The 60,948-nt window shown below is 37.8% G+C and overlaps 2 protein-coding genes across 13 annotated transcripts; one reads left to right on the top strand and one right to left on the bottom strand.

The window, feature by feature from the left end:
• Nucleotides 1-239: 239 nt before the first annotated feature.
• On the bottom strand, nucleotides 240-39,303 carry MBTD1 (mbt domain containing 1). Of its 11 annotated transcripts, none has more exons than XR_004408508.2 (18): nucleotides 38,899-39,269; nucleotides 37,241-37,288; nucleotides 30,958-31,159; nucleotides 29,683-29,822; nucleotides 28,762-28,876; nucleotides 28,583-28,668; nucleotides 22,951-23,068; nucleotides 22,142-22,276; nucleotides 21,581-21,669; nucleotides 20,006-20,240; nucleotides 18,647-18,702; nucleotides 18,272-18,376; nucleotides 17,283-17,430; nucleotides 14,679-14,761; nucleotides 14,117-14,351; nucleotides 13,414-13,491; nucleotides 2,207-3,380; nucleotides 240-915 (listed from the first exon to the last, which is right to left on the bottom strand). XR_004408508.2 is itself a non-coding variant. In XM_033002258.2 (18 exons), exons 4-18 carry the CDS (start codon nucleotides 31,109-31,111, stop codon nucleotides 3,262-3,264), a joined length of 1,896 nt encoding a protein of 631 aa, XP_032858149.1. In that variant the 5' UTR covers nucleotides 31,112-31,159; nucleotides 36,701-36,889; nucleotides 37,241-37,288; nucleotides 38,899-38,916; the 3' UTR covers nucleotides 240-3,261. The 11 variants fall into 11 exon arrangements, 9 of the variants coding, with proteins under 9 accessions (XP_032858149.1, XP_032858141.1, XP_032858144.1 ...); XR_006166289.1 differs by having other exon boundaries at nucleotides 240-2,282; nucleotides 3,166-3,380; XM_033002258.2 differs by adding an exon at nucleotides 36,701-36,889 and having other exon boundaries at nucleotides 240-3,380; nucleotides 38,899-38,916.
• A 284-nt stretch (nucleotides 39,304-39,587) lies between these two features.
• Nucleotides 39,588-47,925, top strand: UTP18 (UTP18 small subunit processome component). 2 transcript variants are annotated; one of them, XM_042802622.1, is made up of 14 exons: nucleotides 39,588-39,924; nucleotides 40,088-40,215; nucleotides 40,321-40,416; nucleotides 41,023-41,102; nucleotides 41,339-41,424; nucleotides 42,037-42,162; nucleotides 43,001-43,175; nucleotides 43,532-43,632; nucleotides 44,444-44,534; nucleotides 44,828-44,951; nucleotides 45,877-46,051; nucleotides 46,695-46,837; nucleotides 47,064-47,122; nucleotides 47,781-47,925. In XM_042802622.1, exons 1-13 carry the CDS (start codon nucleotides 39,646-39,648, stop codon nucleotides 47,086-47,088), a joined length of 1,629 nt encoding a protein of 542 aa, XP_042658556.1. In that variant the 5' UTR covers nucleotides 39,588-39,645; the 3' UTR covers nucleotides 47,089-47,122; nucleotides 47,781-47,925. The 2 variants fall into 2 exon arrangements, with proteins under 2 accessions (XP_042658556.1, XP_042658555.1); XM_042802621.1 differs by having other exon boundaries at nucleotides 47,064-47,925.
• The last annotated feature ends 13,023 nt before the right edge of the window (nucleotides 47,926-60,948 follow it).

Below are 60,948 nucleotides of genomic sequence, written 5' to 3'. Positions count from 1 at the left end.
AAATAACATAAATATCAAAGATCAGCAGAAAGATTTTGAGCACTAAAAGAAGGGTAGCTACAAAGTAAGGTATATAACTTGTGCTACCTTATGGTTATAAAAACCTGCCATGCCAAATACTGAAATTAGTTTGACCCCATTGAGGATTTCAAATGTCCAAAACTTTGCTGCTCTTTTAGCCAAATAACACGGCTTAGAGTAAAGCAAAGATAAAAATATCTAGAGCCATGTTATTAATGTTTGGGTGGTTTTTTTTTTTTTTTTTTTTTTTTTTTTTTTTTTACAATTTACAAATACAGTGAAGTCTATACTATGGGTACCACAGCCAGCAGGTAGCCCACACATTGAAGAGACCACGCTCAATAGCTGGTGGAGTTTTGCTCAGGTTTTCCTTAAACCTCCTAAGCAAGTGACTTCAATTAGTTCCTTACGTGGTTTGCTTAGGTCAGATTTCACTGTACTTGACAATCACACAATTCAGGTATATTTCGAATTCAGAAAGACAGAAATTTCACCCAACTCCTACTGAAGTCATATGTGAATGCAATGTCAACTCACATACTTTAGTGTTTAATAAAATACCTGTTTTGAAAGAACATTATAGAGACTGACAGACTTCAAATCCGATTCTTACATTTCTCCAACACAGGAAGTGGATTCAGCTTAAGTGCCAACTTCCCCTCTTGACAATCGAAGACTAGAACTCAGAAATCAGGTATGAGCCTGGGCAATACACAGAAGCCCAAGTTTTAGTGACTCAGCAATATACCTTGCTCATTCCTAGCCCAAGCTTTCACATTATGAAACACCAATGAACACAACAGTTTTTTCTACTGAAGTCAGAAACTACTGATGAGAGAAGAAAGCAAGATTGTGCCAACCTTGTTCCAGCTGACTGGGACAATCTGCAAGTTGCTGCATTTAAAAAAAAAAAAAAAAAAAAAAAAAAAAATCAATAGAGTTGTACTTGCCAAACCAAATCAATGCTTGCAGAGCTGGATTTTACAGCAGATTAAATTGGGAACACAGGAAAAAAAATAATGAAGGCTCAAAGTGTCATTACAATTATCTCTAACCCTACTTCTCCAATCCAGGCTGTTCAAAAGAAACATCAAGGTGGGTCAGAATCTGAGAGAATGTATTTGAAGTCTACCAAGCCTGACAAAGTCCTTTTTATGGCTATTTTAGAGATCTAAAATGTCTTTACCACCTGAGGTTACAGATACTTATAATCTGTAACCAGATTTTGTCAATCTAAGATGATGTTGTTTAAAAGGGGTCTGTCTTTAAGAAATTTTACCAGTAAGGGAGAAAAGAATTCCAGACATTCCTACAGCTATACAGGACATTTTTTACTTCCAGTAGTAAATACAAAACTTTACATATTTAACCCCTCTTGCATAGAATGAGGTAAACCTGTGCATATTACTAATACTATGTACCCAAAGTTAGAGCAATATTTTAGAAAATAATCAAATTGCTGGTTTTCAACTTTCTATGCACTTTTTTTAAAACTCAAACAACAATATACAAAAATGGTCTCCTGGGGCTCTGTGGGTTGATATTCTTAAAGCATTTCTTAAGATGTAGGAACACAGGCATTAATAATTTTGATTATTTTTTTTTAAGCCCTAATTTATGGTCATGAGTCGGATGATCATTGTACTGCTCTGAAGGGGACCTGCTAAGACCCAGAAGCACTTATAGAACATATGCAGTTAATTCCTGAGAGTTTAGTTAATGAACCTTACTGGTAAAAGCTAAAAAGCTCTTGATGCACATTTTTCCAGTCACAGCTCTGCAGGGCTGCCTAACCATTTTACTAATCAACTCCATGAATGAGATCATTTACAAGTGTACAATGTTCAAAAATATGGAAAGATAAAATCCCAATTATTAAGAGCTCAAGCTAGAATATTTTGTATTTTACTGGTAGTCATTTTCACCCTTTTACATGACTTTTGCCTTTAAAAAATCTGGACAGTTAAGCATGTGGGGCTAATGGGATACTTGAAGTGAGACACAAGGATTCCAGGTAATAAGCAAATCCAGTTTATGAATTATATACTAGACAGTATATGATTTATATACTGTTCTCAAATCTTAATTTCCACATTACACTATTGCAGCAAGAGAAGAATATTGCAGGCTCTGCAGAACTGAACTGTTTCTTAAAATCCACAACGTATGGCTCCTTTTAGCTCACCTGAAACCACGTGGAACATCGGTTTTGAATGTTCACAAATAAATATTTTCGATGGTAAGGAAACATCTACGTCTTTCTGGATAGAAAAAAAAAAATCAGAATAGTACTCAGAAGTTCCTTCCTACTACCAAGGGAGGCCTGAGTTACTGACTGTCTAGTTTCTTCTGTAGTCTAAATCCATAGCTAACACTAGTCTTCCAAATGAGGGAATTTTCTGAAGTTCCAGTTTGGCATAGGGCTCTGTAAACATGTGCTGAAGCATTCCAAGACTACAGACATTCACATACAGACAAGAACTTTATAGTCCCAATCCAATGCCCACTGCAGTCAATGGAGACAAGGCTACTGATATTAATGGGCAGTGAATCAGACCCTAAGGAACTTTTTTTAAAAAAAAAAAATCTTACATAAAAAAAGTGTACTTTAAACTGAATAAAAACATCTTGAAAAGTTAAAATCTTCGTCAGGCGATGGCTCCATTGCAATTGGGGCTACTCACTGAGTAGAGCTTTACAGGACTATCTTCCACATACACTTTATGCCTCAAAATTAGGTCTTAAATGCCTTATTTCCACAATAAAAAAAAACAGAGGCGTGACCAGTGCAGTTCACAAGAGTCTCAAAGTCTCCCAACTTGTACCAAAAAGGTTCATTTGTTATGACAGTTCATTTGTATTTGCAACTATATCTTCCTCCAACCGCTTCCCACAATCATGCTAATTAAACTTTAATCTTACCAAAAAATTAGAATTTCAGTTTTTGTTAACAATGCACAATAAATCTGAACTTGAAAATATTACAAAATTCTTTCAAAAGCTTCAAATACAACACAAAAGTGTCCATTTTCGTTTTTAATAAATTGAAAAATCTGTTTCACTAAAATAGTTTCCTCGCCCTTCCAAAAAATTCTGAACTGAGTAACTCATTTACAGTTAGCAAAGTGCCCCAGGCACAGTCACCTGAACTGTACCATCGAAGTGGGAACAAAATCAGTCAGTCTTGGAGAAAGGCTCTTTTCCTGTCGCCAACACTCTGTCCCTCACTTCTGAGCTGCCTTATGGTTCTTGTTTGATGTAGTAACTGGCAGATCCGTTGCTTTCCTGATCAGATGCTCCTTGAAGGAAGCTGTACTCCTCTCCATCTAGCAACTCCTCCTTCAGCTGCAATGAAGTCACTACAAATAAAAGATGAACATCAAAGATCCATAAAATTCAAAGTAAGTACAACTTTACCTTAAATTCACTTAATATTATTTAAATTGGGAACATACCCCGGGTTTCCCATTTTCTTATATTCTTCATTTTACCGATTCTTCTTTTAACACTCAGAAAGCAGATACTTTCTGACCATAAACTGAACCTTAAGTTATGCTCTAATATTAACATATTTGAACAAATTACTTACAATAACAAATTACTTACAGGGTTTTCTCAATAACTTAGTATTTTAAAACACTAGTTTAAGGAAGTAACTGAACATGTTAAATAGGAATAATGACTGTTGCTCAGAACAACACGTTTTACTGCCTACTTTTTTTTTTTTACTGTTGACTTACTATTTAGTCTTTATGCAAGTAAAAGTAAGATTAACTGTTGGCCATTTACAATCTACAATTCACATTACTTAGCCCAATTACTTTAAATGGTCTATGTGAGATGAGAAAAAAAATAGACACAAATTTCTTAATACATCATTAAAATTTTAAGGTCCCAGAAGACAAGTTACATTCAAGCAAAATATCTTTTTTGCAATCTTCTCTCTTCTTTCTTTTGTAAAAAGAAAATAGAAATGAGATCTAAGACATAAAAAAAAGATGTTATGAATAGCAATGTCACAATTACTTTTCCAGTTTCATTAATGAATAGTGATAATTATCAAAATATGAGCACAATGAAAAGAACACTGAAATCAAAACATGTCAAGTCTTTCATTAAAGGTGCAGTACCCATATTAAAGGGTTGACTATACAAAAATAAATGGTTCTCTATGACCAAATGAGTGAGAAGAGTATTAAAGCTTATAGCTACTGAATATAAAGTCTATATGCATTATCAGTGTATCTTGAAATGCAGAAATATGCAGTGAAAGAAAAAACCGAAACCCCATAACCTGTTGCTACTAGTATCCCTACAATAACTTACAAGCCATCTGATTATGGTTTTTATTATTTTTCTGTCATCTTCCATGTTGAAACAAACTCTTGTGCTAAATAAAAATTTGAAAATCAAGATGTTAAAAAAATGTCAAGAAGTTGTAACATAATGCAAGATCTCCTCCTTTCTTTTTTTAATAGATGCCCCTTCCCACTTACACAACCCACAATCCCTTGCTGCCTTCCTTTTTTTCCTAAATACTTTTCCTTGCACTATGCCCAACTCCGCTCAAGAATCTTGACCTGTAGAGGACAGTAGAAGTGCTATCTAAATGGTAAGTCACAGAACTGGTTACTTGGATGTGTTGCTAATACCTTAAGCAAAGGCTACACAGAGGTCAGGGATACAATCTGAAATCCAAGAGGCATATTCTTTCTTCTTGTCTCCCCCCCAGTATTTGTAGAATGATTCTGCAGGTACAAGAGTAATAGCAGCCTCCATAATTTGGCTCGCCTCTGGCTAATTTGAACCAGAATCCTTATATTTAGGTATTTAATGATACCTTGCTTCATTTGTCGCTATTATACAGCTTTAAACTGCAACCCTCTGTAAGAAAAGCATAGCTACAGCTATACAACAAAAGTTACGTGGAAGAAGAATAAGAAAAGCTAGTGGAAGTCATCTGACTGATCATCTTGGAAGTAAAAGGGATGCAGATGCACAAGGTACTCCCTTTTTAAATAGTCTCAGTGATTTGCCTGGAGACAAAGAAAGACTGTGCCTGAGGCAGGGTCATTCAAACCCCCAAAACATCAACACAGAACGGAACAGTGTGGTCAGGAATACCTGCAGAAGTAGGGCGAGTCTCTCGGAACGGTGGTCTCCTCTGACAGGCTGGCTATCTGCTCTTTTTAAAAGTGAAGGTGTCCAACACTTCAGTGTTTAAACCCTCATTTCATACGACTCAAAGATGCGAAGTACTCGTGTACACTAAAGAAACACCACGACTTTGCTGGAGAGCAAAACCACTTCATATCACACAAGACAAAAGTACTGAAACTTCCGTGCTTATGACAGTACAAAAGGGGAAAGAGTTGCTTAATGAGCCTTGTTGGGATCTCCAGTGGACAAGAAGCTTCAGAGCAAATGTCTGTCATGTTACTAATCTTACACTACTTCCATTCTGCGTCATATAAACATCTGCAATGTGCCTACATCCTAGCTACAGCTGCTAAAACGTGAGGCAGTGTACAATGCTGAGGAATAGGCATGCAATTAACAAGTTCCAGCTAATCTGAAATGTGTTCTTAACTTACTGTATCAGGGTTATGCCCTTCTCCAGACTCAAAGGGTGTGATCTTGCTGGTTTCAATTTAAATTTTGGACAACTGCAAGGCTACATCGCAAATAAAACTAATTTTGTCTGTCCAGCCTCTCTAAAATTCAGAACTTTGAAAAATTTCCCCTAAATGATCACAGCGTCAGTGTCAGAAACCAAAGAGCACAGGTGTCTTGCAAGAACTCAAGAGACCTAATGATACAGAAAACTCAGACTGTGCATGTCTCTGCACTACATAAATGCAATTTCGGTGTAGATTCGCAGTAAGAGAAGAAGAAAAGCTGTGCAGAAACAAACACTCCAAACACTCTCTCCTAGGCAGGGCTTCCCTTCTATATCAGACTGTTAAAAGACGGGCATGTACACATGAGTAGCAAGCTGAAGTAAAAATAAAGGAGTTCTTGAGAAGCGTTGAGAGGTGTGCAGAGGACAGTCAAGATTTGTCCTCGAGGTCCAAAGGCAAGAAGTAGGTTTCTGTGTCCCATTCTGTTAATGGATAACACATGGACATGAGGAATTGTTCTGGACATATTCCACAGGCACTGAGAAGTGCCAGTGTGGCAGCCCACTCAGACTAAAGCAAGTTTAAAGGAGTGTAAATCTAGCAAGATCGAAGCTAAGTCTATCAACCTGGCAACTGTCTGGCAGTGAGAGTGTGATCCAGTCTGCCTGACAGATCATATGGCTACAAGGTATTTGTTAGAAAATAGTTTGTTTACCTGCTACATTTTATTGCCAAACACACTAGGAAAAGGGAAGAGGAAAAAAAACCTACCAGACTCTTGCAGTGGACTGCTATACTTGAATACTGATTACATTACAGAAACTATCCTTAAATAAGCTAAAAATTTTCATCTACTTGCTCAATATTACTGAGAAATGAATTTTTAAGAGTTTTTCTCTGCTCACTCCTACAGATGCACAATTATACTGTCCATACTTAAACCAAACACTGGTTTTACAGCAAAAAATAGGGAAAAGGGTAAAATTCTAAAAAGACAAACTCTTTTCAAATATATTTTCTATATTAGTAACCCAGAAAATTTCAAATAATGCTTACATTCTGAAGAAGTTTTCCCAGATAACTGCCTTTTTCTGACAAAGGCAAAAAAAACCCCCCACACTAATAAATTTACTGTGTAGTTACTTTCTCTACAGAAGATAATTCACACTAACTCCCTACTTACATCAAATATTCCCAAATCCACATTACCGTTCAGTTTTCGAGTGCATTTTTGTATTTTAAAACCCTGCATAGCTGCTCTGTGCCTTTATGCCTCAGTAACCTACACCATGGCCTGCTGTGAAGTTCTAAAACAGCTGCAATCCTTTTCTGTGATTAGTTTAGTGACATGGTGCATCAGTGAGAATGAAAAGCTCTCTAACAGAAAAAAATAAAATAAACCAAAAGTAAAAAAAAAGAAAAAAAAAAGAAAAAAAAAAAAAAGGGAAAAAAGTGGAGATTTGATGAGTCAGCACATTACATGCTAGACCATGCTCAGTTCCCCACCCTGTCCATCATTTCCCTCTGCAGTAACAGACTGATGTGGCTAGTTACCTGGTTTGAGGCTGGGACTGAACTCTCGGCTAGTCCTGGGAGGCTGGAAGGCCTCCGGGGCTGTCTGTGCTGGAAGGGCTCGATATGGAGGAGGAGTCAACTCGTCATCACCAGAGAAGCTCCTCCGCACCTCACCTGTCATGGGTGGGCTGGACAAACTGACAGGTTTCTTCCCAACTGGTTTCTTCCTCTCTAAACATCAAGTCAAACTAAAATAAACGCTTGGGTTAAAGTGCATTAGTTAACTCAGACTGTTCACCGAGAAATGGCTCTGCTTCTTATTTACCGATTCTGGAAAACAAGTGCCTGTGAAATGGCACCATTCCATTAATTTTGGGAATATTGCTCTTGACAGCCATGCTTTAGATACTGAATTCTAGAGACTGGCTCATAGGATCTTAAGTGCATTGCTTACAACTACGATCCACTTATTCCACAGGCTGATCAATGAAATACAAATGCTGTACATTGCTTCTGCTGCAGCTACACTGCACAGTCAATATAGAATCCTCTGGCTGAACATCCAAGATATGTGGGCTCAGTTTGAAACTGCATTTGTGTGTCTCTAAGAGATAGAAAGGATGGTTCTGGGGACATAATCCCATCCAGACAAAGTTTATCACCTCCAAAATCCTAGTTTAAAAAAAACCCATGTTCTTAATTACTTTAGAGTGGTCTTCCCATGTTTAGAGTGCCTTACAAACATCAATGAGCATTTCAGTGCTTAGAAAAAATATCTGCTGAAGTGCCTTCAAATTATTAAACACTGCAATCATTAAAAAATGTTATGAAAGCATTTCCCACCCAAATTATTAACACGTTCCTCCTTTATCACTAAGATGCTCTGATTCTGTGCCCAAGGAAACTTCTGTACAATATCAGAGATGCAAGCACTATACAACATCATCTCCAACGCTTTCAGCTGTATCAAAACTATGGTTGCTAATGCTTAAGTATTCTCAGAGCTGTCAGATAAAGACAACATAACAAAAGCCTAGCCCTGAAGAGAATACGTAACTAGATTATGCATGTGCTAAAAGTATCACCATGCTTAAATATTCTTCTTACAAGGCAACTCCAGGATGATCCTGTTAGAGAGATAACACCGTCATTAGGCAGAATGCTGTCTACAGAATGCCTGCTTTTAAAATGTTGAGGCCAGATTATTATCTCAGTAACCTTATTCCAATATATACAGCTATTAGAAAAAAAGACAATACGAGCAGATCCTGCATACTACGTTATTAATTAATTGGCTAGGCAAACTAGCAAGTTACCTTCAAGCATTCACCTGCACAGCCTTCTGACTAGTAGGCACATAGCAGAAAATCCTACCCACTTGAAAGAAACACTATTGGAAACAAAACTGGAAGTGATTCCTGAGTATTCACAAAAGCACTCACCAAACTTATGCTTGCAATTAGAAACTATCAAGTAACACAGGAGCTATCCAGCAAACACACAAATGAAATGCAACCTGATCTTCCTTTCTTTGAATAAAAAGCAAGCAGCAACGATGGACACGCTGCTGGCTGAGAACATGGTGACAATGTGGAAGGCCTAAGGCATAATTCAAACAGTCCACCTGGTACTCTGCATGCACACAGAACATGTTATAGTTATAAAACATTCTAATTAAAAAGGAAAAAGCTAAATTAGGTAAAATAAGCACATCTTTACAATCCAAATGCTGCTGAATGGGTTCACTGTCAACATGAAAAGCTGCTTGCTCAGCAATGTAATAAATCTAAGGAAAATCACCAGCTTTATCAAAGGCTAGACCAGGTAGGATGCCAGTTAATTCCTAGTCCCTTCTGGACAGACTTCTCAGTCTGGTTTAAAGACATTGGTACATTTTAAAGAAGAATATTTCATGCTCTATGTGTACCAATAATCACACCAAAACAAAGTGTTTGGGCATTCCAAACATTTGACAATAACAAATTACGCTTAAGAGAAGTCCTAGGAACATCTGTATTATCATCAGTCTCTCCATAAAAGGGGTAACAACTTGACGTTTAATTTTTCTATCATTATTACTAAACGTGTGCACATTATCTGCTTCTAAGTCACAATGACATTGGGGTAAACAGACATTATGTTGCCCAATGTAGATTTCAAAGAAAAGAATAAAAGAAGCATATATGTATTCTCAGCTCCAAATTTACTTTTTATGGATGAAGAAATTATCCTAAAATCTCTTAAAATCTTCTCTTGCACTCCTTTGTTGTTGAGAGGTAAAACATTATGGCTGGATGTAATGCTTGTTAAGTTGTTCCAATTCATTGTTGAGGGTTAGTTCCGCTGGTTATACTAGTTTCTGTAGTGACACAGCAGAAAAACGGGAGTCTGACTTCCTTCTCTTCTTCCATGGCCCCATTACGGCAGAGTTCGCCATCTAATCAGTTCTACTTCACACTAAGTACGTGCTACTTGCTCCTCAATGGACTCAGTAAGGAGGTGAAATACTGCATTAGCAATCTGCATGACTATACACAGCAGAATGATTCAAAGACATCCTGAAGTGCACTGTGAGTGCTTACGAGAAAAATATGTGGAAGTTACACCTCTCTGTGCTAAAAATAATCTAGTTTAATTAAGACATACAGAGCTTCTTAATAAGATGTAGTTACTTTACCATGAAAGCACTACTAGCACTTTATACGGTTTTATGACTGAAATAATTTTCCAAATAACTTTCTATTTATTTTTATTTACAAGTGCTGAACAATAAAAGGCTACAGAAAACATTTTCTTAGTATTATTTCCTGTGACTCAGCACTTCTGTTGCCATAACCTACTAAGAATAAACATGTAGGAGGCAGCCAACTATAAATTTTCATGACCTTGTTCTCTCATCTCCTTTTGATGATTAAGTAGATTTCTTAGTATTGAGTAAACAGTCCAGAAAAGAAACCCATCAGAAGTTCTTCCTTGTTTCCATAGCCCACATTTACTTCAGATTAGGGAGAATTGAAAAACAAATTCCACTAGAACAAATCTTCCTATCGTACCAGATAAGAAGAATTTCTTTTCCAGCATTTGTGTCACACTGTAAAAGAGATCAAGAGATCTTTGCAGAGATACAAGGTGGAAGGAGAGGGATGAGCTAAGGAGCAAAATGGTCTAGCATAGCTTGCTAAACAAAATCTGCTTAGGCAGTCCAGAACTATCCAAGAACAAGTCCTACACAAAGGCAATTACTGATATAGCCATCCTTCCCTAGCTTAAGGCAACAGCACTCGCAACCTTCCCTAGACATTCTCAAATCAGCAGTTTTTCTGTACCTGAATTCCATTTAAAAAAAATACTGCTGCAATATTCTGAACAGGATCTGTATTTTACTGCTTTTTTTTCCTCAAAGAGCAGAAAGAAGAAAGAGTCCAATCTTTGAGGCACTTAACAAGAGGTCCTAAGAACTTCCCAGACACCTGCTTTATCTGTAACACTCACCAGTCAACTTCTTTTTACGTCCAGAGATCAAAACAGCAAAGGTTGCTTTCTGCAATAACTACTGAAGACGGTTCCGGTTTACCTCAGCTCACTCATTCAAAAATTTACTGGGAAGACAAGCATTTTAAATTCCTCACATTAGTTCTACACAACTGCAGCACAGCTCTTCACATTTAGGTCGATTTTTCTACCACAGGGAAAGCCCCAGGCAAAAATAAAGTTTTGATCTCATTTGACACAATTCTCAAAATCACTGCAGGAAACTACGATGGACCTAACTCAGAATTTGCTTCAGGTCCTACTCAGGATGAAGGTATCATTTCTCCTACCCCAGGTCAATGGGCCCTTCCCTGATAGCTAGATCTGTGATGGAACAGAAATCAGGGGATGCATCTTATTGCAATATAACAAACCACAATTCAAAGATAAAAAGATTTGAAATAAGGGAAACTGATGTCAGGTTTGGGGTTTTTTTAGCTCAGAGAAGCCTGTCAATTTTTTTTTTTCCCTCCAACGACCTCAAGATTAGATGATTAATTCCATGAAAAAAGACCTGATAACCATTCTGGTTGAAACTGAATTACTTTAAAATATAGCAGCATCTCTCTACAGGCCCCTGCTCTAGGTTTTATTCAAGAGTTTTCTCAGCAGCAGTCAGTTCGCATTGCACAGTTCAACCTAGCGATCGGTCCATTTAATCAGCCTTTACAATGAGCATCAGAATCGTCTACAGTTCTTTCATCCTCACCATGTTCAAAGCTTTGTTTTTATGAAATCTTTCAACTTTCCAATACTTTCCTCCCTTATCTACTCCTTTATCTAGGACCAGTGGTCAAGGGCACGTGATAGTCCTTAGAAATCCACATTGACTTCTGGAAGTCTCTGATCATAGCATTGGCAGTAATACTGAAGTCATGAAAATGATTAATTCTTTGTAAGATAAGGCTATCCAGGTATTAAAGACCACATAAACATTCATCATCAGGAAATACACTCGCAGAGAACAGCTGCAAAGCAGGTATACCTCATATATATAGAACAATATCGTTCAGATTTCAACAGCCTCTATATTTCAAAGTGGGATGGAGGAAGACTGTTCTCCTATCTTACAGGGAACGTGCCATAACATTTAATTTTTATAGTTGGATAAGCTCAACTCTCAGAGCAACAAAATTCTCTGGAAACAAGTCTAAATAAGTCAAAATGACACTAATGTTAAGAAAGGCCTAATGACCTCGCTTAGAAGAGTATTCACATAATAAAATCTCTACTAATGTCACATTAAGGACTGTTAGAGATTATTGTTAGTCAAGTTTGCTGATCTGCAGGTAAAATAACTGTCAACATCAACAAAACTGCATTTGATTGTCTGCTAGGCTGTCCTATCAGAAAAAAGGACAGAAATCTCGTCCAAGCAGCAGGGCCAACTTAAGATGATGACAGACAATAGACCCTTTCCTGTAGCTGATCTGCCCGTATGTCTGCAGTGTAAAATACCGCACCTTCTTTCCAACTCTCCTGTTTCCAAGAAAATGAGTCAGCATAGTGATTTGATGCTCCAAACACAATATACATAGTGAGGCTGTCTGGAACTAAACCATGTACTTCTATCAAGACAAACTATTCATCCTTATGTGGCAGAAAAAACCTCACCACCCAGTAACAATTGGTGCTTTTTAAAAAAAGACACCCTAAAATCTCAAGTTAAACATCATTACAAATTGTGTAGCAGTTAACAAGACTATAGGCTTACCCTATGTTCTTATTCACCATGTCATTGCTTGCACATACATTTCTTGTATAATGGTTGTTGTGTTGCTGCTGCTCTTGTCTCAAGAGGTAGCTGCCTTTCAAAATTATCAGATTATTGGAAAAATGGCTTGGGAACCTTTGGAATAAAACTGCCGTATGAATGAGAGAGAATATAGATGGATCTGATTTCCAGAGAAGAACGACAGAAGAAGGCACAAGGTCCTCTTATGATTGGCTGCCTCTACTCCCTTTATTTTACTCATACAAAACAGGTTTTCAGTTTAAACCAGAGTCATGGAAATAAAAATATGGAGGAATGCAAAATGTGCATTTGTGCAAATTGAAATTGGTTGTGAATTTTGAAGACAAGTTGATCCAGAGGGAAACAATTACTACAGAAAGAACCTGAACACTTCAGATTCTTAAAAACATCATTACTATGTTTTGCTGTGACAAAAATAGTCACATGCAGCAACACTATTTATCATTTCTGAAAATAATCGTATAAAAGTTTTACATACAGCTTCTCACAGACGTCTCATGTAAAAAAACGGCAAATAAGTCACTTTTTTGTTTTAAAAAGAAACCAGCTAGATGGTAATTTATATTTTCTATGTCTTGTTCTTTCTGATCCAAGTAACTTGGTTCTTATTCCTATACCTGTGTTAAAGAGCGGAATTAAAATTGTGTTAATGGATACCTGAGTATTTTGTATAAGGCAGTATAGCTACACAGTCAATGTATTATTTAACTAAAATGATGTGTTAATACCAAAAATATTGTAACAGTTGTCCACCTACAACTCATATAGTCTATTATGAGCAACATCAACCCTGTTGTGTGTTATAAAAAATGGTTATTCTCAATGGGAAAAGTTCCTTTTATGGCATACTGCACCTTTAAGTGTAACACCTGTTTACACACAAGCATTTCCAAACAGAATAGGGACTTAGAGGGAGAACACAAACTTCTTAAACAACAGGAAAAGGGCAAACACTACTTTGTCACCCACTTTTCTTATGTCCTTTGTACTGTTGTGATTTAGCTTTTTTCTTCTGTTTTGATGAACTTGACTGGCTATCTCTTGATGCTGCAAAAAAATTAAGAATTCAAAATTAAATTTTACTGTTTTGGAAAAACACTTCAGAATGTGTCAAAGCTGCTACAGTTACAGGATTTCTCCTTAGTATGTAAACAAAGAGAGAATACCTTTGTTGCAGGAAAAGCCCATCATTAAACTACTAGCAGTAATTACTATTACTTTCCCATTGAACAACTAACAGTTCTTGAAATACAGTTATCAGTTATTGTATAAAATGACCTGACAGGACAACTCTTGATGCACTAAAAATAGAGCCTTCTCACATCAATACCTCTGTACATGCTGAGTTCCCTCAAATTTGACAAGTATATATATGTATTTGCAACCTTAAATTCTCAGTGGTATTATCCAAAACTAACAAGTAACAGGCTTTTTCCCGAGATCAAATAAGCACCTTCTGGCATTAAAAAACAGTAATTAGCCACAGAAACACTAAAAAGTACTTTAAAAGGTGGAAGAGATTAGAACTCTGTACTTCTAAGCATTTGCAAAAATTTGTTCTATTTTTGTTATGCCTGGTAACTTAACTTGAAAAGGTTGAAGCCAGGAAAATCATCAGCCATGAACAAGGACCCGTAAGCAACTGTTATATTATTTACAAGACAGAACTTACACTGTGGCGCTGGAGGCTGTAGTTGATATCCAGTTAGCTGACACCATCCCACTGGATAGAGGTCTGGGGACTCGCAATCCACCCACTGATCATACTCATCTTCCCACCCATCAAAGTGTATCCTCAAAAGACGGTGGATAATGCGAGTTACTGTGGCCACACATACCAGTCGAGGTTCCATCAGATCAACAGCCTCCAGTTTCATTCCAACATGAAACCCATGGTTTGGAACTTCCTGGAAAAGCAAATACAAACAAGGCAAACATCATTAAGCAAACATGTTAATTAAGATGGTTTAAGCACAGGGTTGAAATGAGTATTTCTGCCAACTTAATGTAGGAAATAGCCAAGTATAATTTATGAAGTTTAAGGTACCCCTGTATTTATTTAACATGTCAGAAATAATCAAGCTTAATACTCAATTGGTTCTTATTTCTTAAAGTCTCTGTTGTCTTACTTTTTCACAATTGTATTTAATGAAGTCAATCCCATGGGCCATACAGACAAAAATTTAAATAAAATACTAATTACAGTTTAAACACACATGTATAATGTTTATTACCTTATTGAAGAGCTTTACAGGTGCGGCTATTGAGTCAGTTTCCCTGAGGTAGTCAAACCATTTAAAAGGGAGTTTTGCATAACCTGTGAATTTTAAATAACATTTTCATACATCAACTGCAAACTTCATGCATGACAACAACAACAAAAATAGTATACTGGCACTGTGTAATGGCTAAAAAGACAACAAAGAAGCAAAACATTAACATCAAAAACTTCCACTCTCTGAGCTTTGGTCTAAGGGACAAGACAGTCACCTGGATGTTGCTCATTTGCAACAAACAAGAAGAATGAACCTCTGGGTAATATAGAAAGTATCATTGAATGTTAAGATTAATCATTCATCCTTGAAGCTTTCTGTCCATGTAGATCCTTTATCTCTACAACACCCCACACAAACAACCCAGAACAGATTAAGCACATCCAGTGTCTTTCCTGTGGGGAAAGAGCTCCACTATTGAAACAACTGAATTATTAGGAACAGAGTGGTAAAAACAAGCATGGATATTTTAAAACCTAAATAAGACTAAAAATAGCAATAATACGGAAGATAACAGGATTTTTATTTTTCCAATTAAAAAAGCTATTATAGAGGGAAGAAAAAAGTCACTGAAATATATTTAGCTTTTGTTCATCTACTGAATATGCATAAAAAAATCAGGACTATGAAAGATTTCTTTGTAATATTATGCAGTGTTGGATAAACTGAAAAGATTGCAGCACAGTGGGCGCAGCATGGGGAGCTGTGGGAAACAGCTGGATCTCGTCTGGAGGGGTAGAGAGCTCCCACTGAGCCACAGCTCAGCACTGCAGGGCCAGACTCATCAGGCAGCTAACATTCATAGGCCAAAAGGCAATTTCATTCTTTGAAATGTCTAAGGATGTTCATCTACTGATTTCAGCAAGAGATTAAGATGTTTGGAAGGAATGAACTTGTAAACATGAAATACAGTGATTTCATAGCAACTCAGTTATCCACATTGCTAAATGAACTTTGGAAAAGAGTAATCATGTTGGGTACGCAATACCTGCATGAACAGCTGTAGCTGGATAGCTAAGAATTATTTAGAGTAATAAAGTATCAAATCTGTGTATCAATGCTTTTCCTAATGCACAGTTCCTCCGGATAAACCAATATATTTGTAGGCAAGTCCTTTAATTAACTTCTCACTATGCACCCACTAGAGCTGTGTGCACATGGTTCTTGCTAAGAGTAGTCAGAATTAAGAAACTTTCCATTTTGAAGCCCACAATTTGGAAAGCAAAATACACCTCTCATAAGAGCTAAGAAGCTTTGATCACTTTTATCCTATTAAATATGTTTATGTGCATCATGTTCTGTAATTTACTTCTCAATTCCTCTTTCAAATGACTTTTATATTATTGCATGTGTGACTTAGAATCAACTCTCAGTGGATCATACAGGACTGTTATGGATAACTGCAATAAAAGGGGAAGTGTACACGTAGATAAAGAATAAGGTTGTTATGATATAACAGAAGTACAATAAATGTCAACAAAAAAATCCACATACTATTGTGTAATTATTGTTTGAAGAGTAAAGAGGAAAAGTTTCACCATAGAATTTTTTTTCCCTATTCTGTATCGTCAATTTAATGTATTTATTTCTAAATTCAATGTGTATTGATATGCATGGTTTTTCCTCCCACAAAATCTTTTCCTATTGCAAGAGACTCTTGCACTACACATTTCTGAGGGGTAATTATGCCCATAAATTTCTAGGCAATAAATTCAATAAATGAGCTGACTGAAAAATAGTAAATCTGTTCAACTGCATTTTCCGCATACTCAAAGAAGACAGATTCATTAGTGTGCAATAATGAAAATGATATGAAATTATTTTCTTCGCGTTGCATTACACTGTCTTTGTAGTTATTACCTAGAAAAATAATTCAATAAATACAAGTAGAAGCCTGCAAGAATAAGAATGGAGAAAAAAAATCCACAGAAAACCATTATTATCTGCTGTTACGCAGCTAGTTACAATCCTCTTTTTAAATTGCTAAACCAAGACAATAAAATGTGAAAATGAAAGCAATACAGTCTCCTGTCAGCATACATGCTAGTGGACAGACAGCTTTTTCTCACAGAAGGGATTATACAGCATGCAGCTCTAATGGCTGCTTCCTCAAAACACAAATTTGTGCATATTCTTCAAAAAATTAACCGGTATTGTTGTGAATTATCCTAAGGTTGAGATTCTTTACAATGTTCGTTAATCCTTTTGGTGGACAGGACTTCCCAAACCATGACACATTCCGATCAGTCCTCTTAGTGACTAGCATACTTCCCATTCACTTAATGGACACGCTATTCAACTAGTGGCTATCCTCAATTTCTGATAGCAAAAGCAAATTGTTTTAGCCAGAGAATCAATCAGATGCTCAGTTGGACTTTTTCTAAATGAAAAGTTTGTTATCCCTGTTTTAAATTACTTTGAAGTTATGCTGTTTTGTTTCAGACTTGAGAAAGTCCTAGAAAGTGGTATGAATTTTGTAGCCTGAGTTAAGAAACAAAGCATATGGCACATACAATATCACTGAAAAATATTCAAAATAAAATGTGGTCAGAATGCTATATGTACCTCTGGGTGGAGTTAGTTCAATCATGTTAATTTCACAGAAACCAACAGGGAAAATAGAAGGGGAAGTGGCATGGTAACAAAACCAATCAGACCCATCTGCTGCTTCTGAGCCATCAATCCCAATCATAAGATAGCCATCTGCTAAAACCTTTGTAAAGAAAAACAAAATTTCACATTAAATACCTTTAACTGTGTGATAAGGCTAGAAAGAAAGCATGCCATGTTTCAAGAGTGTAAAGTAACTCAATAATAATGGAAGCACACTTAGAAGGACATTCAACTACAACAAAACAAAAAACCCCAAAGCATACCTGTGTCTCCAAGACTGGGTGTACTATTGTCAAATGTACCTTTGTTAACTGCAAAGTTGAGATGAACGTTTCCTTTTTCTGATCTCTAGTTTTTTTTTTTTTTTCTCATGAACATGAGTTCTACTTCTAAAACTTTATAATTCAGTCTACTCTTTAGTTTGCAAGAATATTCTGTGCACCATTAATAAGAAAAAAGACAAAATCATAACCACAGTCCTCATTGGTAAGGTTATGCCATTTCTTACATCTTCTTCCTTTTTAAAACAGATTTAACATGGATGGGTTCCCTTTCAATCAAGCTAGGGAAGAAGTATTTCCTTAAAACGTCTTCATAGCCTTCTGCAAGTAAGCAAGATGAAGTTTCTTTTTTGAACAGCTGAAAAACACCTGGTATAATTAGCAGAAGATTGCCCTGCAAATTAATCTCACAAACATATTATATCTTAATTAAAGGCAAGGCTGAATTTCCAAAGATTTGATTAAAAAAAAAAATTACATGAATATATTCTTTTTCACAGCAGTTGTATAGAAATAATTCATGGACATATTCCATAAACATTCACCGGGTGAACGAACTGCTCTTACTCTGGTTTTGAGCTTTTTGTTTTAAACCTGAATAAAGGTGAGCAGAAAAAGGATTCCCACCTACCTTGCCAAAATACACATTTGTTTTCTTACCTTTCTAATAGTTGCCACACATATTGCCGAAAGGTTTAAGGGGTCTATAGCTTCCAATTTCATCCCTTCTTTAAACCACTCTCCAGCTGCATCAACCTCTTTTACCTAAAGAATCACAGAACAGCACCAGAATCTAATAAGCCTGGAACAAATGATAACCCCACACTGCCAAAGCAACAGACGGAAATACCTGTTCTATCACTTCTGCTTATGTCAACGAGGCCATTTTAGGCAAGTGCTTGAATAAAAAAAGTAATGCTTATATTGGGCATATTTCCAGGACTTAAGTAGAATTTCAGGTCTGTGTTGCACACACCAGGAACTAAAGGTCCTCAATCAACTCTGAGGAAACAGTGTTCTTGCTAGCAAACTCACCTTCATAAATAAATGTGGGGGTGCATCAAAATGCCCATCCTGTTTCTTTGTAATATCTGCAGGAAATAATAGTACATATTATTCAGAAGTTTTATTAATAAAGCAGACAGTATATTTTTTTGAATATGTTAATTAATACAATGGAATCATTAAGTGTTGGAGGCCCACAGTTTATAAGAAGACTACCACAGGAATCTGGAGGACATAATCCATCTATCTTCCTTATTGACTTCTACCTGAAATACCCCTCTCTCTAACACAATCTCATTTATGGAAAAAAAAAAAATCCCTAGTATTTACAAGCCCACTGGATTATGTCACAAAATCAATACAAATATACATAGAAGCTTTTGCAAAAATTTGGCAAGTAAACTACTTTGCATTGTGTTATGACAAATAATTATATGTTTTTTATATAATTATACATAATCACTGTAAATACGTATACATATATATAGCTGGTTTTAGCCAACTGTTGAATACTACTTTCCAAGAGGAATCCCTGAAACTCTGTTAGAGACATTATTTCTGGGAAGTAGCACCGTTGATTTCTCTAACTCCTCTTATTTATAAATGGTTTCAGTGAAAGTTTAGACACTAGGGAAACTGAAGGTTTTCCTGAAGTGAAGCTTTGTGGAATGTTTTACAGAAATTCTGTTTCCGGCAAAGGATACGGGCTCAGTGGAGCAGAGAAATATTAAACCCAGACTTCTTTTGCTTAGAAATTTTAAATATTTCAAGTTACAACTATTTCTGTATTTTAGATAACAAGGGCCTTAACTGTACACCATCTATTAGTTTGTCACTTCACCTTCCCTGCCCACCTCCTAATGCCCTCTAAAATATGTAAATCTTACAATATAAAAATACTAGATGGTCCTTGAACTTGCAAATAAAAACAACAACAAAAATCAGTATCAAATAGCATACTTGTCCATGTTGTATTGTACAAGAGACAAACATGAAGAAACTCGGAGTTTGTGGAGCAGGACTGTGTAACTCCAGGTATCAGCATGAAAACATTAGGTTTATTGTGCTGGAATATTGCAGTTCAAGGTTTTCCTGCCTAGACAGTTAACAACTGTTTATCACTGCATCTTTCTAGATATCGATATACTGGAAATCAACCTAAAATTTACTTTGTGTTTTCCACTGCTGCAAAATAGACTAATAATACTTTTAACTGCAACTCCCGAATGTTATGTAACTGGTAAAGCCCTTGGGCTGCATTGTATGAATTCGTAAAGATCATTATTCAGGCTAATTTTATTCGTTGTATAAAGTGACAGTACTGCTTGAGTCAGACTTCTCCAAGCCAATATGGCCCACCAAACCACCTCTAAAACACAACAAGCTTACCAGATCTTTTGAATCTGTGTCCTATGCTTCGAGACCAGCCAATATGATGAATGAGTGGACTGTACATATGGCACCAGAAGTCATCAGTTTTGTCTTCACTTTCTTCATACACCAATCTTAACCGTCCCCCAATGACACTTTCTACAACTGCTACCCTTGTTCGACAAAGGTGTGTTTTGTCAACAACTTCTACTCTCATGCAGGTTTTGAATGGATACTGCATACTCTCAGACACCTTAAAGTAACAGAAAACAACACTTCTGTAAAAATATACTGATTTTCCTTAGCCATCTGTCTTCTGCTTTAAAACATGGTATAACTGCACTTTTCATTTAATTCAAATACTTGTTAATCAACCTGAAAAAATAACACAAATTATTTCTATTTCACTGTCCGTGGGAAAAAATTAAATGTTTCAGAAAGCTAAGTAGAATAGAACCTACAGTGCTTTAATTGTATCAAGTACAGTCCCTAATACAATTGTCATATAGGTCAAAGGAATTTTCCACTGACTTAATGAAAGTTTGTTCAGTTGGATAAAATGAAATGAGTTTATTCATGGATAAAATTACCATGAGAAACTATTTTAACAAAAAAAAACATAAATTTTTTTTTTTTTGCTTGGTCATCCACTCAAAATATAGCACTTTAAAAGTAGGTTTAAAATACTTTATAATAAAAGGCATAGAAAACAAACCTTCAACATAATTGAAGCTGGCCACTCAAACATATTTCTTTATCATATAAAAAGAAAGGAAGATAATGGAAATAGATGTTAATCTGCCTTGTGAAATACAGCCTGTTTAAAAATCATTATCTGTCACTTGCTATTTCTATTATGAACTCCCCAAAGTGTTGAGATCTTGCCAATTTAATTTGCCTTCCAACTGAACCAATTTTAAATTAGAAGTAAACAATTGCAGAAAGGTGGGGTTTTTCTGTGTGGTTTGTTTTCGTTTTTGTTTTTTTGTTTGTTTGTTTTTAAGTATTTGATGTAGTATAAGACAACAAATAAGTTTCATATTCCTACTAAAAGCTACGTACCATCTCACAATATTTGTAAGCTATACAGGCAGCTGCCACACCTACAGACATGACTTAAAGATGTCAAAAAAAAAAAATCTACTCCAGAGCAGATGAAAAATAGTAACATTTAAAAGTATGTACTTTATCGCATCTAGGTATGTGCTGCACTAATACATTTTGTTCAGTTTCTTGAAATAGTGCATAATAAAAATAATTCCTGAATTAGAAAAATCAGTTTTAATTTTTCTTACATATCACAGGGTAGCTTATTAGCACTTTTTTTTTTTTAATTGGGGTATTTTAGAATTGACTAACTAGATTTTACATAAAATTACTTTTTACTAGAGGAAACAGTTTTCCAAACACATACTGACAAGTGTGGACATAAATGGAGAATAGTGATTCTAAGGAAAACTGTATGTAAGGGAAAAAACTACTGTACCATCTTCACTATAAAAGGAGCTAATGTGCCATTGTAAAATACTTCAGTTCTTCACATTGTGCTGCAGTTCTGTTTATAGTACATCATTGATATTGCATCAGCCTTACCTTCTGAGAAAAGTCAGGAGGAAGTGTTTTGGCACCAGTAAGTCGTTTCACTAGAAAAGCTTTCCAGTTTGTGTATTTGTGTTGGATGGCTGTTGCAAATGAAGGGGAAAAAATAAGCCACTGATTTTTAATTGTGTCCGTTAGAGACAATATTAGAGTCTGGAATATGTAAAGAAGAGATCCCAGATGACTGTTAAAAAGCCTGGATGACAATAATGACAAAAACCTCTTTAGAGAATGAATGCTACCCAAGATTATGTTTATGGGTATGTCAGGGCAAAGGATTTAATAACAAAATATTAATAAAATCAGTGCATGTTCACATCACTGATTAGCTAACCGCTTCCACCTTGATCTTAAAAACTTTAAGTCACATCAGATGGGCTACTCCAAGAACCACTTTCAGCATCAGTCAAGTCCTTATTTTTCCAAAAGTTAAAATGATTTAGTCATAACTTGAAAGAGTTGCTACGGTAAAAAAATACTGTGATATCTGGACTATGAGCAAATGTAGTTTAATAAAGACTTTTCTGTCAATCACTAAGGCTACTATTTACATACTTCGTGGAGGGACCAGGGGCTTCCCACTGGTTGCACACCAACCAACTGGGTGGATGTCAGACCCACAAACGTTGCACCAGAAGTCAAGACTTGAATCGTTTTCAAAGCCTTCGTATCTTAGCAAAGCATTGTAGCCTGAAATAAAGCAATTCAATTTAAAAAAAGACAGAAATTAAACAATATTATGAAATACGTATTAATATTTCTTTACCAATCATAATGTATATTACATTGGGTTTTCTAGACAGTAACTTTTATAGAACGTTATTCTTACAGCACATTTCTGCATGTCATTAATGCACAGAAGGGATTACTGTGATAAATGTGCAGTTGCTGTCATGTAAGTAAAATTTTCATCAAAATTAAAATCCTTGAACCTTAAACCTTTAGAATTTATATGTAGGAGGACAAAATTAACTACCCACAGCATCAGCTTTTTCATATCTTTGCTTGACCTTAGCATGACCTTGAATTTTTGGCTTTTAACAACAGAGTGATTTGTATAATGAGGCCTTCTTGGTAGCTATTTAGTAATTTCCTATCTCCTCATTCTGCAGTGCTCTTACCGTACTTAGAGACAATATAAAAAACAAAAACCCCAAAAAGCCAGGCATTCTCAAGCATCACTGAAGCCAACTGTTAAATAGTACAACACAGTGATAGTGCTAAAACATATAACCTATTGACAACGCTCTGACCATCTAACCAGTGTTAACATTATAGTAACCAGGTAACTGTTGACTGAATTCTTAGCTCCCTTCACACAGTTATTTTGATTATTTTAATAATTTCAACTAAAATATTTTTACCTGCTAACTTTATAATCCCCGCTATCCAGAAGACTTTGGTAGGTAGGCTGCAGTCAGTGTTTGGAACCTCCACTCGCACTCCTTCTGAGATATCACCCCAGCATGTCCCCATAGGTGCCTATCATTTAAGGTAGGGGGGTAAATGTCACCAGTTCACCACATTAAAATGATTACTTTTTGTTACAGTAGTATTTTGCAAGCAACTTAAGAAGACAAAACAACCAATATATATAAGACATAAGCATATGTTTAGAAAACTCTTTGTATGAAAACCTAGCTTGGTTTTCATTTGAAGCTTATGTATAATATTGCAATTGTATAATTATTACTGTGTATTTCCTGCAAAAATTATAGGATTCCAAATTTAAAATTTAGTGAGAATGATGGAATTCCTCTGCACTTCTTGCAAGAAAATTATGGTACTTCAAATTCATACTTGTACCACAGACATCAAAATCTTTACATTCTGTACATCACAAATGTTCCTGGAAAACTGCCTAAAAGTTATTTCTTGAATCTATTCTGATGATTTTTATGGTGGGGTTTATCACCCACTGTTTCTCACCCTCTCTGAGGAACAGGCTTTCATATCACCTGCAAGTGATCATTCCATCAAGCAAGCAGGAAAAATAGAAGGCTGAGTGGCACCTTTTTAATGAATGACAAAAGAAAATGCACAGCTGGATTCCTCACTCACTGTCCTGAAGACATAGACTAATATATTAGTAACAAAAAGAAATACCAGCTTGATGAACTACTAAGGATTTGTGGAAATCGGAGGTAAAAATTACATTTGGTTTGCTATCTCAAGAAGAACACTTTGTTGAACAGAGCACCATGAAAAGACAGTCAAAGATGGTATTTCAGAGATATCAGAAAAGCACAGTGCTGAAGAATCTAAAATCTTAAAAATTATTCAGCTCAAGTTATATTGGTAACAAAATAGAAAATACCTCAGGCTACATCAAACTTGAGATCACCAAGAAGGGAAAGATTCTGACTTGGGGTATTTTAGAACAATAGTAATACCAGTTCTAAGGTGTTCTGAGAAAAATAAATGCTCATCAGTTCAGAGAATATCTAGCTACCACAAGGATAAGTGAAGGGATCCTCTGGTACTGTACTGTAGGGAGCAGACAGTATTCTAAGGCTGCATCTCATTTGCTCTTTGCAAACACGGAGAACTTAACCACTCAACAGAAGTAGCCTCCAGCTTCACAGAATTTTGGCCAAAAGCCACAAGTGAAGAAATCTGGATTAATCCTGAATGACTGGAAATCACAACAGTGGAATTTTGCTGGCAATCAGCAATAGCCAAGTAGCAGCACTAAAAGCTAAACTTCTCTTAAAAAGGGATATCCTTCAGTGACTGAAATATTTGAGGGTAGGCATGGAAAACTTAAAACTAGTTTTAACTATTAAAAGAGAAATACGGTAGTGCAATTACACCAGTTTCTTATTCTTGAAGCGTGGTCTCTTCATGTTCTGCTATGTCCCATCTACACCAGCCTAGACAGCAGAGTTCTATTCTGCCATTTGGCAGACAAAGAGAAACAACTTGAAGGATGATGACTTATTTTCACTGACAAAATATGCAGATACAGCTTCTTAATCAAGTCCTATTACATATTCACTAGCATCTCTAAATTGACATGTGTAGCTTTTTGAATTGAATTGGGGAAATAAACTTTTCAAACTGTGTATTTTTAATAAATCTTGTTGCCTTGTATAGAGATACAGATGAGGCCAAACAATCAAAAATAGCAGTGCTGAATAATTTCATAATCCAGCTGCACTTAATTGACATACATTTTACTGTCTGCTTATTTATTCAGTTGTTTCAGAGAGAAAATTATATCGAAACACTTCTCCAGTAATGGAAATGTCACATTTTTGTTTCTGGAATGTGGATTGGTATAGAGGGAAATAGCAGAAAGTTAAATTTGTCCTTGTCTGCAAAAATATTGGTTCTGCTAGTTCTCCTACACCAATCCATATGGCTTTAGAAGGAAGCCATCCTGTGTAGCATCACTACGGATATGCCAGATAACATGACTGTCCTGAAGTGATGGTTTACAATATACCTGGTATACTGCACCATCTTTTCCTTTTCAGTCATTATGAATATTCTTAAGGGAGGAAGACTGGATAAACCAGGGCTATAACAGCCATCCTCCTTCACATCTTCTCTATCTGATTAATCAATGTTTGCACAGTGCTTTGAAAATCTCAAAGCACTATGTAAGTGTTAGATCTTATTCATCTGCTGGCTGGAAGGGTAACTCTGAAGTCTGGATTGGCATAGTGCAAACTAGCAGAACCATAATTTACAGCTAAGAACAAATTTACCTTTCAGACTCATGATGGAGAAATCCACTTCACATCACTCCCAAACCAGGAAGATCTGGTTCATGGCTTTCTGCTCCAGGAGATGACTTGGGAGGGCTTATCTGTGAGCAGCAGCTGCCTTCTCTGCAAGGTAAGTTGCAATCAGGAAGGTCCTGTTTGACAGCAGCACCTAAAGGCTAAGTAACCCCACACGCCTAGCTGAACAAAGATCTCATGGGTTATATGAGTTCATGGTGCTCACAGCTCCTAAAACTCTCAGGGTTTCTAAAGATTTTGGGTGACACTGACATTGCCGTGGTTTCCTACTTGAAATGTGAATTGGGATTCTAATGGCGAAGTGATGCTAGGAATTTCTGAAGCGTAAGGATAGTATGCTGAAACCTTGTGTGTGAACAGTACCGCCACAACAGGTAACGCCAGGGAAGACAATGTGACAAACCGCCTAAAGTACAACTTTCAAAGCAAAGCACTGCCACCTCGTGTAAAATCCTGGGAATGCTCCCTCAGAGCAAACTATTTTAGTAACAGAAGAAATCAACAGAATGGAAGTATTTCAGCTCAGAATAAAATTCTACCGGAAGAAAAACTCAAAAACTCTTAACTTCAGGAAATGTGCATCTCACTAGCAACAAAGTGGAAAAGAACAATTACTATTAATAGTTAGTACTGACAAATGACTCAAAGCACTGTAATTGCTTTCATTTCTAGGAATCATTTGAGCTAATAAAAGCAAATACAGAAAAAAAGTAAAAACTGTTTACAAGGAAATGAAATTGAGATGTAGGTTAGCAATGAGCACATTATACATTACTAAACTATAACACAATATTAAAAACACTAAATTTTTTATTCTTGCATCAGCTACACTGCTGTGTGTCTGATTGGAGCTTTTTTTTCTTGAAAAATCATGTTAACGTGCACAGACTGTAATTCTGGCTTTATCACAGGCTGTCTATATGCCATAAACCAAAGCAGCTTCTCTACTTGTGTACTGAACTATGAAGTGGGCATAGTTGTATTATCGCTAGTGAATTTCTTTAGTGTTACTCAACACTGAAGTCTGGAATGAAGGTAGCAGGGAAGTACAAAAGCCACATTAAAGGCATCAAAAGACTTGAAAATTAATTCTTCTCATACAGAGAAACAGAACTTCAGCAATTAAACGTTGTATATCTAAAATGGAACTGTTTTAAATTGAAGAGGAAATAAAAAATAATTATGTGGGAAATTTAGATTAGACCTGAAATACTGACATATGCCAGGTCATTAAAAACATAAGCTAAATCCTGCATCTTACAATTCCCTTACATTTTCTTTCATATTGATCCCAGTATACCTTATCAAATATCCATACAGATACACGTGGTACAACCAGATACATATTCTATTTAATAACAAATTTAAGGGTAGATGCGTCATGCTTTTACTGTCAATTCAAAACTCCTGTTTTGAACACAATAAGCTTTAGATACTCAATCTCACAGGCATACACATGCATCGAATCCATAGTATGGATGGTAAGCAAACATCAGCTAATACAAACTTTTACAAATCAAAGCAATATAGTACATGGAAAATATAGCAATAATCATTCCAGACATACAAAGAGAGTATCACTTCCTTTAGTTATCAACAGAGAGTGGGGAAGAGAGAAAAGAATCTAACAGGAGAGCACTAACGTGTTCTCAGATTCTGACTGGTTTAAATAATACATTGTTCAAAGAAATAATTACAGTAAAACTAAACGCGAATCACACCCTTGTGACACTAACTTATGTCCACAAAGAAGTGGAAATCTCCAAAGGAGATTGCAAGAGTTGCATTTTACTTGTATATAGAAGGAAAATGGGGACAAAAAAGAAACAACATTCAGGCTTAGTAGAACCGTTGCCATGTAGCTTGTGAAAATATTCAAGGTAAAATATGAACGTGAGCATTGTATTTGTTCACAATACTCACATTATTTTGTGTACCATTCAACTTAATGAACGAAGCAGTAAGAAAGGAAGATCTAACTCTTCTTAATATGCAATGTTATAGTATAATTTACACGTGACCTAACTACTATAGCTGTTTCCTAATTAAGGATGCCATACATCACGAAGCATTTGTTCTTATAATAGCACAGTCCACCTTATCAAACAATACTTTTTGATATGTACTTATGAAATTACTTATTATAGCATGCACATAACTGAAAGCAAAGTGCAAGCATGCTTCCTTAAGCACATGGAATTTGATACAAATTCACGAAGCTATACTAATGCAAGGCTCTGTTCTGGGCAACGGCTAAGGCCTCCAAGCATAAAGGGTGCTATTCAGAAAGTGCCAACTGCTAAGAGCCCTCAATTCCTACTGATTTATGAGTTGACAGGGCTCAGCATGAATTCCAGAACTGGACAGAAAATATGTCTCTTTCCACCCTTATGGACAACTTCCAGGAAACAAAATGTTTTGATTGCAATTTTCATCAGATAATTTTGAGCAAAATAGAACTTCTGTACAAAGAGAGAACACTTCAACTTCCCAAATAAAAAAACAGTATGCTGAGCAAACACTTGCTGTCAGAAAGTTTTTTGCTTGAGACAGAAAATACTGACAATATTTTAAACAAGATCTAATGACTGGGATTTAACACTAAGACAGCTGCTGCTAAATATTCTTCTCATCCCCTAATTACACTCTGTAATGACTGAGGACTTTGTTTGGAATTTTTGTAACTCCAATATAAAGCAAACCCCAAATTCTAATTTCAGATTTATAAAAAGCCTTCATTTTCCTCTATTCCTACACTACCTGTCTACATGACTGACAGGGAGAATATGACTGAAAACTAACAAAGAAATCCCAAATCCAAGTATGTAACCAAAAGATCAGTTCAATATAACGAAGCAAGCCTGACTCAATCTAAAAAGCCTTTTGTAACTTTTTCTAATATTGCATGACCTGGTTGGGTTGGTATTGCATTCAATGATTTTTGCACCCTGAATATGAGAAAAATAACATCACAAGTGTTTGAGAGTCCTTCTTTTACTTTTTTCTTCATTTATGACAGAATGTATAATGAGAGTAACAGTGTTCAGAACGGTTTTAAAGGACAGTTAAAAACAAACATACCCATCTAAAAAGTACTAACACAGTTTACAACATAAGTTTCACAGTCCAAGGCCATGAAACATATTTGGATATGAATGTTTTTCAATAATTAATTCAAGAATTATCATGGACTCACTCTCTCTCATACACACACACAAAAGGATAGCACATACTGAAAAATACTTACGTGTTTAAAACAGGTAACAGGAGCTGCTGTAAAGCTATTGCTATTGATGTAGTTACCCCAGCTGAAGCCTTCCACAGGGACAGCTGCTAAGAGAAAGTTATTTTATTTAGGAAGCTGCTAATGAGCCACAAATCTTGTATTACCAAGAACTTGTTTCAGCTCTGTTCATATGCCATTACCTGCTTTAGTCTTTGCCTGGTTTTGTAAAGTTGCTTGGTACTGAGCATATGCTGCTAATTTAGCCACTAGGGGTTGTTTTTGTAGAACTTTAGCCTTCTTTGTTGGAGGTTTACCCTAAAACAAAAGAAGCTAAGTAAATAAAGTCTTTCCAGACTCCCATCAGGAAATATCCATAGGTCTGTAGCATATTTCCGACACATTTAATCAAAATGAGAAGAACACAGAATGGAAGTTGACCAAATATCACAAAACTACATGTAATATTAAATAAATTTAAAAACCAGTAGCAAAGAATGTCCAAAAGATGACTTTTGTACTAGTATTCCAACTTGAACAGCATTATAGATTCACTGTTGTTTACCTGAAAAAAAGATATCTTTTAAAAGCAGGTCAAAAGGAAGAACTTTAAATCTAATATATACCAATGACATTTCTTGGCATTTGTTGCAATGAATTTGCAATAGGATATAATGCTATTTCTTGACATTTCTGTCTCTTTTCTTGAACGTTACAAATACACCTTCATGATTAATATTTTAAGTCAATTGACCAAAACCCATTTTGCAAATCTATATAGTTAAATAAACCCTCAAAAACGAAACACAACAACTATAAATAAACCTTTATGCTGTCTAAAGCCAGAAAGTATCTTGGCTATGAGATGAATGGAATTTCAAGTTGCTACATATGTAGACTGAAGATTTTTCCTGATTTTTGTCTTGCAAAAGGACCACTGCAGTAGAATTGCAATAAGAAGTAATGATCAAAGGAATTTGTTCATTACTGATACAATTCTGAGTTTGGACTCACAAAATCACTTATGTGAAAATGTGAATGCGTTAAGAAACTTATCTTAAAACATCATGCAAGTTTTACAAACACAGAGTATAGTAAGTATATAAAGAAAATGGTGTCTGTACCGCTACCTGAAGTCTGGCCAGAATGCTGGCCTTCTTGGAGTTCGATGAATAGCTTCTAGAGCATGACACACTGCAGAAGCGTTTTGTTTTAGAGTAAAAAGCATCACGGACACCGACCATTCCACACATCTCGCATGTAGCTAATGAGTGGAGAGAAAAAGTCAAATGTTTACCTCAGTAAAAATTCAGAACAAAGATGACATAAAGAAGGTCCTGTAGGTGGCACCAACAAACAATTTCTTAGGGTTTGACTCTGAAGAGAATTCCACAGAAAAACTTAAAATAACAACACCATCGCAAGTGTCAGTGAAACACTAAGAGACTCGAGCTCAGTAGTGAAAGGATGCCTCCTTTCTGATCCCTATTAATTTTACCACTGGTAGAAGTGGATGACCCAGTCAAATCAGCTAAAGCCAATTACTGTTTTCATGGTTCTCAGGGAAATGTCTGCTTTGAATCTGGGCCTGCCAATCTTGATTTCCTCTAAATATTTAGTACTTCCGACCTGAAATAAAGCCAGATCTTTTTGGTGAATCATAAATTAGTATACCCGAAGTACCTCAGCCCACCAATATTCTCTTGTAGCTGGAATCATATGCTTCAGAGGTTGACAGCATCACTCACTGAGTTGTTACATGATTGGAAAGAGTTGGTGACCAACTTATGCCAATGAGACAATACCAAGATTGAACCCAGAGAGAGCTCCTCTAATCACTGATGATTTTGGCTAAGGTATTTCTTCTCTGATGATAAAAGCCATCTTCCCTTTTAAATTTTTTTTCCCAGTACATTCTAGCTTACAGCCAGTAGTTAGTAACAGGTATATACTAACAGACTTTATACAGTAGCAGTAATGAAGCTTTCCTAGTACAGGAAGAAACACATTTCAATATTGTATATATAACAAAGAGTAGAGAAAATATATGCCCAAGCAGAGAGAGAACACACTGACATTTTCCTCAAACCTCAAAGATTAAAAATAATGTACATGAGAACATATACATGCATGTGCATATATACACAACATCCATGTGATGGGAGGGCAGATGTTCCCATACTATTTATTTCCTGACAGCAGGATTCAAAATTTATTTTATTTCAGTTCAACAAAAACCAAACAATTCCCCCATCCCAGAATTAATTAACATTAACTTTCCAGCAGTTCTGGTCCCTTTTCAATTGGGACCAACATTTGGGACTGGACCCTCACAACTCATACCACAGGCTAAAACCAATAAATATTAAACTCTTTGTACTCATGCACCACATACTCACCCATGCCAGATTTGCCATCTGGATAAGTATAGACCTGTCCATTGTTCTTTATAATTGGGAGACTGGACGGCAAAGGAGCAACCTCCTCTTCACTCTCATCTGAACTGGAGCTGCTGCTGGTGTCCTCACTACAACTATCATAACCGTCAAACATCCCGAATGAATCACGTCTTTTCCTTTCTGCTCGTGAAGTATGTTCTGTCTAAAAATAAAATAAAAAAAAAAACAAACAACAACAAAACAAAAAAAACCCCAGAGAATAGCAGAGCATTCTGAATGCAAATATTTCAAAGTCTAGCTTAAAAAGTTTCAAAGGTCAAAGTCAGCCTTCAGAAGTAGATGTACTAACAAACTGCTCTATCAGCACAGAGATATGAGCCATATATTGCCAATTAAATTAGTATTGGTACAGTCAAAACTGGACAGTTTTCGGTATTGTGATATAAAGGAAGAAAAGCCTATCTCATAATCCACTCAGAATACACAGTAGCAGTCCATACATCTTTCTTGGTATCTTCAGAGTTCATTAAATCTGATGTGCTGAATAATGACAGCCACACAGATCTCATATGCAAATGAGCACATTCCAGATGGCTGCAGCCAATTTCACTAAAATTCATTCATTTGAGAAGGCCAGCAGAGAAAAGACAGTTCAACCAAGAGGGCACTATTGCACAGGAACATACACAAGAGTGTATCTCTGCTCTCACTGGCTTGGGGGGTTATCAATAAATCACTCAGCTTCCCCCTGTGATTCAGTTTCTCACGTGTGAAACAGAAATACCTCTCTACCTCACGGGGATGTTCTGAAGATTAATACATTAACAGTTATGAAGAGCTCAGTTACTATGGCAATAAGGTCTGTATAAATGCTAAAAGATAGAAAGGTGACTAATTTGCCACTGTCATATACAGAAACTTGTTACATAATAGAGTTTTCCTGTAAGCAAAAATCTGAGGCCAAATAAAAACATACAGTTTTGAAGAACGTACAGCAGTTAAGCAATTTCCAAAGACATTAAAGAAGTATAAACAATTAACTGATATATTTTTTTCTGATGCACATCCAATGTATACATTTTAATAGTGACAATTTTAACTTTATTAATATCTTACGCAGCTCTACTGAAACAAGGCTACTGCCACCTGAGCTGCCCCCATTGAGCTAAAAAAACTTCTAAAATTTACAAAATATTTCCAATATCCTTAACAGTATCTACTAAGCTTGAAAGGAAATAACAGATAGAGAGGATAAAGAAAAATTCTACAACGAAAGCCTAATTTAGGAGAATGAAGTACAGCCAAGAATACAGAAAAAAAAAATATTAAGAACACCTTTGCCTCTAGTTCCTCTTCCAAGAGCTAATTTTATTTAAAAGTCGTTGTTGTCAGAAAATTAATAATATGTGATGGGACTTTTCCTTCTTAAATTACGTTTGGATTCATAGCTTTAAGATTTCATCACAGTAATTCCCCAAATCCCTTTCCTAGAGAGTATATGCCTGAACATCTTTATTGTTGGATCTTATCTTTTTCTGCCCTGCTATCCCTTTATTATAATAGCCTCTATTCTCCTTTGCAATCTGACTAAATCCTGTTATGGAAGGATTTCCTCAAAGTTAAAAGGGAAAACTGATTTCCACACTGACCCAATCCTAGCATCCAATTAAAAAAAAAACAAAAAAAAAACAAAAAACAAACAAACCAAAACAAACCAGTAAGCACAAAAGGTTATGCATAAAGTAAACAAATTTAAAACACTTAAAGCAGCTCTGAAACAAAACAACAAAAAGAAGTCAGTGTAAGGTTAATTATGCACATATTCCTCAGCCAACAATTCAAAATTATATTAAAACCAAACAAAACTTTCAGTAGGGCATAACTCGACAACTCCTTGAAGGAACCAACATCTGCCTGAAGTCGCTAGGGTAACAGTTGCAATCATTAGAGGGAACACTGAGCAACAGCAGAAGAAAACCTAGTCCTGACCTGCCCTGGTAACAAGTCCTACCTGTGCACTGCTACTGATGCAATTAGCCAACAAGATGCAAGACAAGTTATTTGTTTGTGTGTGCACATGTGCGTGGATTAAGGCAGAAGTTGAGCACAACGTTGCTATGGATACAGTGTTCTACCAACAGTGCCAGTAATTTACAGATCAGAACATGAAGACTAGTCATCTTCCTCAAGATTTCATGAACTCCTTAATGTCTCAATATTTAACCCTCCGGGACTGCAGTGTCTGCTAAGAAATAAAATGTAATACCATATTAACCATTCATAACAATAATACCAGAACACCATGATGCCTTCTAATATTATGGATAGATACTAGTGGTGTTTCAGAGCCCATGGGCTGGATCTCCTTTCTCATTCACTCATCCTCCATTAAACCAGCAGATCTGATTTCACTGAGAGATTATGGCCTCATCCCATGTAAAGGCAGACTTCAACCCTTCAGTAGAGGCTGCAGGACAAGGGAGTCAGTCTCAGAACATCCTTGTTCCATTCCAGACTGGAAGAACTCTGGGCCCATGCTGCAGCTCTCCTCTTCCCAGTACATTGCTGGCACAGGTCTGAAATGCTGTAGGAGCTCAAAAGGAAGACATGCAGCCCATTCCCAGTCCCTCCAACTCCCAGTGCTACAGTAGAGAAACTTTACAGCCAGCACTGCTCCCACTGCAAGGGAAGGGGAAAGAAGAAATGGGAAGCTGGAGGCAAGATGAAGGACCAGTGGCACAGAAGGGAAGACAGGCTGCTCTAGGCAAGCTGTAGCATGGTGCAAGATTACAATTGCAGATACCACAATAGCACAGTTGGCTCATTTTTTGTTGTTGTTGTTCTTTTGCATCACATATATTTAGAATCTCCATATTACTGCCAAGCACTCTTTGCCAAAATATCCACAGATGAGAAAAAGTGAAAATGTTTTCTATATAGGAAACTGGGCTCCCTTCAGCATTATATGAGTTCCTAAGTAGTAATCGTCAAGTTTGTTGAGTTTAGCTATCCTGTCAAAACAAGTCTCATAGACCATCTTTCCATTTACTTTATATTTGGCTGAATCGTCCCAGTTAAAGTCATGAGCAATTCAAAACAGCAGCTTTGCTTATTGTTTTAAAATAGCACTGTAGTTTTTAAAAAACATTTTTATCCAAGCTTTTGCCAGAAGATGACCATGTTTGCCAGATTATGTTATGTAGGACATTCTTAATGTTAATTTATAGTTATTATCTAGATCATAATTGTGGGGAAAGCTATTCAAAATATGTTTTGGGAGACTTGGAAAAGGTACATTTTGGAACAAGAAAACCCCCACAAAGTACTTTGTGTGCAGAAGTAGGTATAAATTAGGGAAGATGATATGCAAATACCTATGCTGGAATTTAGCTAGAGTAGATCAAAACATTTCTATTTTGATAATGAGCACCACTAAGACTCTTTTTAACCCATGCTGAAACACAGCATTTGTAGAACCAAGTGAACAAAACACGGAACCTGATAACCCTTCACACAGAATTTGATGGAGTTTGCAGAAGAACAGGACTTCTAACATGTGAAGCAAAAAAGATGGGGTACAACTCTGAAGTTAAAGGTCAAAACCAGCGCCCTTACAAAAAGGACCATGTATGCCTAAAACAGAACCATAACTAAGATAAAGAAGCTGCTTCAGTCACAGAAGCAGCCTGCAATTCCTGCTGAGTTCTTGCAAGCGATGAGCAGCAGTGTGCCTTACCAGCTGACTAGCACTATCTTGTCTGACTGACAAAGAAGCACCTAACCAACCATGGTAGCTACGCGATTGCTACAAATGGAAACCTCAGGAAGAACAGCTTATTACCCTGCAAAGTGTTCCCAGTGAATTTTAAGATACTGTCCATGAGAATGCGGCCTTTCACTCAAAAAAGCTAGCAGAGACTAACAGCTGTAGTAACTTAATCTAATAATTACAACCATAGTAAAATCAATCCATGTTTCACAATCTAGACATACAAGAAAAAAAAAGTTTCCTACTTTTAGAAGCTGTATTTAGCACGAAAAACCATGCTGAGGAGGTTGTCTTTTCCTCAAAACATAACCACATTAGTGTTGTTCTTCACCTTCTAACAAATGACTGTGTATCATCCTGCCTATCTGCAAAACAAGCCTTGAGCAAGAGTTTGGCTTAGTATAAAACGTAGAACCCTGCTGCTGGTTAATTACAAAAGAGCAGTAGTTTAACTCCACCACTAATAGAGAATCTACTAGTACAATAAGCAGAAGCAATGCACAAACAAAAGAACAAGACAAACTTTTAGGTATACTGGCTAAGGCTTATTTTCCTAATGAGATTACCAGTTCCTCAACAGGGAAGATTTTTAGACAGAGCAATATGAAGTCTAGGGTAAGTGGGACCAGCAAATAAGCCTGTAAGAATATTTGCTTGGGGGGTTTCTTGCATACTTTTCTTTATTGAAGGGATGGGCGGAGAAAGGAACTCTTAAGAACTGGTTGCTTATTCTGCCCAACTTGCCATTCTCCTGTTCTTCCTCTCCTCCCTGTGAATACTTGGCAACAATGTATTTTTAAGAAATACTCTTAATTAACCATTACACAAGGCAAATGGTACGATAAAATAATATAGTTAAGGAAACCGGTTTCCTAAAAGCAGGAAGGCAACTCTAAACCAATATGAAACATAACTAGCTTCTCACTCTCTTAACATATAGTCTTATACAGTTGAATTTGGTCAGCACATCACAGCATACATTCTTGGAGTGCAATAACTACGCTTTCAGCATGAAAAATTGGTCACGGAAAGTGAACAATGCACGGCCAAAACACAAAATAAAACCTTTTAACCTTAATTAGACATCAAATACTTACGCAGATAATTGCTTTAGTGTCTTGATGAATACTATGCTCAAGTATTGGCAAAATTTAAGATATAGTGTTCTGAAGGTAAAAACTTGCTACAAAAAAATACCCCATTATTAAGTAACCAAACTTCTTGACCCCAAGTAAGTGCATCCTGGCCAAAGGAGGATGGTCCGAAACAATCACAGAAAGGTTTCAAACCAGTCAAAATGGTTGTTGTTACTACTCAAGCAATTTGGTGTTTGAATTCAGAAAAGCAACAATTTAGAGCTTGAATTACTAGAGCTGTAGCTTAACAAAGGCTGACCAGCACCTATACAGACAGTCATCACTTTCTATATTCAGATCTAACCCCCAGAAACATGACAGAAGTATGGACAGATGGTATTTGAGGCCAAGGTCAACAATGAGGTCACCACAACCTTCAAGCCAACGGTCTGTGATAAGACACATTTACTTTAATCACATATCCTTAACAGATCATGCATTTCCCAGAGTGTATTTCCAAGCTGGTATTAAATTTGATGGACATCTTTTGTTTTCAGAAGTTCATTAATGTTTTATGCTACAAGCTTAGTTTCAGCTCTGGATGTTGGCATTAAAGAAATAAGACGATGGAACTAATCTATTACAACTCTTCTGAACATAAGCTGGCCAAAATAATTTACTCTAGTAATACTAACTTGCCCCCTGTGGAACTGAAGTCTAATTGTGCCTCACAGCATTACAAAAACAAAAAAAAAAAAAAAATCAAACATGGTATCAATTTAAAGGAAACATACTTTCATCTTTCATTAAAAACAATCAAACAAAAAACCCCCAAAGCTAAACATCTTGGGATTCCTGGAAATCAGAACCAAACTTACTTTTTATATAAGCAACTCACCTCTATCTGGAAATGTGCCTTCCACTTTTATAATAAGTAAAATCTCTGCTGGAAAATTACAGAAATGTTTTTTCCTGTCTCTTCATTTGCTATGTATGACAGCATTTTGTCTGAAGCCAGTTTCTGCTGTTTGCCAATGGTTTTGTCCATAGCCTCTTCCCCAGGGGGTTTCACACAAGAGGGGAGACTCTTTCATAAAAAAATATATCAAATTAGCAGGCAATTTTGGAGGGGAGGTGTGATGATTAATACGTGAAATATCTGAGTTTTGAGAAAACTGTAAATCTGTTACAAACTCCATTATGTTTCTACAAAGCCCTTACAGGAGTATCTGGAAGAGGCAAATACTTTGCTTGAAACAATGTGTTACCATTAAAAAAAAAAAAAAAAAAAAAAAAGAAGACAGAAAACAATTTAATGTAAAAAAGCCCCAAAAATGCCACCAACCCAAAAACAAAGTCTTCAGCACCTGAACTCATTCCATGTGCTCAGAGCCAGATTCAGCAAAATATCACACATGCCCAGAGTGTACTGACTTACCTGAGAAATGAAGGTATGCAGTAGTAGTTTGCAGAAGGTATCAAAAGCCTTGCAAAATTAAATCAAATTTTAGAAGGTAAGAGAAATGAAGGCCAGTGAGAGAGAACTTTTGTACACATTATCATTAATGCCACAGTGATCTATCTCTTTAGGGAACAACAATGAAAAGAATCCTTACTTTCAGTCTACAATCCTTTTGCAAGAGCACAAGCCTACACACTCTCAAAAACAACACCTAAACTATTCTTGTGACATAAGCAATAACTTCCACATAGGGGAGTATATACCTCTGTCATGTTTCCCTATAGATTGCATGACAGACTTCCTCAAAAGTGTGATCCCTAGGCAGAAGCAATGAGTAAAGACTACTAACCTACTATGTTTGATTGCTTTATAAAGGAATATAATGTTTAAGTTCTCATGCAATGCTCCAGATTAGACTCTCATAGCCTTTTTATTTCATTCCTTTCAAGTCGATATCAGATTGTTATAAACAAATAAGTAAATGCAGATTCTCAAACCTGCAAAATAATTTTAATTTAAAACACAGAAGATTGCCCTGCAGCTTTCAGTTTTAACTGGTTTTAGATCTGAAAATCCACAAGGGCTGCCACCCACAATTTTATATCATTATTTTAGAATTAATTAATTTTTCACATGCAGTAGTTTCTACCATAATCAGCATATACTTTGTAGTAGGATTATTTTTTTTTTTAAAAGCCACACTGGGCAGAAATTGCTACACTTTAAAACATTTCCAGCAACAACCTGAAAGTGAAACTGGTTTTACAGGTTTACTGCTTCTCACATTAAGAACAAAGTCAGAATATAAACAGTCATAAAAATTACATAGAGGGGGAACTGGATGCAGAGAAACCCAAACTTTTTAAGTGCTAATACTGAAGAATACTCTACAGCACTTAAAATGAGCAGGACTAGAAAACTAAACCTTAGAGGCTTTAACTACAAGAGGAAGCTACTGAAAAAGCAGCACTTCAGTGGAACACTAAGAGAAGCATACGCGAGCACGCCTGCATCGCTCGGTACGAGATACTCTAAAACTTTTTATTACGGATCCTGACTGCCGGCAGGAAGAAGGGGAAGAAGGGGGAAAAAAAAAAAAAATCCAAACTAAACCAAACAAAACACCCAAACCCCAACAGCAAGGCACGAGAGGCCGGGGCAGAGCGCAGCGCTCCGCCAACCACCGGGATCACAACAAAGGGGGAGCCGCCGCTGTCCGCTCCACGTGCCCGCAGCTCCCCACGCGTGACAGGCTTTACAGCGCTGCCGACACCCCCCCAAATCCACACTCCCCCCCCCCCCCACCCCCCCGCTTCGGGCTGCCCCCTCTCCGCGGGGCCGCCCCCAAGAAACTTTCAGCGACAGCGCTCCGCAGAAAAGCCAGCCCGAAAGCAGCCGCGCTCCGCACCCCACGGGGCGCCCCCCCTCCCCCCCCAAAAGCCGGAGGGTGCTGGGGGTGCTCCCCTCCCACACCTACGCGGCGGCCTCCCTCCCTCCCCGGCACCGAGGGGGCAGTCGCACAGCCTCCAGCCCATCCCCCGCGGCGGTCCCCCCCGCCGCTCCCCTCAGGGGCCGGAGGTGCCGTTCGCCCCGCTCAGCCGCGGCTGCCGCCTCCCCCGGGCTGTGCTACTCACCAGGTCCTTTGTGTTTTCCATCAGGCCCTCATGGGCAGGAGACGCCCGCTGCCTCTGCCCCCTCCCCTCGGCTCGGCCCCCTCCGCCTGCCACCTCCCCCTGCGAGGGGCCGGGCCCGGCGGGGCAGGAGGCGGCCTGGAAAGTTCAGCCTCTCACTCCGCCAGAGAAAGAAACCCAACTCCCTGCGCCGGAATATCAACAACATTAGCATAACGCCCCCGCGCATGCGCGGCGCCCGGCCCACCGCGCGCCCTCATTGGGCTCCCAGCTGTTTGGGGCTTCCTCGCTCGCCGTACGCTCTCTGGGGGAAACCATTCGGAAACGTGTGTGTGGGGGGAGCTCAGCGTCAGGGAAGGGGGCTGGGAGAGAAAAGCAGCCCCGCCGCGGCGCGGTTGGCCAGGCGGTAGAGCGTGTTGCGGGAGGGACAGGCGGCGGCTGGCGGTGAGGAGCGCCTCTTGTCGCAGGGGTGTGGGAGGGAACACCTGTGGGCGCGCAATGGAGCGGCCCAGCCGTGAGTCGCGTCACGTGGAACAGAGAGGGGAGGAAACGGGGAGGGGGGAGAAGGAAGGCAAAGAAAGGAGGTCATGTGACAGCGACTTGAGGCCAGGGAAAAGTGGCTGGGTCACGTGGGCGGGGGAGGAGCAGCAGTGCAAGCCTATCACGGGCGGGGGGCGCGGTCTAGGCGCGGGTCACGTGGTGAGCACGCACGCGTTCCGGTTCCGGCGAGCGGCCGCCCGGGGAGAAGCGATGCGGCCGCCGGCGGGAGCCTCGCGGGGCGGGAGGGAAAGACCGAAGGGGAAGAAAGCGAGGGAAGCGGCGAAGCGGCCCCCGCCGGGCGCGGAGGCGGCGGCGGCGGAACGGGCGGCGGCCGAGCAGGCGGCTCGGGAGGCCACGCGGCGCGCCCGGCACCTGGAGGCGCTGTCCCGCGGGCCGGGCGCCGAGCGGGAGCTGGAGGAGCTGGTGTTCGGTGACAGCCTCACGGTCGGGGAGGATGAGCTGCTGCGCTGCCTGGCCGCGCCCCGGCGGGTAAGAGCTGGCGCCCGGCGGGCAGCTTTTGCCCCGCGGCCCGGGGAGCGCGGGGGGGCGGCGGTTTGCGCGGCTGGCGCCTCGGCCCCGGCTGTGCCTTCCCCCCCGCCTCCGCCGGCCCCGAGCGTGCCCGGGCTGACAGGGACTGCTTGGGTGTTTGCAGCTCAACATTACAGAAAAGAAAAGTCTCGAGGGAGACTCCAGCGATTCAGAAGTAGAAAATGAAGCAAAAAGCAAATTTGTGCCTAGAAAGCCAGCCTGGGTGGATGAAGATGATGAAGCTGAGGAAAAGTAAGTTCAAGTTTGCAGGTAGGAATTACATGTCATGCTTAAGAGTGACTGTTTCTGGCTTCATTTTGGATGATCTTAATGTTCTCTGTGTTTTTTATTTTCTAGTGTTGATATGACCCATAGGTATAGGAAAGATTTAATGAAAAGTGATGCTGAGAAGATACTGACTCAGAAAAAGCTAAAAAGAAGACTTGAAGAACAGTGAGTTTCACTAATGTTTTTGTGGCTAACTTTATTAAGATAAGATACATTTACGTGACATGCAAGGTTATTTTCTCTTCGCCCATTGTATTAATGTGGGCCCTTTAAAGCTAGTGCTTCTTACAATACTTGCAGTATTTTAAAATCCAAAATAATGTTAAGAATAATAAATAAAGCGTGCAGTAGAGCTATCTAGACTAATTTTTTTAATACTTTAGTAGCGCTGCATGAATTAATTAGTCTTTTAGGGAGTTAAGCCAGAAATTTTTTACAGTGATATATTGCTTTGTAAATAGAATGATAGAATATGTTAACTTAATAGGGTATGTAAAAAGGAGCTGAGATGTGTTTGGGTTGGCTTGGTATTAGCATATATTATTGCAAAGAACACTGCTTTAATGGTTGGCATCAATTTTACTTTAGGAAGTCAGCAAAAGGCAGAAAGCTGAGTGAATTTGTAAAAAGCTTGCATGGTGTTCTAAGTGCAGGTAACCTTGAAAAATTGTGACTATACGTCTTATAAGTATTTAACGCATAGAAGAAAATGACTTCTCAAAAAAGTTGTTTGTTTTTTTTTCTCATCTACTTCTACCATTCTCTTGCTAGGTTTCAGCGAGCTATGGGAGGAGTTCCTGCCTGGGCTGATCTAGAAAACAGGAAGAAATCCAAAAGGACTGCAAGTGATAGTAAATAAATCCATTACTATTGTAATAAGCATTTCCGTGATTCCCTATTCTGCTTCTTAGAAAGTAAATTTTCCTGAAAACTTTAATTTCCAGTAATGTGATAATATGCTGCATAAGTCAGCTTTATTCCTTCTTTCTGAGTGCTTTGATTTAATTTGTTTTTGTAAGGAATTTTTAGGTTTTAATGTGGGAGCGTTTGTGGAATTAGCCTATTCAATGTGCTTTGTCTTAATTAGGTGACAGTGATGAAGATGATGACCTGCTACGCAGGACTGGCAATTTTGTATCAAACTCTGAGTCCCTGCCAAGAGGTATATTGAAGGTAAAGGCAAGCCTGTCTTTCTACCCTAGTTTGACTCATATGCACGCTTTGACTTATTTGGTGATATTTGAACAATAAAATTAGGGATCGCTTTTTTTTTTTTTATCTCTGTAACTGAAAACTCTAAAGAGTAAACAGTTGGACATACTGGATGTTTCACATCATGAAAGCATGTAACAATGAATTGAGATGTATTGTTTGACGTAAGAATTAGTTTATGTACTTAAAGGTATCATCTTGTAGTAGGATTTTAATTTCTGCATAGGAAGGATGGAGTTCTCCACAACTTTAAGGCTACTGGAATGGTCTTTGAGAAGAGATAGCTTTAAATGAGTGTTTCTTACACTCTTTTCTACAGCTACTTCAGATGAGTCAGAATGCAACTAGTTTTACACGGACTGTTAATTTCAGAAAGGCTAGCAAGTTTCTTATGTCTGCACTGCTGTATTGAAGCAGCTTACTGTGTGTATATTCTGCTTATGTCATTTAAAGTTCATCACAGGGTTTGATATCTTGCTCTTCTGGAATAAAGGGCAATTAAATTGCTTGTTCATCAGCATAAGCAAAAATGTGTGAGTTGTATATTTTTTCAAGGGTTGATCTTTATTCCAGATGAGGACCTGCTTGCCTGCTAATCAGGAACGTTTTGCTAATGGAAGACTGGCAACTGTGCAGTTTCATCCATCTGCTCAGGTGGTCATGACTGCTGGACATGATCGATCTGTGTCACTCTTTCAGGTAAAGAATTTCAATCTAGACTATGTAGATGGACACCAATATGGAATCTTTTTTCTTAAGTATACCTGACATAGCCTGGAATGGTAGAATTTCTTGATCTCTTCCTGTGATGGTTTGAACACAGGGGTCATAATGTCTGTGCATAGAACGGAATTTGCTTGGTTGAAGCATCATATTGGAAGAAATTTCCATCTGTGACTTCATACCAAGCACTTGGAGTGTAGGCAAACTTAGTTGTATTAGTTTTTAGTTGAAGATTTTGATGAGGACTAATGAGATTTTTTGGTTTTTACTTCAGTTGTTTGTAAAACCTGTAGTTTGAGGAGCAGACCACTCTGATTTAAAAGTGTTGTACTGTTGTGAAATCATTTTGGGAGCAGAGAGAGTCTACTCCAGCAAGAAGCTACTCATCCTGGGACACTCCTCTGAAAACTAGAGTTTGTAACTCTTATTTAGGAACTTCGGACATGTCCCAGTATCAGTGAAATGGTCAAAGACACAAGTTGAATTTGGCACTCCCACAGGGCTGCAGGAAAAAAACAATACGAAGCAAATGTTTCTGTTTAGAAAAGCACAATAGACGTGGTTATTTGAACAATGTGTGAGCAAAGCAGGGAAGAAAGGAGCTGTGAAGTATATCCAGGAAGGCTGGGAATACCTGATATGTAGGGTGAGCAGCCAAGAGCCAGGTTATTTGTAGATTTAGGAGAGGAAGAGATTAGTGCTTCAAACAGGTGTACCTCTTACTTTATGTTTCTTGTACTAGTTAGTTGATATGATTTTTCTATGTAGAAGTGTTTTCTATGTTCCTTAATGTGATGATCTGTTTTTTTTGAAGGTTGATGGTATAAGGAATCCAAGAATTCAGAGCATCTATTTAGAGAGTTTTCCAATTTATAAGGCTTCTTTCAGTGTTGATGGGGAACAAGTTATAGCCACTGGTACTCACCATAAAATGTTCTTTGTGTATGACATGATGGGTGGAAGTATTATTCCTATACAGCAAGTAAGAGGTACGTTTTAATAGTGTTGTAAGTGTCTGGGTGTAGTTGAAGCTGTCCCAAATAGAGATGGCATATGAATTTGTTTTAAAATTAAGTGCAGTAAATTATTGGGGGTTGTATTTTCAACTTGTCTTCAGGACTCTTTGCTCAAGTACCTTTAGCTTTAGTTTTTCTGGGATATTAAAATTAATTGTCATATGGTTGTTAATTGTCAACAAAGTTGAGTTGTAGCTTTACTGTGACAGTGTATTATAGAAGTGAAAAGATGAAGTGGAGTCAAGTCTTACTTGTATTCATCATACCTCTGAATGTTGAGGAAAAAGAATAAATTATGCCAATTTGAAGTTCTGAATCTCTTTTTAAAGGTGTGGAGGAAAGATTTATCAGAAACTTTGAAGTCTCTCCAGATGGATCACTTATACTTATAACTGGAACTTCAGGTTACCTGCACTTGTTGTCAATGAAGGTAGTTTCTCTTAATGGTTCACGTAACCTAAGGTTCTTGGTACCTTTTTCCTTTTGAATCTGTGTGCTTATATTTAACCAGAAAAGCAGTCTAGCTTTCAATTGAAACAAAAATATGACACATATTGTGACAGCCCCAAAAATGAGCTGCTGAATCAATTAACTGTAGCGGTATAAAATTATTTGGGGGTATCTGAGAGTTTTTTTTCTGACTGTGCAGTTCTCGTTGGGACTGGTAGAGGAAGGACAGAGGTTCATGGGGTTTTTAAGCTGTCGCTAGAAAAAGTCATATGTCAATGTCATATTTTGGCTGATTGCATGAACACTGTGCTGGCGAAAGGAACGGCCTCAGAGTGGAAACAGGCGTCTGAGGGTGGAAGAGGAATTGCTTTTTTCGGAATAGAGCTAGTGCATGCTGGTGTACAGTGCTCGTGAATCATGCGATCTACTGTGATTCATAATGCATATAGAATTTCTTCAGTTAAATTTTAAAATGCCATATGATGGCAGCTGGATTTGTTTTAAAGTTTTACTAGGAAAAGTGCGTATTAAAAAGAAAGTTCAGTTCCATTACATAATGGAAGACCCTTCAGTGAGGGAGCAAATGGGTGTTTATTGTACTAGCTGTAGTTGTGCAATAATAAACTGATCGTGGACTCAGGAGCATCAGCTTGTGCTCTGGTCTGTAGGCACTGAAAATGTTGATGCTGTTCTTTTAATGTCAGTATAGCTGACGTGGGACAGGAGTGTGGAAACAACTTTCCTACAGATTTTTGGTAGAATCATTGTCACAATTGTTCTTCATCCTATAGACAAAGGAACTGATTAGCACTATGAAGGTAAATGGAAGATGCACTGCATCTGCTTTCACTCCAGACAGCAGTAAAATATATAGTTATTCAAGTAAGTGTTCTCTCTAATGGCACTAATCGTAATTCCATTTTAGTTGCATAATTTTTTACAAGTCATTTATTGTTTTACAAAGATATTTAAAAGACTTTATAAGTGATCCATTATTAAAGAAGGGAGTTAACTATTTTAGTACGCTTTTAGTTGTTTTTTTAAAAATACCTTCTATTTGATAGTTTTAAATGAGCTAATAGTTGTCATCTAATGAAGTTTATTTTAACAAAATAGACAAACAATGTCTTCTATATATATCGCTTCTGTAATTTTCTACTTTATTCTACAACCAGAGGAAGGAGAAGTTTTCATTTGGGATGTGAGAAGCAGAAAGTGTCTACACAAATTTGAAGATGAAGGTTCTTTGGAAGGCAAATGCATTGCTGTTTCAAAAAATAACCAGTATGTGGCATGTGGGTAAGTGTCTTTGATTTGACAACTTCTTCCTATCTATTTTGAAGCTCTTCAGTAAACTTACTGGTGGCTGATGAGAATGTAGGTACAAGGAAGAAGCTTCGTTCTAATAAGGTTAGGGTAGAGATGAATAATGACTACTGCTTGGTTTATAATAACTTGATTTGTTCTGTGTGTATATGAAATAACACACTTAATATCACTCCTGATGTCTTACTGTTGACATATATGGGTTTAGCAGTTAATTCTGAAATCATACTGACGGAAATCACAAATTCTGTAGTACAAATACAGATTCAGGGTCTTCTTCCCTTTCTAGTTCTCTTTTGTATACTCCTAACTTGACTGCTGTAAGATAGCGTGTTAGGATTTGAAAAGATGCCTCATCTCAAAGCTACAAGCTTGGAAGTGTTCTTCCAAGTATACTTACCAAGATGCAACTTGAGCTAACAGTTCTTTTAAATGAGACTAACAAATACTTAAGTACGGTATGCATTTTTGTAGCCCACTGTAGAAGAGGATTTTTAAGAGGACTTACACTACAGGGTGTAAAAAAAAAAAAAAAAAAACAAACAAAAAAAAAAAACCAAACAAAAAAACCCAACTCAAAAGGCTTGAAACTCTTTCAGAATCTTTTGATACCAAGCTCTCATTGCCTTGAATTTGTTGTATGTAAGAAATGGGCTTATCAAGGCTCTCCAGTTAAGTGTGTCTCTTCATATATGAACAAAAAAACCCCAAACAGTATCCTCCACTAAATACTGTTACAAACTCCAAAGCAAAATCAAGCTCCAAGCAAAATGTTGTTATAAACTCCAGTAGATAATTGGAAATGACATTTTTAGTTGAATGGTGGCTATAGATAACAAGGTAATACGTACTGTAAATATTACTTCTTCATATAGTCTTTGTTAACTTCTCTTTTTAGTTCAACTTCCGGAGTTGTAAATTTATATACTACTGATGTCTGTCTCAAAGAAAACCATCCTAAACCTGTTAAAGCCATAATGAACCTAGTTACATCTGCTACATGTGTGACCTTCAATCCCACAACAGAAATTTTGGCAGTGGCTTCCCGTGAAACTGATGAGGCTGTCAAATTGGTATGTTCAGCATCTTTAGTGCAAGCATTTTTGTATCTTGATCAAAATGTTCCTGGTGACATAATAAAATGGATATTGAGCAGATACGTGTACAGCAGAATTTGCTAGACTGAGCAGATCAGGACATGTAGATGATATTGTTCATTTATAAGGAAATATTTTTTTCTTTAGGGAAGTTGTTCTGAAAATACCTTATTGTCTAGTTTACCTTTTGTTTTTCCCTTTTAAAAATGCCCTTGTTTTAGTGCTGTAAATAAAACTTGGCAACAAATGTGAATTTTCAGCAGCTATTAACTGTAGTGGTCTTACTAAGTGGTGTTTTCCCTAGCTCATTCAAAAATTTGCCAGCATTTTCAGAGTTCTGGCCAACAGTGGAATTACAGAATTAATCTGAGGGTTTGAAAGCCTATCTTTTACTAGTTAGATGTAATTACTTAAAAATAATTGAGTTGCAAAAACTGGCTCTGTAGTGTGTTCCCTGTACCCTTTCTCCAGTAGAATTCTCTATGTCATAGAGTGATGTAGAAGAGGAATATAACAACATTTGAACTTAACGTTGACCTTCAATTTTTAATTTGTACTTTAGTTTGAATTTTAGTGGCTTTTTCTTATTTGTTATAACTAATGACCTATTTTTCAATAGGTACACATTCCTTCATATACTGTATTCTCAAACTTCCCAGTGTTCAGAAGAAAACAAATTTATCTTGCTCAATCTATGGACTTTTCTCCCAGAAGTGGTTTTTTCTCTGTAGCAAATAACAAAGGCAAAGCTTTGTTATTTAGGTATGTACTAAGTTAGATTTATTAATTCCAGATAACTTAAACTGCTTATTATAATGGCACTTGGAGTAAATCTAGCATCTGGATGATTACTATCTTTTGCACACCTGTATTTCAGATTAGCTAAGAATACTCAAAGTGACACTACTGAATAGTTGTTGCTTCTTTGTTGTTCATTCAACAGGTTGCTGAGAAGTTTTAAATCTGTCTCAACTTTTTTTTTCTTCAGGCTGAAACATTATTCAGATTTTTAAAAGAAGATACAGGAAAAAATGCACCAGAACTGAGGTAAAAGTAGCACAAGAGCTGTTGACAGCATTTTCTTGAGGAACCTTACTCATTTTGCTACCTCCACATCTTTATAGATGTCAAGAAGTTGTTAATACTGTGTAATCTGAAACTGTTCTGTCTAGATCATTCATGTAGACTCCACATGATGGCCAAGAGTCAGGCTTGTCATGACAACCTCAGGTTTTCTAACAGTACTGTTCCAGGGAGATGGTAGTTCAACTAAACTGCTCAGTCCTGTTGACAGCAGTTTTTAAAATCTTAATATATTTAAATCAAACTCAAAAGCAGTGTTAAAAACAGCTGTAGGCTGGCAGATACTTGGCTTGATCCTGCTATGAAGTCGTGTAAGTGAACCCACACGAGTCTTCATAATTTCAAATTTAGATTACATAAATTACTGAAGTTTGTAATAGAGCTTGTGTGCAGATGATATTTTACTGTACGCTTTAACCTATTCTTGGCTAACTGGTAAGACCTGTAGCCTTGATGGTAGTACAGTAGTTGTGCTTGACTCAAAATGTTTTAATGATTGGAAGCTCAGGTCATTCAGACTGGAAGCAGGCATGTTTTCTGTGTGTTAAGATTGCATAAAACTTTGTGATGGCTAAATATTTAGAAGATAGTAACAAAATTCTCTGTACCGATCTTTCCCCAGGTGTTGTAACCTGCAGATACAAGTACACTGACAAAATCAAACATGTTTTTCTATTTTATATGGAAGTTCAAAAGTACATTAATGTATCATCTGTGGCTTTGAATTTTTGTTCCATAATAAATATACCTGAGAAGTTTCCAGGCAAGCTGTTTCAATTTTTTTCCAATATTTTGGGTAAGCAAATGACTATGTACATTTGAATGGTTGGCCTTCAAGGTGATGTCTTCAAGAAATGCTTAAATGTGTTTAGTTGTTAGGAGCCTGTAAAGTATGCCAATGCTGATCAGGAAACATTAGTTTTGTGTAAACTGTAAACTCTGGTCCTTGTGTTTAGCTTTTCCATCAGCCAGGTCCATTTGAGGCTGGGTTGGAAACAGCATTTTGCTGACTGGAGGAGCAAATAAACCTGAAACCCTGTTGATCCATTGTAGTTCAGCCCAGGTTAATGGGCCGGCTATAACTTAAATCTAGCCTAAGTCAAAAAATGAGAAACAACACCCTCAGTTGTCTTACTGCCCCCTGTGTGTCACAAAACACCTGTATGTAATGTGGTTTTAATTCTTAAGGAAGACTCCATTCTTTGGTTTCTGTGAAAGCAAAGCTTCCCTTGATTTTTAAATCAGTTGTGAAAATCTGATAACCATTAGGGTCACCTAGCAAGGACTGCTTTACAGCCATTGCTGTTTTTTCATGGGATGCCATATATTGCATGTCTGATAGCTTTGTTCCTGAAGTGTCCACCTCTTTTGTTTTAAATCCATGAACAAAATCTTGACTAGGAATCTGCTACAGTAAAACCCCTGCTTTGAGAATAAATTGTGACTAATAAATTTGTCCCCTTCACATGAGGGAGCTTTTTGGGCAGTAACATCAGGAGCCAAGGTGCTCCTGTAACCACTAATGAAGTCATTAAGTCTTCAGTGAAGGTGGCATTACAGAAAAGCACAAGTACTCTGGGCATGAGAAAAAGCTAATTCTAGAATCCTGTCCAAAACTTTAAATCTATTAGCCTATTGCTAAATTCTTGTCATACTGTTTTAAAGAAAGAGTATTGTGTTCTCTGATGTAATGAGTTTTTAAAATGGCTTTGCTAGTGATTCATTGTAAGATGAGAACTTGATTTCACGTATCAGAGGAGAAAGCAGAAGATGCTTTGGAGGTGTTAAATTGACTGCAGCGTTTACCCTTACTGTAGTGCTAAAAGTAAACTGAAGACCCTAGTATGGAAGAGTGAAATTAAATCATAAGCACGCTTTATTAAGATGCTTGCTGTAGGATTCTTTTGTTACAAACAAATCTAGTTAAGATCTGCCTGGGACTGAGATTTTATTAATTTCAGAAATGTAGGTGCTGAAGCTGGTTTATGACTTCACTAGAGGGCAGCACTTAATCACGCATGGGGAGAAGGCTGCTTCATATTCCTGAACAGTTTGTCCTGTGACAGCACTGCTGATGAGTAAGGTTTTGGTTGTGGTTATTGACACAATTTGCCTTTTTAAAATCGTATCTGTATTTCACTATTAGGGAGGTTTAAGTAGTGTGCCTTCATCCATAAAACTATTAAATAATTTTAAATCAAAGACTTGTAAAAAGGTAGGGTTTTAAAGACATTGTCTTTTACCAACTCTCGCTGAAGTAGTTGTGAAGTATTTTAATACCATTTAATCTGCTTGTCCTGAGATTGTGCCACTCTTTGCACAGTATGTGCTTCTCCACTTTACCCATTAAAAGAGATCCAAAACCCAGTGTTCCAAAGCCGTATTGCAAGCCAGTGGCAGATCTAGAATTAAAACTTGGGAATTAATGGGTTCCTGGACTTGTGTAGTTAGCATAAAGACATGTTTCTGACGTTATTCCTTGCCCATCTTGCTGACTTGTGCTTGGGAGAAGTCCAGATTGGATGGAGCAGGAGACCAAATGGAAAAGGTGTTATAAGACATCTGAGATGCTGTATGCTCTTGTGTCACTGCAGGTGATTTCAAATAGTGGCAGGAAGCAAGGAGAGATTAAACATTTATTTTTGCAAATTCTGTGATCTAAGTTGCAAATATTAAGCTCTGCCCTGAGTTGTGGGTAGCACTGCAGTACAAGGTTGTTTACATTTTGTACTTTATACCTTAATTATTGCTGTTTTGTTTTTATCTTCTGGAAACCATAACTTACTGCACCATCTAGTATAAAATAGGGAGGACTTTTTGCCTTGAGAAATGAAGGAAACCTCAAGGCGCTTGTTGCATTTCTTAATGGGTTTTGAGTAATGACACTTTCATGTACTAAACAGGTCTTAAAGCTTGGATGATATCAAGTATTGCAAGAAATTGAAACTGTTTCTAGTGTCTCCAGGGATATTTATTTGCTATGGAATAATTACTATTAACTATACATACCACTGTACTCTCATTCTGAAAATGCTATTGGTCTTTTTACCATGTGTTAAGAGTACTTAAGCTTCTGACCTATTTAAAACCTCTTCGTATTTTAATTCCTTTTTTCTTTCTTTTTTTGCTGCTTTTTATGGCATTGCTAAGCTGAAGTTCTTTTAATGAATTATTTCTCTGCTTTTCCTCTCCTTCTATTCTCCTTGGCAAAATAAATTTTATTGATGTAGTCCATTAAATATTTATCACTGCAGCCTTTCCCCTTCAGGCTGTGATCTTGTCCGATTTTGCAAGCTAAAGAGAATTAGTCTGGTTAGTACTTAGAAAGGAAACTTCCAAGAAAAAAAACGGACTAGATGTTAGAGTGACACTGGTTATTTAGAAAATTACTGGGTTTGCTACTAAGTCTGTCCTGAATCTGCTGCTTGACCTTGCTCCTGTTTGAGAGCTGTGTTTGTGGTGCAGGTGGCTTAGCAAATTCTTAAAGGACTGAACGATTTTTTTTTTTTTTTTCTCCCATGTCTCATTCAATATGTAGGATTGCTGCTCTCAAAATTATTTGGCAAGTTATGGTTCTGTAAGTTTCTTCCATGTGTAACTGTTTCAACTGCTACATGATTTTTCCAACTGCTTAGTGATCAGACAGCAAATGAGTTTCTCCTCCTTAGATGTAGTGCTGAACCCATCTAGTGGATGTAGCAGTCATAGCACACCTTGATAAGAAGCTGATTTCTCACCTAGAGATGTTTTCTGAAGTATTTTAAGTCTTTTGGTTATCTTCTAAATCCTTTTTTTGCTATGATTTGTAAGATCTAGGGGGAGAATACAGAGCTCTTCTGGAGGGTGACTGAAATCAATCTGTACAGGATAAAAGCCATCGTTACTGCTGTCTAGTACCTCCAGGAGTCTTGCTGGTATCGAGTATACCCCACTGTCACTTAGAAAATTGGTTTATGATGCATTTCCTTTCGTCTAACTAACAGCAGCAATGTGCTGGACACTTAATGACACATTACTGTGATTGTTTGGATTTCTTCTATTGAAACTATGGAACAATGATTGTTTTTTCTGGAACAAAACATCTCCTGGGCACTCAGATGTTTTCGTCCAACGTTTGTGTCACAGGGAGATGGCAATACAGTCTAACCCATTCTGGGATGTTTCCATTGAGGCAGTCGGCACCTGTATATTTGTTTGCAGTGATTAAAACTATACATGTTATACATCTTATTACATTACTTTAAGACCCCTTAACCTGAATGAAATCATAAGCTGATCAGACACTTTGAAATGGCTGTAATATGATGTGGTGTTCATAATGGATATTGTAAAATGTGCCTAAGATCTCAGTCTTCGTAGTGTTTTATTTTGCACATAAGATTGCCTGTCATATGAGACTTCCATTTTGTGTGTGCAGTGTTGACTGTTTTATTATGCTTAAACAGATGGGAGGAGAAGTTGAAGCAGAGGATTTTGGAAAAGTGATGCAGGAACCCTTACTCACCATTGCTACCCATTGCTGTTCTGCCTTGTTAGAAGACCAGAGATCTGTATTTAGCATAGGTTTAGGATGTATTCTATTGTATTTTCAGTAAGCTTCTACTGAATTGAAACCAATTTAAGAAATAAAGCCTGGCAAGATTTTTTTATCAGATTTACATGGCTAGGAACAAGGGGGAGTTGAACATCATTTTAGGATCTTTGAAGATGTTTCCATTTTATGGAGATCCTGCTGCAATGTAGTGCTTAGCTAAGGGTCTGTATCGCATGTTGAAAGAAACATGCTCAAACACAGGGGCTCTTTGATCTTTGTTTTAAGCTTTGGGTGCATATTTCTAAGTTACTGGAAGAGAAAAGGTGTTTTGAGTACTTAGAATTCAAACATAATTGTTCAAAAACTTGCCTAGTCACTCAACTTCAGCATCCTGCTCTTCATGAGATTGTTTCAGTCATTTGATGAAAAACTATTAGCTCTGATCTACTGGGAGAAATTGCATTAAGAATTAAATAATTAAGCAATAGGGTTTTTTTTTGTAGCTTCTCTGAATGCATTGCAGCAGCAACAGTTTGTTCCGAGCCTCACTGTACTCCATAGTTGTCTTGTCCTTCCTTGGAGAATGTTGTCCTTTGCTTGTATTAACATGTTATACATGGCTGCAATCACAGCCATGCTTACGTGTGCCCTAACAGACTTCACTGGATCTGGGAGACCATGCAACCTACCTTTGCCTGCACACAGGGGTTAGTTTCTGGAGATAACAGCTCAGCTAGCTGAAGAAGTTTCTTCATGAGTTTGAAGAGATGAACTAGATTACAGAAAAATGTGCCCCATTGATCACTAACACTCTGCACCAATTCCTTGTATGATTCTGCAGGGTATTGAGTTTGTACTGCTAACAGTTGTTTTTAACAAAATACAAGTATATGTTACACTGTGGGATAGCGGTGTCCTAGCTGCAGTATGCTTCTGTTCAGTATGGGTAAGCTGGAGGGGACATCACTATACTGTGAGAGGAAGCAGCTGTGGTTTGGAAAGGAATGGAAAGGTTTTTGTACAACAGCAAATTCAAGGTTACATTCAATTGACACCCAAGAAATGGTTGGGTAAATAAAATAGGAAAATGACATAGGATTCATGAATAAGAGACAAATTTGTCTAAGTTAATTCTGTATGTAACAGTCATTATTGCTTATAAAGATATTTATGTCTATATTAACACAAACTAGTCTTTCATCTGTATAAATTTATCTAGCAGAGTCAGGCCCCTGAGCTGCTTGTAGTAACTACAGAGGAATTCATGGGCTGTCAGTTCTCAAACCATTTTGTGCTGGAGTATTTCAGCAATGTACTATACTGCATACTGAGATGAAGCTATGAAGTGATGTGTACCAATTAAGATTAATTACTGTAAAAGATTGAGTGTTATGGCCATATACTTGGCTAAAATCGAGCTAATATCCAATTTTCTTTGTTTGACTGAACAATGCTGATTTGCTATCCCTAGATTTGTCTTGACCTGTTATAACTGGATGAAATGACTTATTCTAGCATAATTGTGGAAAAGAATAGAGGCTGTACTTGGGATCCCTGAAGTGTGCCGGTTTCAGTTATCAAAAAAGCTAAGATGGAATAATGTTTCCAGTTGAGTGGAAAATGTTTCTGTGACTCTTACTCCTGGTTTAAGTGATGTGTGACATCAGTCCTGCTAGCAAATGGCTTAGTCTACAGATATTGAAGAATTCGGTAATGATATGGGTTATAATGGGGTCAATCAAAAGATTTCAATTTTATGTAGCTAAACATCCCAAACAGACCTGTGAAACTTCAGAGTAAGTCTAAACTGTTGGGAGATTTGAAAGCCTTTTTGAAATTCAGGACAATAAACAATATTGTTTCTCATTGTAGCATGGAGATTATATATCTTCTAGCTTTTAAAGAAATGCTACACCTTCACACATATCCCCTAGGAGTGTTTTGAAGTTGAATCCCTATTTCTAACATTCCTCAATGTGTTTGCATAAAATGCATGATAGGCACAGACTAGCAAAGGTGCAGAGTACTATGGTCAGAAAAAAACCATGATTTTGCTTAAAACTCATCCTATTATGCTTAACGTGATAGCAATTTGTACTTACTGCAGGTACAGTGTCCACTCAATAGTTTTAAAGTGAAGGTATTCTGTAAGTCAAAACAGTGTCCTGAAGCCCAGCAGGAATAAGTATGGAAAAATGTTAATGTAGTTTTTGATTGTAATTGTCTGTACCTGCAGGTGCTTCAATTTGAAATCCAGCAGGGCTTTATTAAGGCAAGGAATCATACATAGTAGGTAATACTAGGTTCATCTCATGGGTGGGGGAAAGAGGTACAGAGGTGAAATGAATTGCGTGCTGAGTCAGAACTGGGAATTTCAGCTTAGTTTTTTGATTTACTGTCACTTCTAAAAAAAACCCAATAAATTATCTTGTCTCATTGAAACTATGCCTCCTTCTGTTCTTGCATGCACACCTGCTATTTCTTTCTGGCTTGTGGTTCTTGATTGATACTTGAGGTGTTCCATTCATTCTTCAATCTGTTCTCCTACCCCAGATACTTAAAAGTGACTCTGCTGATGAACACAGTATTTAGATTTTTGTGAAGAATACTAGTTCTGTGGGAACTGACATTCATATCAGTATTTCTAAATAACCTGTCAGCTTTGGGAGGTTTCTGCAAAGATATTCATCTTACAAAAGTTCAGATTGTTGTAGAAAATTCAGTCTTGCACAGAAATTTATAGGTTCCTGTGGCTCTTCTGGGTATAGGCGAAGGTGCAATCCACCAATGTGGAAGGGAGGGAACTTGCGGAAAAAACAGATGCAATGAAGTTGGCTATGGTCAGGGCCATGTAAAAATAACTGCCTTTAGTATAAACTTACATAAATATCCTGCTGTCTGCATGGCTAATAATGCCAAAGCTGCTTTTCAGTTGTGAATTTTGTATAAGGTCTTAAACATTTTGTCACCATCTGTCTTCACTCTGTATGAGAGACATTAAATGAAGCCTTTAAGAGAGATGGAATAAACCCCACTCCCAAATCCCTGGGAAGTGAATTTTTACACAAAGCCTGAAGGAGACTACCTTTTATATTAGCTGTCTGGCTTCTTGTCAACAAAGTGAATTCTAGTGATGTTAGGGATAGGTCTGATATTTAGGGCTTGTGACAACAGTAGGAAGATTACCCAGCAGTTAACAAAAAGTTTAGAAGAAACCATCTATGGGAGTTTTATTATGTGATGATTTCTACAGGCTCCATTGGTGTAATGCACAAGACTCAAATGGCAAATTGAAAAAAGTGTTCAGTAACGTGCAGTCAATGTTGTATCTATTGCTGAAATTATTAAATAATGGTAGTTTGCTTCGCTGAACTCTGGGCATCTTAGTAAACAAATGTTTCATTACAATACATATAGAATCATGCAATACGTTCCATATACCCCTACCTCTGTCCAGAAAGAAGCTGTGAGATAGCTCTGGAAACTGCATTTTTGGGGCATACCTTTAAAATTAACAGCCATAGTAACCCACAGATTTGACTACATCCTCCAGCAAATCATGTTTTCACCTCAGAGCAATTAAAACAGTGGAACAGAACTTCACTTGAATGCATTTAATGCTTTATTCCTGCTTTTGCCATATGCTGATTTCTCCCAAAGGGAGAAAATCCAAGTACCTTGTAAGATTTTCCAAATAGAATAATAAATGAGTGGGTGTTTGAGCTCTGAATGGATCTGATTCTTTGAAGCCGCTTTAGCTAATTTGTTATTTTAGTTGCGTAGAGTAAATCCAACCTTTTCATGTGTGTTTTCACCTCAAACCTGTGTGTGCTTATGCAAAACATTACCAAGAACAAACGAAGGTAAAGCACGTACAATAGATTAATGAACAGGTCCTATCTCTGGTATCCCACTATCCTAACTCTGGAAGATTTTACTAATTTTTAACTGTAGTAGTTAACACGCTTCTGCTGAAGGGCTCTGCGAGAAGAGGAACCCCAGCCCCTCCTGCCCTCTGTGCCTGCGGCGGGGCACGGCTGGAGGCGCTGGCAGCCCGGCCAAGGGCTCCTCACAAGGCTCAGCAAGTACAAGCAGCCTTCGCTCTTGCCATGACAGAGCTGCTGTTATCCTGGCTGGCTGCAAGGGCATGCTGTTTGGATACTTTTCTATGCAAGGAGGCTCCAGAAGGACTGGTAAAGGATTGGTGAGGCAAGGAGAAGGTTAATGCTCAGCCACTGCTGCATTGTACCTCAGGGTAGAAGTTCAATGCAGGGAAGATGCTCTAGGGGAGGGGAAAGCTACTTTTTCTTCCAACTGCTTATAGGTCGTAAGATTTCCAGGCACTAGATGTCTCTGATAATGAGTATTTTAGCAGTCTGGCTAATGAGTGATAGAAAACTGGTATTACAGGTCTGTTGTGGTTCTGCATATAGGTCCAGCTTACTACTTCAGTAAAAGCAGCGAGGCCTATGGCTGTTCTAGTTTGATGCTTTGGCAAGTCCCAAAATTCCCAAGTTGCTTTTCTGAGCTTTTCTGCCTTTCCCCTGACTATCCCCTGGGAATCTCTTCCTTGCTTTCAGGCAGACCCAGAGAAGACCCTAGAAAAAAGATTGCAGAACGTCTCTAGCTCAACCAGCACTCTTAATCTAAAAACATGAGGCATGTAATTGCTGTTAACACTCATAACAGTTTTAAGTCCGCAAAGTTAACCAGTATTTTTAATGGGGCTACTTCACAGTTAGATTATGTTCCTGATGAGTATGGCAGTGCTTCATTAGTTTTTTCCCCTCATAGTTTTCCTGCATTTTGATAGCAAATGATCCCTTGCTCTCAAGGACACAGCCAGAGCACATGTTTCTGTGAAGCACATGGTGGTATCACTTATAGATACATTTTACCAAGTGAATGGCCATGCTGCTTCCAGGGATCAGTGTAGTAAGAAGGGTTAGGGAAGAAAACTTCCAAAAATTGAGTTGAAAACTTGCAAAAATTGAGTTCAGTAAGTTTTTATGATAATGATTTTATATACATATGTGCATTGTGATGATAACAGCAAAGAGATTTATATTCTCTAGCTACTTACACATACTTCATTAACTTTATTAGGCAAAATTACTTAAGACTTCATAAATATCAAATGCTAGTGTCTGCACAGAGTGGTATCATATCATTTATAAGCATCATTAATTGCTGGAGCATAAGCTTGCACACGTGTTGTAGCAGAAGTGAGATCACTCTAAAGAACTTAAGATGTATATATTTATTTCTGTCAAACAATTTCATGAATGCACGGGAGTTTTAAAAGTATTTCAAGAAGTTCTGCATCTCATTAATCACTTGTATTTATGCCTTATTCTGAAGATTTTAGCCAGCAAAATATCAGTATGTCAGGTGTTTCTAGCTGGCTGGAGGTTCATGGGGTCATGGTCTTAGGTTGCAGAAACCCTTGATTTTTGAGATGCTGAACACCTGTGCCCTGACTGGAGTCAGTAGGAGAAACTTGCGTTGTGTTGTTATGGAGGACCTGTGGTTAATTCCTTCATGCACTCACAAGTGTGGTAGTCATGGGGTTAAACGCTTAAGACCTACTTAATATCAGTTATTCACTTCCAAGCCTTGCACATGAAGTATAGATTGAGCAAGCCCTTTAAAAAAAAAAAAGAAAAAAAACATCAAAATCATGAGGCTGGGTCTTGTTCCCACAGAATTCAGAAGGAGCAGGTACATATTTCTCCCTTTTAGACTATTTTTAAATTATAACACCAGATTTTTCACCATTATGGGCAAAAACTATCTCTTACTCATACTAAGAACTGTTACCATCCAAGATGTTTTAGAAATGGCTACACAAATTTGTGCCAAGAGCAAGGGCAGGTTGAACTTGTTAACACTGGCACGTTATCAGGTTAAATGGGCAAACCTGTGGTGGTGGGTGGCTGATGGGGCAGCTGTGCCCCATGAAGTTCTACTTGAGCAGGCTTAGGCAAGCAGTAGAGACAAATTCCTTTTGGGTCGTGGTGTGACTGAATTTGGGAAGGCAGGTAAGAGGTTCTCTACAATCTAATGCTTTTCTGGATCTGTTTTGTAGAGGTCAATTTAGATTGTTGGCATACTTATGTAATGCTGATAAGTTGCTTTGGTGCGGCTTTGAACTGAAGTTCCAGATAACGGCTGTGACCAGTTGTTAGTGTTGTCTAGAAATCTTTCTTCTGTTATTTTGGTAGTAACTGAATTCTGGAAAAGGGCATTCCCAAGGAAATTTAAAGGGTTTTCTTGAAAGCTCTAGAGATAAATATGTTAATTTAAACGTGGTGATCTATCTAGAGTGCAATATCATTATTATTGTCACAGAAGCTGTTTATTCAGGGACAGATTAAAGCAGGGTGCCTTTCCTGAGGCATCTGTTTGCGTTCACAGATTTATACTGGGAAAGCTGTGGGGATGCAGGCCAAAAGGGATTACTGCCAGGACAGGAGACTGCTTGTTTCTTGGTATTTCTCCTAATTCCTAGCTTCTCTCTGGTGGCTTTGGGTCTGCGTGCTGTGCCCAGAGCACCGTGGCTGTCCAGTTTGGAGAGGAGGGAGCAGCTGCTGTGCTCCTTTATCACCTCCTCTCTGTTCAGATTAGCTTTGCACAGTATTATCTGATGAAATATCTGTCTGTTTGTTAATCTGCACTCACAAAAGTAAAAAAGAACAAACAGAAGACTCTTTATGTATTGCTGTGATTAGGGAATTCAGGGGTTCTCAATATTTAGTGTTGAAAGTCTCTGAAATTAGTGTCCTAATGAGTCCTGCTTTGAGTCCATCTGTGACAGGGATTTTTATCATGTTAAATGCATTAAACCTGATGACTCCACATGCAGTCAGTTATCCTGAAGGACCTGCAGCCTGGCGTTAGTCCTGTTGTGTCTGCAGTGCGCTTAGCAATGTGACTTTCAAAATCAGTAAGGATGAGGAGGGAGGCAGCAGTGCTGCAGCAGCTCGTGTTGGAGCAGAGCCATGTCCCTCGTGCTCCCTTCCCCAGGTTATCATGCTTTGCTTTCTGTGTATAAAGTCCCTCAATTGCTCTCGGTGTGTGTAAAATTACCGCAAGGTCTTGCTGTGTAGTAGTTCCTAACAGCATTAGTTAAGTCTCCACAAATTAAGTTGACAAGGTTGCCTAATGTTGCGTAGTACCTCCCCTTGCTGGTTTAAGGGTGGAGCGGGCTGTTTGGGCGTATGTCCCTTAGAAAGGTGTCAGTGAGCTGCTGGACAGATTTGTCACTAATACCTGCGTGCACTTCTAGGTAACCTGTTCAGCAGCATTTTTTCTGATATGGTCCCTCTAAAGCTAGAAAAGTAATGGGTGATTTGTAAGCGTGAGAAAAGGCCTCTTACTTTGTTGGAAGAAAATTTGTACTAGCTTTGCAAAGAAGCTTCAAAATGGCTTGGAAAATTTCAGGGGGGGAGGCAAAAGCCAGACATAAAGCCTTCTGGTACTCATACTCAATAGAACTGTATGCAGAGTAGTCAGTGTGGATGAACATTTTCTCAGCAGAACTCTGCTACCCAAGAGAACAGGATGTTCTTTAAATCAAAGTTTAAATTATATATTTATGATGTGTTCTTTTTGTTTAATAGTATGTAAAAACACACAGGTCTGATATGAGGTTTCCCCCCTCCCCCATTTCTCTGCTCAGGCAGAATTCTTATTCTGGTAAACCTTGCTTCAACTGAACAAAAATGTGGAGTAAAAAAAAGGGGGGTGGGGTGGAGTGTGGACAGACGGGACAGGGAAGGTAAGTATTAGGCCATGGGTCAGATTTTTTCCCATGATGCAGCTTTTTTGAGCATGAAGGAGTGAAATAACTGGCAAGGCTGTGTGAGGTTCTCCTTTGACATGCCAGCCCCACCGTTGTGTTTGGTTATGACTGCATATGCTGTTCTGGGCCGCAGCTCCCCATGTGGTTGGGCTGTTGGGCTCCCCTGGTCTAGCAGCTCTACCAAGGGATGCTGGCTCTGCCATTCCTGCTTCTGATCACTGCTGGAGGAGACATGTTTGCGGAGTTAAATCCTTTTCACTGTGTTAAATTCTATTCTCCACTTCGTCTTTGCTTTCCAATCTCACTTCTTTCTTTTTAATATAACTAGCTTAAGTGGGATAAAGGCAAAGAGTAAGTTGCTGCACCCTAGGTAAAATTTATAGCTTTTGAAAAACTCCTACAGCTCAGGATGTTAATTGTAACCTGGGACTGGAGCTTGAAGTAGTAAATCTTTAATAACCTCATGTGCTCCTTCTGGAAAGGGGAAAAAGACTGAACAGTCTCTTCCCCTAGACTTACCACTGTAATGTCTCTTTGCATTTTTAGTGATGGCACAAAACTTGGAATCTTTTTTTAAAATCCTAAAAGTATTCATCAGGTACTCATTTATGTATTAGGACTGTCTCCAGATTTTTCTAATGTTAAACAAAATTTAATTTTGTAATGGTGACATAGGTGGGGGAGAGGAGGAGTGATGTAACCTTTGAGGAAGGGGTGGGAGACCTCAGCATGACTGCTCAGTGAAACTGGGAAAAGGAGGGTGTTCAGGGGCCTGGCTGCATGGCTGGATTTCTTCCTTTTCTCTTTTGTTCTGCCTTCTGTTTTACCTGGGGCGTATCTTGTTTGTATGCACATATACATAAATCCACTTTTCAGCTTCTTCCAAGTAAGGCCTGAATTCATTTCCCTTGTACATTTTTTTATTGCGAGTTAAGATGGTATCTTCAAGTCCAGCCACAGACCAGAGTCTCTTTGCTCTGAGCAGTAGACAAGCATAAAGCAAAAGGATGTTGTGTGCCCCAGACAGGTCTGCAAGGTTATAGTTTTGCAAAAGTAAATCCAGTTTCTCCAACTTCATTTTTAATTCTGAGGTGTTAAATTAATCTGTTCTGCTGTTTAGCCATGAGTAAGACACTAAAGTCATTTGAAGAGTGTGGAGGAGGGTTAAAAAAATGTAACAATCTTTTAAAAATTTAAGATGAGCAGGCTTCATGACCTGGCAGATGAATTCAGAAAGAATCAAGTGATAGATGGCAGAGGTAAGACATCTGATGAACAGCTCCAGTACAGGAGGGCAAATGATGTCAGCTTCATTTGAAAGTAATTGTTTTTGTACATGGCGAGCATATAAACTACAATAACCTGACATTACAATAACCTGACACTGCAACGTGCTCCTCAATACAAATGGGCAGTAAAAGCAGATGTTTTAGTTTAATATTCAACTAGCAG

The sequence above is a fragment of the Tyto alba genome, unplaced genomic scaffold (genome assembly GCF_018691265.1).
Source record: "Tyto alba isolate M040663 unplaced genomic scaffold, T.alba_DEE_v4.0 Super-Scaffold_39, whole genome shotgun sequence".
NCBI lineage: Eukaryota > Metazoa > Chordata > Aves > Strigiformes > Tytonidae > Tyto > Tyto alba.
Note: the sequence above shows the minus strand (reverse complement) of the source record. Positions and strands in the feature narration are given on the sequence as shown.

Bases quoted from the DNA above. Each gene is read 5' to 3' on its own strand.
- MBTD1 (XM_033002250.2), bottom strand. From the start codon at position 38,919: ATGGAAAACACAAAGGACCTG. The intron at 31,160-37,240 runs GTAAGTCAGTAC...TTTTATTTTTAG, and splicing joins TGCATACCTTCATTTCTCAG to ACAGAACATACTTCACGAGC. The intron at 29,823-30,957 runs GTGAGTATGTGG...TCCACTCATTAG, and splicing joins AGATGGCAAATCTGGCATGG to CTACATGCGAGATGTGTGGA.
- UTP18 (XM_042802622.1), top strand. From the start codon at position 39,646: ATGCGGCCGCCGGCGGGAGCCTCGCGGGGCGGGAGGGAAAGACCGAAG. The intron at 42,163-43,000 runs GTAAAGAATTTC...TTTTTTTTGAAG, and splicing joins GATCTGTGTCACTCTTTCAG to GTTGATGGTATAAGGAATCC. The intron at 44,952-45,876 runs GTAAGTGTCTTT...TTCTCTTTTTAG, and splicing joins AACCAGTATGTGGCATGTGG to TTCAACTTCCGGAGTTGTAA.